Source organism: Cetorhinus maximus, chromosome 12, assembly GCF_964194155.1.
Source record: "Cetorhinus maximus chromosome 12, sCetMax3.hap1.1, whole genome shotgun sequence".
NCBI lineage: Eukaryota > Metazoa > Chordata > Chondrichthyes > Lamniformes > Cetorhinidae > Cetorhinus > Cetorhinus maximus.
The window spans coordinates 53,840,846-53,912,934 of NC_135890.1; the positions used below are offsets into that span (position 1 = coordinate 53,840,846).

Sequence of the window (72,089 nt, forward strand, 5' to 3'; positions counted from 1 at the left end):
CCTTCAGGCACCATGCCCCAGAGAGGGCGTTGGTGACTGTGGACTTCCATTTGATTGGTCCATGGTTATGCTTGGCAAAGAACTGCAGTGGTTTGTTGTTGCCTTCTGCAGTATGGCTGACCGGGAAACTCTCCCGCTCTTACTGCCTGCCATCAGACATACAGGTAGAACTGGGGATGAAATTCTGCTGAGGGATTTTGATGGATCCCAAATTATTAAACACAACCTCATAGGTCAAGCAGATTAGATTGAATGCATGGCTAAAAGAGTGATGTGGGAACCATCATGGGAGACTCATACCAACACAGGGGAATGAGGGAACTGTTCCATTTGAAACCAAAACAAAAATACCTGGAAAAACTCAGCAGGTCTGGCAGCATCTGCGGAGAGGAACACAGTTAACGTTTCGACTCCGAATGACCCTTCAACAGAACATCCGTTTGGACAGGCTCTGCATAAATCAGGCTGGGACTAGTATCCGGGTGAATCAAATAAATGGGGCATTAAACTAAAAAGCAGGGGCTGGGTTCAGGTGTGACAAAATATATAAATCTTAATATTACAACACTTATTAAGCCACATGCAGGAATTTTAATGAAAACACTGAATATATACTCATTTTATATTTGTATGTTAACAGCTACCACCATCCATTAAGCATGTAAAGCACTCACAATGATCAAAAAAAGACATGCTTTTTTTTGTTGCTCCATTTAAGATAAAACATATGAATTAATCTGTTTTAGTACATTTCAGTTTTGGACTCCCACTTCTGTAAGTTAATAATTGGTTTCAATATGTCACTTCATAGTAAAATAGGAAAATAAAATTTAAACTTCTGTATTGTGTGAAAATGTGTGCTATGAGGTTTTGTGCAAGTGTCAGAGTTTCAAGCACACCATTTAAATATAACTAACATTGAAACATCTCGGTCTATAATGAGACTTTGCTTAGAAAACTGTCTTATTTTTACTTGTCAAATAGTGTATGGGTGTCAACCGATCATGAAGAGATTGCGATGGTGGCAAAAAGATTTGGAGCAAAAGTACATTGTAGAAGCCCAGAAGTGTCAAAAGATACATCGAGTTCATTGGACACAATTTTGGAATTCTTGGAAAATCACAAAGGTACTGTAGTTTGCAATACCACCAGTTAAAGGTGATATAAAAGGAGTGATACTGCAGATGCTGTCCAGTCGTGCATTGTACGTAAAGTTCAAATGTCTTGGGTGCTTACCCTACATTGGAACTGAGGCCTCTGAGATGAATAACATAGAATGTGAAGCACAGAAATGGACCATTTGGCCTAACTAGTCCATGTCTGTAAATATGCTCCACGTGAGCCTCCTCCCACTCCTCTTCCTATAACCCCATCAGCATAACTTCAATTTCCTTCTCCCTCATGTGTTTATCTAACTTATCTAAATTATAGCTCGTTAATTAACAAGTGGGCTGTTGAGTTGAGTGGTCAGGTGATGCCCGAGGATGCTTTTCCTTTGAGTTTTCATCCTTACAAATAGGCAGAGGTGCCTGAAACAAGGTGCCATGTGGGACACCAGGATCTCCAGTGACAATATTCTCCTTTTGGTGGAAACTTTCACATTCTAATCACTCCCTGGATAAAGAAGGTTTTCCTAAATTCACTTTTGCAGTTTTTCATGACTGTCCGATTTTTTTTTTTGGCCCTTAGTTTTAGTCTTCCCAGTAAGTTGAAATATATTCTCTATACCGATAAAGAGCGTTTGGAGAAAAGATAGAGAGGTGGTGGGGGGGGAAAGGAGTGCGGCAAGTGCCCAACAGATCCACCAATCGCAAAGGATGGGTTAAATGACCTGCAGACAGCTTTATACATAATAATTAGGTATTGTCTATTTATTCTCTCTCAAGCAGTTTGCAGGTCATTAAACACCTGATTGGTATTTCTTGGTTCTCTCCATTTTCCCTCCCCTTTTCTTTAATGTTTCTAAAATGGCTGCTTACCCCTCTAGCCTCAGTTCTGATGAAGGGTGTACATCTGAATTGTCATTACTTTATCTAATCCATGATAGATAAATGTATACAGGTACAGTACCCCAAATCCAGCTGTCCGAAAACCAGAATTGCCTGAAAACTGGACGTTTTCCTTTCTTTCTACAAAACATGGTGAATGGAGAAAAGAAAATCAATAATTACAAATCCTCTAAAATGCAATACGTGCTTTGAGTGTTTACATAAATCGCATTCTCAAAATCATTACAACCACTGATCAGATTTTTGGCACCCTCACTTTTTTAATTCATTGATGGGATTTGGGTGTCGTTGGCTAGGCCAGCATTTATTGCCCATCCCTAATTGCCCTTGAGAAGGTGGTGGTGAGCTGCTGCCTTAAACCATTGCAGTCCCTGTGGCGTAGGTACACCCACAGTGCTGTTAGGGAGGGAGTTCCAGGATTTTGACCCAGCAACTGTGAAGGCATGGTGCTATAGTTTCAAGTCAGGATGGTGAGTGGCTTGGAGGGGAACTTCCAGATGGTGGTGTACCCATGTGTCTGCTGCCCTTGTCCTTCTAGATGGTAGCGGACATGGGTTTGGAAGTTGCTATCTGAGGAGCTTTGGTGAGTTCTTGCAGTGCATCTTACAGATGGTACACATTGGTGCTACCATGCGTAGAGGAGGCAAATGTTTGTGGATGGGGTGCCTGGATATTAAATACGAGGAACTGGCCTCACCAAGTATATCTTGTGGGTTAACACTAGTGACCAGGAGGGATTGCTGAACTTTGGGGGGCGGGGGGTGGAGTAAATGGCCTCAGACCAGCTCAGAAACTTGAAAGTAAAATGCTTACCTTCATCACTTGCCTGCTCTATTAGTTGTTTGCTCATCATAAAAGCCTAAATTGTAAAACTAGAAAATGAGGAATAAATGTGTCTTGAAATTAATGTGCCAATGGTCCATAACTTCCACGCTCCTCAGCATCGGATTTGGGGGGTACCCCACAGATGCGCTGGGGAATTCTCATGGCACATTCCCAGGCAAGGGTTTACGTGGCAATTGCCCTGAGGTGCTAGCTTCTTCTGGACATTTCCATTGCACTGAGAATCATCCGAAACTGCGATTTAATCGCAAACTTTGATGGTTCTGCCAGGGATATACCGACAGTTACTCAGGAAAAGTTGGAAGAATTAAAACCTCTTCCAACTTTTGGGCAACTATTGTAAAGACCCAGACTGACCCGACGGATCTCCCTGACCTCTGTGTCGCTCCCCCCAGCACCCGACCTCAGGCCACCCCCTGCCCTCAAATCCTATTCAATTACCTTAGACACTTACCTCCTCCCTGGCCCTTTAAACTTACCTACTTTACAGCAGCTAGTGCTGTAAAAAAAAGGGGGCGTGGCCTCTTTGAATACACTGGATCAAGACTTCGCTGGGACCTGCAAGGAATCTTTCAATGCAGGCCCCAAGCAGCTCCGGCAAACAGAAGTGTCACAGCTGTTTTCTACAGCAGGTAAGTGTGCGTTTATTTATTCTACTTTCTGCAGCATTTTCTGATGCTAGTTAGAAGTTTTGGCTCAGTATGATTTTGGAAAGAGTATAATCTGGCTCTACAATCCTGTAAAAATGTTTGGTAAATATTAGGTAACAAAAGACTCCGAAGGCACTTGTGCCTGTTTTCCCAAGGTTTTGAAATGTAGAAATGACTATTTGTCTCGATGCAATTTATATCCCTACTTTTTGAATCTGTTAACCAATGAAAGGTATTCTTTTACAACATACATGCAAAATGCAATTTTCACTTGCAACTTTTCACCTTGTATTTAGTTGAATCTTTTCGTAATGTGACGAGTAAATCTTTTGAATGTTTGCCTGCTAATGAAAAGAAAAAAACCCGTATGGACAACTGTAAGCGTGTATATAAGCGAGCTTCCAACAAGGCCTTGTAATGCGCTTTGCAGTCAACATCTGTTAGTAACTTCCTGCTCTAGAAGTAGCATTCTGTGCACACATAGCTGCAGTGTAATAGGACTAGCAAGCTTCCAGTGCCTGGATTGAAAGATCCCCTTACAATCCTCTTTCTATCATTTACTTTATAAATCATAACTATTCTTGTGCTTATTTCATTGACAGATATTGACGTGGTATGTCATATACAGTGCACTTCCCCATGTCTCCAGCCATACCATCTGACAGATGTAGTGAAGATGATCAAGGAAGAGGGGTACGATTCTGTCTTTTCTGTTGTAAGACACCATCATTTTCGCTGGCAGGAGGTGTTGAAAGGTAGACCATGTGTATGATATAATATTAGTTTTTGAATAAATTATGGACACTGTAACCTAGATTTTCCAACCTGATATTTTATTGTTGGTTGTAACCCCCTTAAATTGGATTAAAATGATGCAGATTTGGAAATCTAAGCTTATTAGTTGCAAATTGGAAATGAAGGTTTCTAGGTAACTGTTCCCTGAAGCATCAGTATGATTATAATTGGCAATTCATCTATATTTCTAAGAAAGTGTCCATCTTACAAAGCCGTTGTATAAGTTGATTGCATGACACTGCAGGAGTTATGCAGTAATGCCTCCAGGTGACAGCAAGACTGCATTTACACCAGGGATCGTTGGTAAGTGAGGGGATTGAAGCAAAATTTTCTTGGTTGGCTCGAATTCCCAAGGTCTTTGTGTAAGTAATTAAGGAATTTTTAAAAGGGGTACACATGGAGGCCCCAATGCTTGGGTCTGGTTTTGGGGTTGGGTTTGGGGGTGCAGGGTTTCATTGGAGGGTTTACTGAAAGGTTTTCCACTGCTGTAGTTTGGAGAAACTTGTATAATTTAAAATAAATACTCAAAAGCTGCATTGTCACTGTTGCTTCCTCTGCTGTAACCATATCTCAACCCATCAGCTATTGCTATTATTGATGGCATCCCACAAACCATTTGCTGCCCCCACCGCCTCAAATATTCCCACACCTTGCCATTGCCATCCTAATAATGCTGCACTCGATCTCCATCTTTCCAGCAGTCTCCTGATTCGGTGCTTCTATGTCCCCAGGACCTTTTCTCTGTCTCCCAGGGCCATTTCTGCAACCAGTTTTTTTTCCCTCCTCTCCTCAGTCCCATCGTGCTTGAGGAACCCTCCAAGCTCTACCTAATATTCACCATGACTCCCAAAAACTCTCCCAAGTACTCCCACATTCCACAACCTACCACCAGTTCTCCCAGGCCTGACAACCCATCCTCAAGCTTCCAACCTCAGAATCACCCTCCCAGAAGCATGCATTCTAAATGTGGACCATCTTTTCTGCAATCTTAGGTTTTAATGTAGATAAAACAAAGTGACATTAACTTTCAGTCAATTGTAGTATCTGTGCAAAAATGCAGATAATAGAATTTGAGCTCCCAATAAATTCCAACCACGTTCTAACTAAAGGCAACTTGCTGTCACCGTATATGAATGCCCTGATAATGCATGTTATGTAGCATAAAGCAATGTCTCTTCAGACGCTATGAACAATACCATGTGCATGTTTTAGTGCCTGGATCTGTTGACCATTTATCCACAGAAGATTTAGACAAAGGAGTTAAATGTAGTTTTAAGACTTAGTGTATTCATACAGGTTTTAAGAAAGGCATCGATATAATTAAGGTGCTGATGAGCTAACATTGATGTTTTTCCTCGTTGCCTGTAAATAGTGAGCAATTTTGTTAATGGTTGCAATAATCTTGCAGGATTGGTGTGTGTGTGTGCGCAAATGAACTTCAGTGTGGACAATGCGTGTTGCTAACAAGAATAAGAAGGCTGCTCTCCCCTTGGAAAAGAAGTAGATAAATGGAGGAACAGAAGGACCTTTGGGTACTAATATACAAAGCAGTATAAGTAGCAATGTAGGTTAAAAGGGCCTTAAAAAAATAAACAAAGCAGTGGAGTTAACTTTTAGGGTAGAATTGAAAGTAGAGAAGATGTGTTAAAATTTGTATAGAACCTTGGTTAGGCTACACTTGGAGTATTGTGCACAGTTCTGGTCTCCATCGTACAAAAAGGATATAAAGGCATTGCAGAAGATGCAAAAAAGATTTACTTGAATGATACCAGAACACACAGGTTATACTCGATCAGGAAAAATTGGATAGGCGGGGGCTGTTTTCTGATGAAAAGAGAAGACTAATGGTTAACCTGATAAAGATTTTTGAGATTATGAAAGAGTTTGATAGGATAAATATAGAGGAAATATTTCCACTTCAGAGCGAGACTGGAACCAGTGGCCATAAATATGAGATTAATGCTAATAAATCCAATGAAGAGTTCAGGAAAACTTCTTTGTCCAGAAAGTGGGTAGAACGTGGAACTTGCTACCATGGAGAAGTGACATAGATGTCTTCAAAGTGAAGCTAGATAAGCACATGATGGAGAAAGGAATAGAAGGATGTGTTAATAGGATTAAATGAAAAGAGTTGAAGGAGGCTTGTATGTCGCATATACATAGACATGGGTCTGTTGGCCTGAACAATCGGTTTCTGTGCTGTAAATAAAACCCCTTGGCAGAACTTGCCCAGCCTGGTTGAAGCAGCTTCTGGTGCCTACAGGAAGGGAATGTTGCTGAAATTGACATTGGGTCAGGTCAGGTTGAGATTCCTTGACACGTGGTGTCCGAAAGGCTTTCGTTTTTTTTTAGCTGCAAAGGAGCTACGATCCATAGACCTGGCGGGGGTGGGGTGGTGAGATTTTATCTCCCTAAAATGTGTAAGTTTGGGTCAGGTGGGATATGCTATAATAAAAATTTGAACCCCTACCCCAACCTGCCTCCAACTCCCACCAACCCCGCCTGCCCTTCCAATTTTAACAGAAGCAGGGCAGTGGGCAGGCAACCAACCCACTCTCGGGAGGCAAGTTGGCAATTTAGTTATTCTAATAGACTGGGTGCTTTGTATTCAACCATTGTAATTTAACCCTTGATGGTTGAGTTTTCCAGGCCTCGGGAAACCAACTGCTTAAAGAGGGAGTGGGGGGCGTGGACTGCTAGCCCAAGGAGGTAAGTGCCTTTCCACCTACCTGCTGAATCTAGAACACGTGTTTCACCAACCTCCTGATGTTGGATAAAAATTCCCCTCCCTCCCCAAGTGCTATCCCAACTCTTCACTTCTCTGTGAGGCCCCTGACTTCCCCTCGCCACATCTCTCGAGCTGCCCCTGGTCTCTGATTTCTGCTGACCCCAGCCTCCCCAATCCGTACTACAGTCATTCTCCACCCCTTCCACCCGCCCTGATCTTCCTTTGGCTCCTGGACTCTGATCTTTCTAAAGACAAAAAACTTCTCATTAAGCCCTGCTACTAAATTCCATTTTTTCCAACCTCCGACCAGGCCACAACCCCTGCATCTCCGAATTAATGTTCAGCTTATGCAGTCAGGCAGCTTTTTAAAATCAGCAAGTGGGTTGGGCCAAGGGGTTTGGGATACTGGAGGAGAAACACTGATTCAGCTTAAAGGGCGTGGTGCAGTATCTGTTATAGAGACCTGCCTGCAAGCTGGCGTGACTAGGAGCTTAAACATTAGACCAGTCTTTAGAAAGGACAAATGAACTGAGGAGGAGGAGTACTTGTATTGATAAAAGGCACAATTACAATAATATAAAAAAAGGCTTTTAGTAAAGGTGAGCTCCAAGTGAAGTGTGAACTGGTAAGCACAACTGATTCTGCACAAAATTAATGGAGCACTTAAGATACTGTAACCTTTTCGATTTTTGGCTGATATGTGACTATAAAAGGTGTGATAACAGGACACTTAGAAAATATCAACGGGATTAGCATGGATTTATGAAAGGGAAATCATGGAGTTCTTTGAGGACATAACTAGCAGAACAGATGAGGGAGAACCAGTGGATGTAGTGTATTTGGATTTTCAGAAAGCTTTTGATTAAGTCCCACATAAGAGGTTAGTATGTAAAATTAAAGCACATGGGATTGGGGGTAATATATTGGCATGGATTGAGAATTGATTATCAGACAGGAAACAGTAGAAATTCACCAAGGCTGCTTAGACAGCATATTCCAAATCCATGACCACTGCCATCTAGAAGGACAAGGGCAGCGGATGGATGGGATCACTGCCACCTGGAAGTTCCCCTCCAAGCCACACACCGTCCTGACTTGGAACAATATTGCAGTTCCTTCACTGTTGCTGGGTCAAAATCCTGGAACTCTTCCCTAACAGCACTGTGGGTGTACCTACACCACAGGGACTGCAGCGGTTCAAGCAGGCAGCTCACCACACCTTCTCAAGGGCAACTAAGGATAGACAATAAATGCTGGCCCAGCCAGTGAACCCACATCCCATGAATAAATAAGAATATTTGAGTCTTTTTTGGAGTGGCAGGCGGTGACTCATGAGGTACCACAAGGATCAGTGCTTGGGCCCCAGCTATTTACAATATATATCAATGATTTGGATGAGAGAACCAAATGTAATAATTCAAGTTTGCTGACGACATGAAACTTGGTGGGAATGAAAGTGACGAGAAAGCTGTTAAGCTTTAAGGCGATTTAGATAGGTTGAGTGAGTGGGCAAATATATGGCAGATGCAGTATCAAGTGGATAGGTGTGAAGCTATCCACTTTGATAGGGAAATCAGAATGGCAGAGTATTATTTAAATGGTGATAGATTAGGAAATGTTGATGTACAAAGGGTCCTGGGTGTCCTTGTACACCAATCACTGAAAGCAAGCATGTAGGTGCAGCAAGCAGTTAAGAAGGCAAATGGCATGTTGGCCTTCATTGCGAGAGAACTTTAGTACAGGAGCAAGGATGTCTCACTGCAGCTGTACAGAGCCTTGGTGAGACCACACCTGAAATAGTGTGTGCAGTTTTGGTCTCCTTTCCTAAGAGAGGACGTACTTGCCATCGAGGGAGTGCAGCGAAGGTTCACCAGACTGATTCCTGGGTTGGCAGGCTTGTCGTCCAAGTAGAGGTTGGGCCAATTAGGCCTGTATTCACTGGAGTTTAGAAGGATGAGAGGAGATCTCATTCCTATCTTTGTTTCACTCTCTTGTGTCTGCCCGCTCAGGTTCCCATCCCCCTGCGAATCTAGTTTAAACCCTCCCCATAGTACTAGTGAATACCCCTGCAAGTATATTGGTCCCGGCCCTGCTGGGGTGCAACCCGTCCATCGTGTATGGGTCCCAATGCCTCGGGAATCTAAATCCCTCCTTCCTACATCATCTTTCCAGCCACGCATTCATCTCCTATCCCTGATCTTGCTAGCACGTGGGGAGTAATCCTGAGATTAGCACCTTTTTGAGGTTCTGCTTTTTAATTTATTTCCTAGCTCCCTATATTCTGCCTTGAGGACCTCATCCCTCTTTTTACCTATGTTGTTGGTACCAATATGGACCACGACCTCTGGCTGTTCACCCTCCCGCTTCAGAATTTCCTGCAGCTGCTCAGTGACCTCCTTGACCCTGGCACTAGGGAGGCAAATTCCATCCTAGTGTCATGTCTGCGGCCGCCGAAAGGTCAATCTAGGTGGAAGACAGGAGAGATTAAATGAAGAAGCAATGAAGGCGTATGGCAAACGGGGTGGTAATGGTATAATGGAAGAAATAGAAGATGGATCTAGAGGAGCTGAAAATGACAAAAACAGAATCATTGCCAGCACCTGCTGCCCAAAGTAATGGGGGCAATGATCATGATCTGAAATTGGAGAACTCAGTATTGAGTCTGGAAGGCAACAAATGCCAAGTTGAAAGATGAGATGCTGTTCCTAAAGCTTCTGTTGAGCTTCATTAGAATAGTATAGCTAGCTGAGGTCAGAGAATTAAAATGCCAAGTGACTGAAAACTCAGGGTCATGCTTGCAGACTGAATGGAGGTATTCCACAAAGCAGCCACCCAATTTGAGTTTGGTCTCCCCAATGTGGGGAAGACTGCGTTGTAAGCAACAATTATTCTGGACTGAATTGAGAAAAGTACAATCGTCATCTCACGTATACAAGTGTTTTTGGCCGTGGGCAGTGAGAAGGGAGGAAATAAACAGACAGGTGTCACCTAAATGTGCAAGCACAGGAAATGTACCATACGGAGGGGTTTGCATGATTGAGGAATGGACCAGGCGTCACAGAAGAAACACCCACTTTGGTGTGCTGAAACGGGGGTGGGGGAGGGGGTAGAAGGTGTGTTTGGTAGTATCATGCTGGAAGTGGCAATAATGACACAGGAAGATTTGATGAATGCAGAGGATGGTGGATAGAATGTGAAGACAAGGGGAACCTTATTGTGGTTGTAGGAGGGAGAAGGGATGAGAGCAGAAGTGCAGAAAATGGGATGGACACAATTGAGGGCCCTGTCAAAGAGAAGCGCTGGTATGGAAGGTGGCATCATTAGAACAAATGCAACAGTGATGGGAGAGTCCAGGAGAATGTTATGGAGGCCTTAGAGGAAGCGTTATGAGAGGCAGTATAACCAAAGTAGCTGTGGGAGTCATTGAGCTAAGTGGATACTGGTCGATATCCCGTCCCCAGAAATGGAATTGGAAAAGTCAAGGTAGGGAGGGAAGGGCCAGAGATGAACTTGAAGAAGAGCGAAGCATGAAAAGTGGAAGCAAAGTTGGGGAAATTTTCTAGTTCGGGGCAAGAACAGGAAGTGGGACCAATACAAAAATGTAAGGGAACTTGAGTAGGATTAGAACAAAGTAAGTTCCAAGTATCATGCATAAAGGCGGGCGTAGCTAAGACCCATAGGGATTCCAATAGCCGGACTTTTTTCTAGGAGGGAGTGAATGGAGCCAAAGGAGAGGTTGAATGATTTCTGTCTTTTTAATTTTATTTTACAATAGGTGAAGTAACAAAGCCTTTAAATCTGAATCCAGCTAAAAGGCCCCGAAGGCAAGACTGGCGTGGAGAGCTCTGTGAAAATGGATCATTCTATTTTGCCACTACACAGTTAATTAAGGCTGGATTGCTCCAGGTAAATGGCTGACACAAACATGAGGGATTCAGCTTCCTTATAAAATGAAACTTAGCAGAACAGGGGAGTTTTTCCTCTATCCCAGTCTGTTGGATCTAGGCACAGGGCAGAGGATAAAGGGATGGAGACCAGTTAATTTAGGTCTCCACCAATGTCGTATTGCCACAGGATTTCTGGGGCTTCCTCTTGTGACAGCTGGACTTGCACCTGTAGTAGATACAGGCCCAGGGTCATCATTATAAGCAGGTGGGATATAACATTGCTAATTTTAGTTTGATAAGGTTTGAAACGTGTGCCCATGAAAACCTGGTGCCATGGCCTGTACTGGACCCTGGGAGATCCAGTCATTGTCTGAAAATCATTAAGGCAGATATGAGATTTTACCAAAAGAACCCCAACTCCCCTGCAGAATTGGAGATACTTGATGGGGGCTAGGGAGGGTGACAGCAGGAGGGAGCTTTAGTTGATGTTCTAAAGTATAACTCAAATCTGATTATTCAAGTTGAGGCCTAGTTGCTTTCTGAGTGGATAATGCCAATTAAGGAGATGTGTGAGCTCCTTGTACCTGGCGTCAGGAGGTGAGGAGAAAAGAGGAAAGTAGTTAGCAGTAACAAAGAGGAGTTTGAGTTTGTACTTGGCCTTCAGGGTGATTTTGGAGTATTGGACACTGAATGCATGAACAAAAACATCCTTTTCTATAAAAGGTACCTGGGGAAGCTTTTCTACATTAAAGATGTTTATCTAAAGGCAGGGAGGTCTTGTGGCGCAGTGGTAGCATCCCTGCCTTTGGACCAAAGCTCTGGTACAAGTCCCTTTTCAGGCTTTGAACACAGAAGGTGTTCATAACATGGCTAAAGAGATTGATTGTCAGCCTGTAAATCCTTCCAATATGCCTAAAGGCAGGTGCTAAAAGCGGGAGAGTTTCCTGGTCAGCCATATTGCAGAAGGCAATGGCAAACCACTGCAGTACTTTTCCAAGCATAATCATGAACCAATCCAGTGGAAGTCCATGGTCGCCAACACCCTGTTAGGGCATAGTACCTGAAGGAGGAGGAACTAAAGAAAAGTTGTTTTGAAATGTTAGTAATGACAGAAGGGGAGGGAGGGGTGTGGTTAACTCAGTTGGCTCGATGGCTAGCATGTGGTTCAGAATAATGCCAACAACATGGGGTTTGATTCCTGTTCTGGCCGAGGTAGACTTGGGAACTGGCTCCTAGCCCTACCCATAGTAAAATCATGGCATAAGCTATAGTTCAGCGACCTTTGAATAATTGAGAATGCTACCTAGAGGAGGAGAATGGCAGAAGGAACTGAGATCCATAATATTGTAGACAGAAAATGAAAGTTTTTCGTCTTGCACGATAGAGCTACATCAAGCTGATGTGACACCATGTTTCCGATGTTGGGTAAAGCTAATGTATTTATCCGAAATTTTACCTTTTTCAATTCCTCAGCCAATATAGACACAGGATCTCAACACCTGCTGACAAAATACTTATTCTTTCCATACAAGGAAAAATTTGTCATCCAGAACAATGGCAAATGCCTGGAAGTCAAAGTGGAATTCAAGTGAATCCCCTGCAGAAATCTTACCTTTCTGGGCCATAAAGACTACTTATGCAGCACCTCCCAAGCCTGTGACTTCAACATTCGAGAAGGACATGGGCAGTAGATGAATGGGAGCATCAACATCTCCAAGTACACACATCATCCCAACTTGGAAATGAATCAGCATTCCTTCATTGTCACTGGATCAAAATCCTGGAACTCCCCAGCTAACAGTATTGTGAGAGAACCATCTCCACATAGCCTGCAGTTGTCCATTCTAAAAGGCGATTAAGGATGGGCAATAAAATGCCTCTTGCCAGCAACATCCACATCCTGACGATTAGTAAATAATAAGCAGGTTAGATCTGGGCTAGCAGAGCCTGTAAGCTTACTTGTTAATGCAGCAGGGCAAAGATTGGATATCTATTAGATGATTGCCATCCTGGTTGAGGAAGTCGGTGCTGACCCCATTTCCGTACAAACCACAGTGACAGTACGTAGAATAAGAACTGGGGTAAGATGAATGAGTTGCTGGCGATAATGATGGCCTGAAGAAGATCCTTTCACATATATGACCCACTTAACTGCTGCTTTTAGGAAGGAAATTTAAGCCTCCATCTTTCAAAGAACATCAAAAATATACAAATGAAAGTTGACCTGCTGTCAGTGAAGAAAGTACATAGTGTATGGCCTTCCCACTCCTGCCTGAATTCCTGAAAGAAACTAAGTGTCCTTTTACTCAGAACTCACTCTGTGCAGTGTGACATTTTAGTGTTTTGTACTAGCAGCTTGCAAAATAGTTTCATTACTTGAATGCCCAGAAATTTCTGCACGTTCATTGTCCATTTGCCATATATTGTTAACTGATGATTCAGATCTTCCAACAATCATGTTGATATACTGTCGTTAATATGACTTTGAAAGTTTGAGTTCAGAAAGTATAAAATGGGAAACAATTTTTAATCATAGTTGATAGAGATGTCCAAAGATTGTAAGGGGATGTTGATTCAAATAGTAGTTTGGCAGTACTTGAATGTTGCTGAAGAAAGAAACCTGTTGAAGCTTTTCATCTTGCACTCATCAGGACACTTTGCAAGAATGCCAATATGAGGGGAAAACAACAATTCATACTGTATGTGAAGAGAGTGCTGATTGTTAGAGGTGTTGCCATGGAGAATGCACCAGTGACTGACAGTTAACTGTCAAGCATTGTTTGAAATTTAAACTAGGCAGCTTGACCCTGATTAGTCAAGACATTGCCATGAGGAATGAGTCAGTGAATGGCTGTCACTTATTTTGTTTAGCTGAAATGAGCGCAATTTGTGTACCTGTTCTTTCTATCTGCAAAGAACAGGGCCCTGTGTATTAATATATGTAGCTTCCAGTACACGCAAATGCACCACGCTGCGAGCTGACTGACTGACAATCTTAAATTGGTTGTCAGCGTAATTCTTAGCACACTGAAGATTATTTAGCAAATGTTGTCCAACTGCGGAATCACATCTAATTTTAGACACTGTGCTTTGAGTTTTACAAGCACGGGCAGGTTGGGTACGGTCTGTACCTTGCCCGTTGCAAATAGCAGCTGGTTCATGCTGTTTGATATGATCCACTAGTCTTTGGAACATATGGCATACGTACCTAGCATCACACAGGCGCTGAAGTTCTTATACCCTTTTGTGATTGAAGAACGTCTTTTTGGCTTGACCGTACCACCCAAGCCAAAAAGACGTTCTGTCTATCAGACAAATGAGTAATGTGATATATGAATTTCAGTGCCAGTGTGATGCCAGGTATGAAGGCTATATGTCCCAAAGACTGGTGGATCGTACCAAATAGCATGCCCCAGCCATTGTTCGCAACGGGCAAGGTGCAAATCAGATCCAACCAGCCCATGCTTGCAAAACTCAAAACACAATGTCTAACATTCAATGTGATTCTGCAATTGGACAACATTTGCTAAATAATCCTCAGTGTGCTACATATGCTGACAACCAATTTAAGATTCAATCGGGCTGACAATGTGGCCCATTTGCTTGTACTGGAAGCTACATGTATTAACACACAGGGCCCCTGTTCTTTGCAGAGAAAGAACATTTACACACATTGTGCCTGTTTCAGCTGAACAAAGTAAGTGACAGCCATTTGATGACTCATTCCTCAGGGCAATACCTTGATCAATCTGGGTCAAGCTGTCTGGTTTAAACTTCAAACAATGCTTGGCAGTCACCAACACTGGTGCATTCTCCATGGCAACACCTCCACCAATCAGAGTCTACTTGCCAACAAATCAGTGAACTCTTCTCATACAGTAGAAATTGTTGTTTTCCCCATATATTGGTATTCTTACGAAGTAACCTGATGAGTGCAAGATGAAAAGCTTTGTCATATCTTTTTCTCAGCAACACTCTGATTCCTTTTGACTGCCTAATTACAGGAGTGTGGCTTCTTTGTTGATTGTAATTAAACAAAACCGCAAAACTTTGAAACAGACTCACTTCCAGCTCTCTGCTGCAAACCATGAACTTGTGTCCAACATGGATATTCACCGACAGAGTCTATTTTTAATTCTCCGATCTTTGTAAAATTGGTGAATAACAAAATTGTTTCCGAAAGTCGATTTTGAAAGAAAGAACTTATATTTTATAACACTTTCATGACATTAGTATGTCCCAAAGTGCTTTACAGCCAGTGAAGTAAATCTGAACTGTTGTAATGCAGGGAACATGATGCCCACAGGAAGGTCCTTAAAGCAGCAATAAAATACAGTAATGACCAGATTATCTGTTTTAGTTTTTAAATCCAGTCAAAGGATGTGGACTTCGCTGGTTAGGCCAACATTTATTGCCCATCCCTAATTGCCCTTGAGAAGGTGGTGGTGAGCTGCCACCTTGAACCGCTGCAGCCCATGTGGTGTAGGTACATCCATAGTGCTGTGAGGGAGGGAGTTCTAAGATTTTGACCCAGCAACAGTGAAGGAACAGCGATATATTTCCAAGTCAGAATGGTGAGTGGCTTGGAGGGGAACTTCCAGGTGGTGGTGTTCCCAAGTGTCCGCTGCCCTTGTCCTTGTAGTTGGTAGTGGTCTTGGGTTTGGAAGGTGCTGTCGAAGGAGCCTTGGTGAATTCCTGAAATGCCTTTTGTAGATGGTACGCACTGCTGCTACTGTATGTCGGTGGTGAAGAGAGTGAATATTTGTGGATCGGGTGCCAATCAAGTGGGCTGCTTTGTCCTGGATGGTGTCAAGCTTCTTGTGTTGTGGGAGCTGCACTCATCCAGGCAAGTAGCGAGTATTCCATCACACTCCTGACTTGTGGCTTGTAGATTGTGGGAAGGCTTTTGGGAGTCAGGAGATGAGTTACTCACCGCCAGATTTCAAGCTTCTGACCTGCGCTTGTAGCCATAGTATTCTATTTATCTAAATATATTTTGTTTAGTGATGTTGGTTGAGAGAGAAATATTGGCCTTGACAGTGGGGAGAGCTCTTCTGCCCTTCTTTGAACTAGCGTCATGGAACTTTTTATTTTCCCCCGAGGGGAGAGTCAAGCCTCTGTTTACTGCCTTACCCAAAAATATTAACTGGTCATTTATTTAATTGTGGGACCTTGATGTGCGCAACTTGGCTGCTGTGTTTGCAGAATAACAACAGTTGTGATCCTTCAAATGCAAAGCATTGGATGTAACGTGCTTTTGGATCATCTTATTACAAAGCAGCTTGCAATTGTGTAACAGCTGTAGAAGTTTTGTTTTTAAAAGCCTTGAGGCAGTCCATAAGTGGAAATGACTGGGGAGATATATAGAGAGAGAAGTTAAGCAGATGGACCCAAAGGCTGGTAGAAAAGTTGGGTTTTGAGAGGGTTTTTAAAGGTAGAGGTGGGTGGATAACCAAGTCTAGGGAGGGAGTTGCAGAGAGTGCGGCCAAAGCAATTGAAAGCCTTGCACCCCCAGCCCTCAGTAAAGGGACATGGAGGTAAGGGAATGCACAGAGTACTGAGGATGTAGAGAAGCATAGATATAAGGCTGGGGAATTTTGCAGAAATCTGATGTGATTAAAACTTTCCTTTCCATGCATGGAGAGAAGTATTACTTCTCAGGGTAGATTGTGAATATATTTTTGACATTTAAAGTATGTTTCAGACAGGAGAGGGACAGTCAAACTGCACTGATGCCCTCTTACCACCGCTCCAGTCCGTAGGCAGATTGTGTTTTGAATTAGTTTTTAAAAGATTAGGAGGTGGAGTATTTTCCCAGTCGCTCGGTTTTTTAATAACCCACAGCAAACTCAAGTTATGATTAACTCAGAGGTTAGTTTATTTTCCACAATCAAAACCCATGAAAGGAGCGTACATGTGCGCGCGCATACGCACAAAAGTTGGGGGGGAGGGGATAGGGAAAAGGAATTTTACAGTTTAAGGACCACAGAAAATGAACATTAGTTCACTTGAGTTCCAGAGTCTGAAGTCAGTGTCCAATAAGGGGTTCTTTCTTGCTGAAGACCGGAGTTGTAGGATTTGCTTCTCAGTTGGTGTTGTTACCGCAAGTTGAAGTGAATAGGCAGAGATTGAGTCAGTTCTGTAGCCAATGGTACAAAATCTTCCAGCAGAGTCAGGCAATAGATGGGCAGGTGGTTGTTCTGCCTGGAAGGGCCTGCTTCTTTGTGGCTAACCAGTTGAATGAATGTTAAAACAGCAGACTGGCTGTGAAGCCCAAAGATGTAATGTTAAAACTGTCCAAAAGGCCAAAGGTTTGGGTCATGTGACATGGCCTATTAATAGTTAACTGCATCTTAACAATCAGTTTCTGTTTTTCTAGCCAGAATTCCATTGTTCCTCCTAAGGAGGGACAAAATGGCTATTAGCACCTCTTCCCGGTGTAATGAATTTCAGTCCCTCTCTTTTGTGATAGTTCAGGATGGGGAGGCCAGTTTGCCAGCACTTCCTCTGGTTTCGTTGATTACAAGGAATTTGTACAATGAAGTGTGGGACTCCATAGCTGAGAAGATAATTATTTTATTTTTGAAACTCCTGGGGATAGTTCTCTCAGACAGTTCCTAGACAAATGGCAAACCACCTGGTCAGGTGAGGTGTAGTAGCTGTCTTCTTTGTTCAGCAGAGAAGTCTACCTTATTGCTATTTTTTTTAAGGCTAAGGTTTTAAACATAGTGTTAAACATGGAGCTCCTTTTGTATCATAGGAACCCAACAGGTAATTCTCTTTATTGTTTTCTGTGAGACAGTTGGGTGTTTTGTTTCTGGGCAGAGCAACTGTTAAAAGCCATTATCTATGAAAATTAATTCTTTTAGAAAGAGCTTCGGCACATTGCTCATGCATTTGCATCATTGCTTCAGTTTTCCTGTTTTCCTGCCTAGGGTGGCAAAATGGCGTACTATGAGATGGAACCAAAATACAGTGTCGACATTGATATAGACATTGACTGGCCAATTGCAGAACAGAGAGTAATGAGGTAAAATTTTAGTTCATAGAAAATTTCAGTTGCATTTTCTATCTACAATTAACTAGTGTGCAAGTATTTTTGAGTGACTGTAACTTTTTCATGTGATGATCTGGTTGCATATTTCTATTATATGTTGACATATAGCTATTAATTTTCCAACAAGAATTCTTTCTCATTCATTCATGTGAATCAGAATTCTTCTATGCTGTGGGTGAATGAAATATCAGCTAAGAAGAGTTTCCTAAGAAAATCTCAGAATTGGTCCAGTAATGACTTCTGCATCATTGTCCTGATTTTTCTGCACAATATAGGGACATAGGACTTAGGAGCAGGAGTAAGCCATTCAGCCCTTTGAACCTGCCCCACCTTTCAATAAGATCATGGCTGATCTGGTTGTGGTCTCAACTACCCTCTGCCCCCCCACCATAACCCTTGACTCCCTTGTCTGTCAAAACTCTGTGTAACTCTGCCTTAAATAATTTCAATGACCCTGCCTCTACCACTCTCTGGGGAAGAGAATTCTGCATGCTAATGAGTCAAAAAAAAAGTTATCCTCATCTGTCTTAAACTGTGCCCCCTTGTACTAGTCTCTCCCACAAATGGAAACATCGTCCCCCAGTATCTACCCTATCAGATCCCCTGAGGATCTTATATGTTTCTATGAGATTACATCTCATTCTTCAAAACTCCAATGGGTATAGGCCCAAACTGTTCAACCTTTCTTCATAAGATAAGCCGCTCATCCCAGGAATGAATTGAGTGAACCTTCTCTGAACTGCTTCTAAAGCAATTATATCTTTCTTTCAAATAGTGACCAAAACTGTACGCAGGATGCCAGATGTGGTCTCACCATAGCCCTATACAGCTGCAGTAAAACTTTGCTACTTTTATATTCAATTCCCCTTGCAATATATATCATGCACCCAACATCAGTAATTCAGATAATCTAGTATATGTGTGTATGCGCACATGTGCATGCGTGTGTCCTTGCTATGTACAAATTGGCTGCTGATTTACCCTCCATTGCAACAGTAACTACACTTCAAAAATGCTCTAGTTGTAAGTGGCATGTTTTAAGGTTGTGAAAGATGCTATTTAATGCAAGTTACTTCTTTCATTTCCTTTTCTACCATTCATGAGCATCAAGCTTGTTTCTATTCTCTCTCAACCAGGAACATGTTTGACTGTTTTGTGACACTTGTTTTTGAATCGTGCTCTAATTCAATATTTTTTTTTCTAAATTGCTGCGCATGTTATTTAATTTCCAATATTGGGCATTATATTGAAATACAGGGCATAGGGAAGGACTCGCCGGGGTGATTTAACCTTTAGTCTTTTTTTTTAAATATGACTGTTGATTTTTACCAGCATTCAAACTCCATCCCACATGCACGAAATGCCATGGAATCTGCTGATAGGATTCTTGGGAAAATGTTGAAAAGGAATCCTGGAAATTCAATTTGCCCCTAGACAGGATTCAAGGACAGTGAGGAGCACTTAATTATGCTTATTGATAGAAGCATTGACTGAACTTCACTCTGCAATTGTGTAAACAGCTAGAGAGGATGTATTGATTCTTTCTTATAAGACTTTGTGACTTCCAGATTCCACTATTCCAACATTCTCCTTGTTGGCCTCCAATTCTCCTACTCTGTAATTTGAAATAAGAGCAGGAGTAGTCCATGTGGCTCTTCAGCCTACTTTACTTTCCAATAAGATCATAACTGATCTTCTATCTCAACTCCACTTTCCAGCCCTATCCCCATTTCTTGTGATTCCCTCAGTGTCACAATTCTATCGATTTTGCCTTGAATATATTCCAGAGTAGAATGTTCACAACCCTATGAGTGAAGAAATTTCTCCTCATCTCAGTTGAAATAACCACTCGTATCCTGAGACTATGACCCCTAGTTCTGGACTCTCTGGTCCCCCCCCCATGTCTACGCTGTCAAGTCCCTAAAGAATTTTAGATGTTTCAATGAGATCACCTCTCATTCTTTTAAACTTCAGAGAATATAAGCCCATTCTACTTAGTCTCTCCTCATCCTCTCATCCCTGAGATCAATGTAGTGAACTTTTGTACCCCTGTTAAGGCTAATATATCCATCCTTGGGTAAGGAAACCAATAATATTTAAGGTGTGGCCTCATCAAAACCCTATATAATTGCAGCATGACATCCCTAGACTTAAAATGCAACTCTCTTGCAGTAAAGCCTAACACATCATTTGCCTTCCTTAATGCTTGCTGCACCTGCATGTTAACATTGTGACTCATGTATAAGGACATCCAAATCCCTTTACATACCAACATTTACTACTCTCTTGCCTAAACAATATTTTCTATTCTCCCTACCAAAGTAATAATTTCCCATATTATATTTCATCATCTACCTTCTTGCCGACTCAGTTAACCTATATGTATCCCTTTGAAGCCTTTTTTGTGTTGTCCTCCTCATAGTTACTGTCCCAGCTAGCTTTATATCATGAGCAAACATGGATTCTTTTACATACTCTCCCATCATCTAAGTGATGACATAGATTGTAAATAGCAGAGGCCCATGCACTAATAGTTGCGATACCTAGCTAGCCCCAACCTGCCAACCCAAACATTACCCATTTATTCCTGCTCTGTTTTATGTGTGAGAAACGATCCTCAATCCATGCTAATATGTTACCCCAATCCCATGAACCCTAATCTTGTGTAACAGTTTATTGTGTGGCACCTTATGGAAGACGTAATGTATTTGGACATAATATATTGCATCTACTGGTTCCCTTTTATCTACCCTATTAGTTAAACTTTCAACAAACCTTCCCCAAAGCTCTCGTTCTGATCTGCTCAGAGTCCGAGAGTCTGCAAGCAGGAAGAGCAGTTCCCTTCTCCTTTGGATTCAGGTGTTAAAACTTGAAATTCAGCATATTATGATCATTTCTCCTTAGAGGATCCTTTAATATAAGATAACTAATCCTGTCTCATTACACAACACTAAATCTAAACCAGCCTGTTTTCTGGTTAATTCCTCATACGTTGTTCTAAAAAATTTCTCAAATGCATTCTGTGAACTTACCCTCCAGACTACTTTTGCCCCTAACTTGCTGATTTATACCCTGTATAATATTGTAACTACTGTTATGGGGCATGTAAACTACTTCCACTAGTATTTTCTGTCTGTTGCTATATATTAGGTCCAATTACAACTTGATCAAACCTCTGCATGGGTGTCCATCTCGCATTGAATCTCATTCATCCATTGCTCTTGTTCTTGCTCAGTTTTATTGGCTGCCCATTCTCTGAAGTAAAATTATTCATTTTTGTCTTTGGATCCCTCTGTCCCCTTGCTCTACCCTACCTTTATAAGCTCTTCTAGCAATATAATTCCCTCCAAATGTTCCTCCCTCTGGTCATTTTCTCTCCTCCTACTATTGGCCTTAGTCCTACTCTGAAATTCCCTCCCTCAATGGTGTCTCACCGCTTCAAAAACCACAAGCTTTGTCCAGAATTTAACTCTTTGTTGATTTTTAGACTTTTTCCCACTGCTTTCCACCCTTCCGCAGTGTCACCAGAAAGAAGCATCATATGATCTCCTATTTCATGAAGGGGCTCTGAAGGGGACAAGTGGTTTTCTAATATGAGAGTTAAAACAATATGAAAATGTGCTATCACCACCTGATGTTTTTTGCCATGTCCGACATAATCAACCTGCCTAATACTATCCATGAAATCATGGATAAGAAATCATGGGCAGAATTTTTCGTTCCCCCACCTGTAGGTTTGTAGGCAGGGGGATGGCTGTAAAATTCTTTGTGTGACCTTCCCACTGGGCTCTCACCCACCCCAACCTCTTCACAATTTTACAATGGGACCAATGAGGCCTAGGCTGGCACCCCACCCCAATTGAGGCCCTTAAATGGCCAATTAATGACCACTTAAGGAATGCTTCCCATCCAGCCTTTTCAAGCTGGCAGGAGGAGTTTAGGGGTGAGGGAAGCCCAAAAAGTGATCCTGTTCAAGCCTCTGGCAGGAAAGGGGGGTGTGGTCGCCCCCATCAACAGCCTCCTTTCAATATTGGACGCCCTCACCCCCTGAAAGGTCTGGCTCCAGCAGGTGCTTCCTCTACACATGCCCCACTGATCTCTGACCTTTCCAGCAACAACCCTATCCCCCTCTGCCCACCCCCACAGGCCTCAACTCCCCTACCTGCCACAAGGACCCGCAAAACTTACCTGGTCCTGGACTTCTGAGACTTACTTTGGGGACTACTTGCAGTCCAAATCCTGTCCACTGCAGCCTCTGATGCTGCTGGGACTAGAGGCTGATTGGCAGGCAGCTCTGAGGCGGGATTCCCTCCCGAGTGAGGGGAACTCCGCCATCTGAAAATCCTGTCTCCGCCCCCCCCCCCCCCCCGCATCATTTAGAAAGTCTGATGCTGATGGGAAAGATCGATGGTAAAAGAGATCAAGCTAGACAAAGAATGATCTTTCTAAAGAGCTCGCAAACTGCATGAATGTACCACCAATAAAGATGATCCACGCCTCTAGAGGAAGATTAACATGGGGGCCCATGTTCGCCAACGCCCTCTTAGGACATGGTACCTGAACAGAGAGATTGCTATCCAGATAATCCTGTAAAACAACAGCATCTTGTGTTAATAAAAAGCTCCTTTAACATAATAAAGCATCTCCAGGAGCTTCACAGGAGTGTGACCAAAGAAAGATTGACACTGAACCAAAAGGAGAAGACAGATGGTCAAACACTTGGTCAAAAAGGTAGATTCTATGTGGAGTCTTAAAGGAGGTGAGAGAAGTGGAGAGGCTGGTTTTTTAGCTGTCTGTTGACTCTTTTATGTTAGGAACTGAAAATTGCTCCTTATGTAAGGTTATGAACCTGCAGCATTGGGATGAGATCACCTTGACTTTCTGCCATTAGGGTTGGAGCAAATTTCTATTTGTGGGAAAAGGTTAAATATCGATCAAAGAATGGTAAGGATTTTACTTTCTCTTCATTATCTACACCGATCACTATTAGAGTCATAAGAGTCATTTAAGAATGAGGCCATTTGGCCCATTGAGTCCATGCCGGCTCTCTGTGGAGCAATCCAGTCAATCCCACTCGCTTGATTCTTGTAGCCCTGCAAATTTATTTCCTTCAAGTGCTCAAGCAATTTCTGTTTGAACCAGCTGATCATTTATTTTCTTTCTTATATAGCTATGGTTACTTGGGTAAGCACAAGGACGTAAAGTTGCTGGTTTGTAACTTGGATGAAGACTTCCAGGAAGGCCCAAGCTCAAGCCGGAAGAGGAAATTTAATGAGAATGACGTTCCAGTGCTCAGAACACTAGCGGACATACATGTTCAGGTGCGAATGTGTTTTTTTAAACTTTGTTAACTTACATTTTCCTATATTATTAAATATTAATATTTAAAGCATTGTTTTGTGGTTGTACTGCAGACAATTCTTACCACAATTACGTACAGGTTGTTCTGACCCCAGTTGAGGTTACCCCTGGAGAAGTCTGATCCTAAAGTGGAACCCAGTTTGAGAGATCCTAACTTTTATTTTTGTTTGTTTAGATACCTGGAGAGTAGTTACCGAACAGAGTCACGGGAGTCAGCTGAAGAACATTTTAACAAAATAGTAAAACATTTATTCAACAAGAAAAGATAAACTATATTACAATACCCCTTCACGCACAACTATACCTTTTACAAATATATACAGATTTGAAAGGATAACACAAGTTACAAAAGCTATCTTATACTTTAATGTTGACAGTAAATACACAGTCTATGTAAACCTATGGTGACCTGTGGTCAGGAGCATCACGCTCCCGAGCCCCAAGTGACAGATGCCATCTCAAACAGATGCTATGGATCTCTCCTCAACTCACACATCTGACTGGCCTACTTCCAGCTAAAACCCCTCCCGACCAAGGCCCTTTCTAAGTCAAAAGTAAATGCTTCTTTTAGAAATTCTTAACTCCAAAGGAAAACAGTGGCAAGACTTCTTGTATATTAGGAGAAAGTGAGTGGGAAATAGAATGTGGGGCCAATGAAAGATGAATGCAGTTGAGAAGATATTGGCCAATAAGTAAGTGGCAGACTTCTTAAGTGAGTACCTTCAGAGTGGAGGAAGAGGACAAATTTAAGTGCTACCAGTAAATGTCAAAATAAGTCAAGGAGAGGAATGTTGTGAATTTAACATCAGGTTAAAACAAAATGTAATGGAGAAAATAATGGCTGTGAATGCTGGATGAATTAAAATTATCAAGGCTTCAGATAGATTGATAGATTTTTGCTAGTTATGGGTATAAACGAATGAAGAAGTCACCCCCTCCAATCCAGCAACTACCACATAGGCCAGATGAAGAGGAAAAGTTACAATCCCCGATCACACAGCGACCACAGAGACTCAGGCTTCCTTTAACCAGTTTTATTCAAGCATATGCAAGGGAGCCTCAATCATTCCTAAGAGTGAAGACCCAGCTCCCAGATTGATTACATTTCATTACTTTTGTACTTTTTCTTATCATACATTTGAGTACATTTGAATACATCCAATCGGTAACTGACACACCGGTCTCTTGCTAACTCTATCCTATTGAGTACATAAACATGTGATTTTGCTAACAAATTATTCTAAAGGTGGTATACATAATTATATCCAATCAAAATTAAAACACGTACGCAAAGACCTTGGTTCTCACAACTGAAGACTGTTTGTGTTTCATCAAAGCCCCTTCTTTGTCCATTGTATGACTTCCCATATCTAAGCTAAGACCATCTGCCCCTTCCCTATGTGAGAGGGGAGTGCACTTAATCTATCTTATGTCCTGCTTGTGTCTTCAGCCTGAATCTCAAGGCTGTGCAATGTTCATCTGGTAATCGTCAACTCTTAATATGCTTAGCAGCCCTGTCTGCCTGGAGATTTTAAGTATTCTTCAGTAAATTCTGAGTGTTCTCTTTTAGCATTTTTAATTTTCCCCTAACAAGGAATATGGATCAAAGGCAGTTGAATGGAGTTCAGGTATATATCAGCCATGAGCTGACGAATGACAGAACAGGCTGAAGGGGCTGAAAGCCCACTCCATTCCTTTTGTTCTAACTGCTCATTTTGGAAAAAAGGTTTTTCCTCATGCCGCCTCTGGTTCTTTTACCAATTGCCATGTCATATTTGTCTGCTGGGTGCTTACTGCGGTTTGGAGTTAATTCCAGATGTGGTAACTGGTACATAGTAGTGAATAGAGGTGCAGGTTTTTATTTTGAGGGGGGTGGATGCTAGGTTTACTAATGGAACCACTTATGTACAAGTGAATGGTACAGTATATATTGCAGGGCAAGGGAAATTCTGAAATGTATCACTGTAGTCTTGTGTTGCTTTCAGACTAGTAATAAATCGTTACTTTGGTAAAATTCTGCTTTGGGAATCCAACCAAACTGGATCATTTGGTAACACCTACCTGTGATGCCAGTATCTGGTGTGCACAAAGCATCTACTAAAACTTAGTCTGAAGTAGGTCCACCAACAGCATTTAGTCGGTTTATGGGCTTGTATTACAGGTATGCAACTGGATAAATAATAGTCTGTGTTATAGATATTTAAATGGTGCATTGAATGTTATGAATTTGCTTATCTAAGAAATCTGACATTTAATCATTCTATTTGCAATAGCTGATGTGTTAGGTTTCTTGAAAAAAATTTATAGGTTTATAGGTGACTAGTGGTGTGCCTCAGGGATCTGTGCTGGGACCATTGTTGTCTGTTGTCTATATCAATGATTTGGATGATAATGTGGTAAATTAGATCAGCAAGTTTGCTGATGACACTAAGATTGGAGGCGTTGTGGACAGCGAGGAAGGCTTTCAAAGCTTGCAGAGGGATCTGGACCAACTGGAAAAATGGGCCAGAAAATGGCAGATGGAATTTAATGCAGAAAAGTGTGAGGTGTTGCATTTTGGAAGGACAAACCAAGGTAGGACATACACAGTAAATGGTAGGGCACTGAGGAGTGCGGAGGAACAAAGGGATCTGGGAGTTCAGATACATAATTCCCTGAAAGTGGCATCACAGGTAGACAGGGTTGTAAAGAAAGCTTTTGGCATACTGGCCTTCATAAATCAAAGTATTGAGTATAGGACTTGGGATGTTATGGTGAGGTCGTATAAGACATTGGTGAGGCCAACTTTGGAGTATTATGTGCAGTTCTGGTCGCCTAACTACAGGAAGGATATCAGTAAGATTGAGAGAGTGCAGAGAAGATTTACTAGGATGTTGCCGGATCTTCAGGAGTTGAGCTACAGGGAAAGATTAAACAGGTTAGGACTTTATTCCTTGGAGCGTAGAAGAATGAGGGGAGATTTGATAGAAGTTTAAGAAATTATGAGGGGTATAGACAGAGTAAATGTGAGTAGGCTCTTTCCACTTAGATTAGGAGAGATAAACACGAGAGGACATGGCTTTAGGGTGAAAGGGGAAAGGATTAGGGGGAACTTCTTCACTCAGAGAGTGGTGGGAGTGTGGAACGAGCTGCCATCTGACGTAAATGCGGGCTCACTCTTAAGTCGTCAGAATAAATTGGATAGATACATGGATGGGAGAGGTCTGGAGGGTTATGGACTGGGTACAGGTCAATGGGACTAGCGGAATAATATTTCGGCACAGTTTAGAAGGGCCGAATGGCCTGTTTTTCTGTGCTGTAGTGTTGTATGGTTCTATGGTTTTGTTAAATCACCAATGGTGTTTTATCAATTTGGGATTCCTGTCTCCAGGAATCCCTACATCATATTCAACAGAAGAATGGAAATAGTTAAGCCTATCATTTATTCGTAAATTCAGATTTATTTCATGTGTACAGGATAGAAGTCCATGACAGCATCAGTAGGAGAGACCCCACAGTATTTGTGGAGACGAAGTCCTGCCTTCAAATTGAGGATACCCTCTATCGTTTTGTGTGGCACTACCATCGTGCTAAATGGGATAGATTTCAAACGGATTTATCAACTCAAGACTGGGCATCCATGAGGCGCTGTGGGTTATCAGCAGCAGAATTGTACTCTAGCACAATCTGAAACCTCATGGCCTGGCATATCCCCCACTCCACCATCACCATCAAGCCAGGGATTCAACCCTGGTTCAATGAAGAGCGCAGGAGGGCATGCCAGGAGCAGCACCAGGCATACCTAAAAAATGAGGAGTCAACCTGGTGAAGCTATAATACAGGACTACTTGTGTGCCAAACAGCATAAGCAGCAAATGATAGACAGAGCTAAGCGATCGTACAACCAACGGATTGGACCTAAGCTCTGCAGTCCTGCCACATCAATTAAACAACTCACTGGAGGAGGAGGCTCCACAAATATCACCATCCTCAATGATGGGGGAGCCCGACACATAATGCAAAAGATAAGGTTGAAGCATTTGCTACAATCTTCAGCCAGAAGTGCCGAGTGGATGATCCCATCTCGGCCTCCTCCAGAGGACCCCAGCATCACAGATGCCAGTCTTCAGCCAATTCGATTCACTCCACGTGATATCAAGAAACGGCCGATGGCATTGGGTATTGCAAAGGTTACAGGACCTGACAATATTCCGGCAATAGTACTGAAGACTTGTGCTCCTGAACTTGCTGCGCCCCTAACCAAGCTATTCCAGTACAGCTACAACACTGGCATCTACCCGGCTATGTGGAAAATTGCCCAGGGATGTCCTGTACACAAAAAGCAGGACAAATCCAACCCAGCCAATTACTGCTCCATCAGCCTACTCTCGATCATCAGTTAATTAATGGAAGGGGTCATCAATAGTGCTATCAAACGGCACTTGCTAAGCTATAACCTGTTCACTGATGCCCAGTTTGGGTTCCACCAGGGCCACTCAGCTCCTGACCTCATTACAGCCTTGATTCAAACATGGACAAAAGAGCCGAACTCCCGAGGTGAAGTGAGAGTAACTGCCCTTGACATTGAGGCATTTGACAGAGTGTGGCATCAAGGAGCCCTAGCAAAACTGGAGTCAATGGGAATCAGGGGGAAAACTCTCTGCTGGTTGGAGTCATACCTAGCACAAAGGAAGATGGTTGTGGTTGTTGGAGGTCAGCCATCCCGGTTCCAGGACATCATTGCAGGAGTTCCTCAGGGTATAAAAATACAAGCTATGTCCATCCTTTGATCGTAATTGCCACCCAATTAAATCATAGACCCTTACAGCAAAGAAGGAAGCCAAACAGTAATTGAGGAGTCTAGAGTGAGGGGCCATGAATACAAGATTAAATGTAAGAGATTAGAAGAGAGGGTACAAACAGCTTCTTTACAGATTTGAGAATCTGAAAGATAGTGGTTGAGGCAAAAAATATGTTGGGATTCAAGATTAGTTTGGATTGGTGGATGAAGGGAAAAAAAGGATAAAAGGCTATGGGAACAGGGGGAGGCAAATGTGATTCCCCTCTACAAGAACATAATTCTAAATGTTGACACACCGGATGACCTGTTTCCCATGTTGTAACTTGTACACATGTTGCTCAATATATGGTGCCAGTACTGTTACAGCCAAGTTTTCCCTTGCTTTGTATCCTTCAGCCGGCTTCTGACTCCAGGCCTCAATTCTGAGCCGACCAGCTTTGTTATTTCTGGAGTTAGGAAACAGGTGAGAGAAAGTAGAGAAAGCCTTTCAAGTGAAACGTAATAATAAAAAGAAACAAATGAAGTCCGTGTGAGCGAATCACTGCTCAACCCTCACCAGCGTGTACATGATTTAATGCCCGGTTTAATAAGGGAGAAAATTGAGGTGATGGTTTGCTCTGTTCACTCCAGGTGGCATTCATCCCAAAGATTAACTCTAATAATTCAAAACTTGAAGTGGAGGGAGATGCCCAGAACAAACTGAACACTGTGGAAAATTTGATGAAAACGTCAAGCATCCTTTGGAAAAATGTGGCTTACTTAGGTAGGTCTTGCGATTATAAGAATTGTACAAACTGTTGAAATGGCTGCTGTATTAATCAGTTTTGATTAGTTGGATTAAGGTCCTCGGAGGTTACTTTTTGTCCTTTAAACCTGCTTTTAACAGATGCCTCCCTCTGTCCCAGGATTATTTCCAAACATTTCATTCTATAAAAATACAAGCTATGTTTTTCCTTTCATCCTAATTGCCATCCAATTTTACAGGACTCTGCTATAGTCTAGGCGTCATTAAGATGCTTAATGAATACCAGCTTGAGGTCACCCAGAACTCTGCTGCCAGTGTCTTAACTCACACCAAGTCCCATCTCCATACACCCCTGTGCCCACTGACCTTCACTGGCTCCCAGTCAAGCAATGTCTTGATTTTGAATTCTCAACCTGTTTTAAAATCCTTTCCTTCTCGCCCCTCCCTATCTTTGAAATCTCACCCAACCCCACAATCCTCTGACATACCTGCATTTCTCTAATTCTGGCCTGTTGCATACTTCCAATCATAACCACTCCACCACTGTCAGAGCTGCCATCTTGTGAATGAGATGTTAAACCAAAGCCCTGCCTGCCTTTTCAAGTGGACGTAAAAGATCTCATGACATAATTCGATGAAGAGCTGGAGCTTTTACCCCAGTGCCCGGGCCAATATTTTATCCCTCAGCCTACATCGCTTAAAAAAAACTCAAGTCATGATCATATTGTTGTTTGTGGGACTTGCTGCGTTTCCAACATTACAGCAGTGACTGATCTCTAGTAAAGACTTATCAACTTCTCAAGGGAGTTAGGTCCTCCAAAATGATTTTCTTGCACACAATCAGATCTGATTAAAGTATAGCTAGAGTTGTTTTTGATTGTTTTGATGGGAAACTCAAAACATTATTTCCATTTAGAATTATTATCCTAAATTAAACCCCACGTTATTTAAAGCGCACCTTTACAACTTATGCATCATAGTGCACTTGCCCAATAAAATGCAAAATAAATGTTAACAGTTTAAAGGCTGCAAGTCTTCAGTACAGTTTTCATCCTGCACTTGTTATTGGGTCACATTTAAGAGGGAACCCACTCATTCTATTCACTTAAAATAGACAGAAAATTGTGCAGGGTGACTTATCCCCTATTGATTTTCAGTCTGGCAGTGCCTTGAATATAAGATTCTCATTCTCGAGTTCAAATCCTTCTATGCCCCTCCCCCTCTCTGCAATGTTTTGAAAGTCTTCAGTACAGAGTATTCACGATCTTTTTTAAAAATTAAATTTTCTTCGTCTCAAAAAATAGGATATGCGGAATCTGACCTCGAGTGCCTGAAGAAAGCTGAAGTTCGGGGTGCTCCTCTTGATGCGACATCTCCTGTTCTGAAAGTGGCAGACTACATCTGTAAGCACAATGCGGGAACTAGATCTCTAGAGGAATTTGCTGAATACGTGCTCTTGCTGATTAAAAGAGAGAGTGACTGAAGGACAAAAATACACTGCATACAAAAAATATAATAATATGTAAATATTAATTTTAAATATAATTAATATTATTACACTGGTGACTGAGTGTCTGTGTATCTTGTATGTCATGGGTATGACTATAGGCTTTATCTAATGTTTTAAACTTATGCAAGTATGACATTCGTCATCTAAGTGCCATGTCGAGTAGCGTAGGCCTTTCAAGCTTTCTGATCGTAGCAATGATGAATGACTATTATTGGAGTTCTGGTTAAGCCAGTCTTTAATGTTGTCTAGCTGCTTCCTTTACTGTTGACCTCTTGTTTTTCTTCTGTTAGTCCTTCTGGTGGTGATTAGCTACTCCAGCCCTTCTGTATGAATAACATGTGTGAAGAACTCTATTTGTCGTCTTTTGGTATTATTTAGAAGTTCTCTTGTTCTTCCAGCCTCATTCAGTAGTTCTTTATTAATTTCTTGCTCCACCCAGCTAACCCTTAGGATCCTTCCTAAGCACCACATTTCAAAGCTGTTGATTTTTTTCCTTTCTTCCTCTTTCCCGGTGCTCCAAGTTTCACAAGCACAATTCATTTCTGACCACACACAACATTTTAGTGCATAGATTCTGGTTTCAAGACTCAAGTTGTTGTATGGCATTAAATTAATTAAAAGGTACGTGTAAGAAAGTGTAGAAAAAGACATCGATGTAGCACCTAATGGCATCTCCCAAAAAATTTTCTTCTCTCAAAATGCAGTTATTATTATTATTTAAGTAACCACAACAGACATGTTTGTACAAACCAACATTGTGAGGAATTAGTAGTTCCTTTGTTCTTGGTGGTTGAAAATTAGCCCAAAAATAATAGGAAAACTCCCTTCTCTTATTCTGGTGCCTGTCCTTCTCATTAGCTGCAAAGAGCAGGTTAAGTTTGTAACCTGTGGGAAAAGAGCGGAACTTCATCGCATGAGTTACTTGGAAGGTTTGATCTGCCTGCCAGTCCTGGTTTCTGTTGGGTGAGCAAGTTTAAATGTGTCCCTTTGCCGCTTTAATAAAGCGTAACTAGTTCATTTGTTTGCATTGATGGCTAACAATTTTCGACAATGCTGAAGTGTTTCTTACACAGCCCCAGTAAGCTGTAAGACTTCCTGAGGTGTATGACTGTGTCATTGTTCGCACAAACCGCCACTGAGCTCATGAAATGGGTTCACAGGCTTGTCCCCTGACCACAGAGCGGTCAATCAAGCCAGCTCAAAGGAGATCGTTCACAGCTGGGCTGTTTTTGTTTTTTTGAAGCAACACCCAGTTTTTCCTCAACAAGCTAATAATTATAATTCTGCACATAGCTGATACCACAAGTCTCACCAGGATCGACAAACCCAACCCAGCCAATTACTGCCCTATCAGTTGGCCCTCGATCATCAGCAAAGTGATGGGGTCAGCGATAGCGCTATCAAGCAGCAGCAATAACCTGCTCACTGATGCTCAGTTTGCGTTCCCTCAGGACCACTCAGATCCTGACCTCATTACAGTCTTGGTCCAAACATGGATAAATGAACTGACCTCTAGAGGCCATTGACAAAAAGGCAGCATTTTACTAAGTCTGCCATTAAGAAGCCCTAGCAAAATTTTGAAATCTGGGGGAATTGGGTTGAAACCTCTGCACTGGTTGGAGTCATACCTAGCACAAAGGAAGATGGTTGTGGTTGTTGACAGTCAATCATCTCAGTCCTGGGGCATTGCTGCAGTAGTTCCTCAGGGTAATTTCCTAGGCTCAAATCATCTTCAGCTGCTTCAGCAATGACCCTCCTTCCATCATAACATCAGAAGTGGGGATGTTCGCTGATGTTCGTAAGGTGAAAATGCTTTGCCTGGTGTTTGGTTAAGCCTATGGGTTGCTGTTGCCTTAATGGAGATTAGTTTGGAAATTTGTTAAAAGTTATGATAGTAATTTGTAGCCATGTGTATATATTAATAACCTGTGGCATTAATAAAATGTTTCACTTAGTTTAATGCAAAACCTCGAACTGGTGACCTGATTCCTGAATTTAGATTCGCATCTCGATTTTAACACTTAAAATTATAGGTTATGAGGGTTGTTTAAAGTTTCCCTCTGGGATTTTTAAATAACTCCTCTTTACCAACTGCATAAAAATTGGGAGCTCGTTCGGGATTAATTATATTCCTAATTCCTTGATTTGTTAGGAATTGGTGAATCTTAAACTTACGAGTACTAGAGGCACTTTGAATTCAGGAGTTGGTGAGGTATTTTAGAAGTGGTGAGACTGCAAGATGGCTTTGGCAATTGCTAAGACTTGTTTGGGAGTAGAAGAGGGTTGAAGAAAATAACTAAAAGTAATTTAACAGAGTTGGCGGATAAGCAAAAATTGGGGGTACCTGCGAGAGCTAGGAAATCTGATATAGTTAAAAGTATAGGACAGTGTCTACACTTGGAAGTGAAACCTGACACTAGTGAGTCACAGCTGGGGGTAGTGAGACTTCAGTTGCAAATGACAAAGCTTGAATTTGAAGCAAAAGACAGAGAAATGGCTTTTAAAAGGAAATTAGAAATTACAAAGATGGAGAAGGAGGAAAGAGAATTCCAACTGAAAGTGTTGGCAGTTAGAAAAGAGACTTCAGTAGGTGAGAAAAGATTTGTCTCTAGAGTAGAACCCAGTGGGGATATGTTTAAATTTGTACAAGCTCTTCTAAAGTTTGAGGAAACAGATATTGAAGCATTCTTTATTTCATTTGAGAAGTTAGCCAAACAGATGAAGTTGCCACAGGAAAACTGGACTTAATTATTACAGTCTAAGTTGTTAGGTAGGGGACTTGAGGTATATGCTTCACTTTCAGAAGAAATGTTGGTGAATTATGATGTGGTGAAAAAACTATTTTGCGTACATATGAGTTGGTTCCTGAAGCATACAGGCAGAAATTTAGGAATATGAGAAAACAGCCTGGGCGAACTTATATTGAGTTTGAAAGAGTAAAACAAAATAATTTTGACCGGTGGATACAGGCGTTAAAAATAGAGACAACCTATGCAGCTCTTAGGGAAGTCATTCTTTTGGAAGAAGTTAAAGATTCAGTCCCTTCGGTAGTGAGAACTCATGTGGAGGAACAGAAGGTTGATTCTGTAAGACAAGGAGCCGAGATAGCTGATGATTGAGTTAGTTCATAGAATTAAACCTTTTCTCCGTCACCCTTTCAATTTGGAAAAGGATAAAAAGTGGGAAGGTGAAAGGAAGTAGGTAGTCAGGGAAGAGGAGTAGCTGGAAGTTCCCAAGAAGTTTTTTCTCAGAACAAAAAGGAAGCTGCTGAAGGTAGAAATGACATTCGAAAATTGAGGTGCTTTCATTGTAATAAAGTTGGGCACACAAAGTCAGTGTGTTGGAGATTTTCCTGTAGGAATTATTGGGTACAGAAAAACTCTGGAAGTATAAGTACTGTGGGTTCTGAGGTTCAGGCACAGGAGAAATCAGTGGTTTGTGTACTGGTGAAACAAGGAGAATCAGTGAAAGGTAAAGAAGTGGGATTGTGTTCACAGTTTACTCGAGAATTCTGAGGAGCAGGTTGCAGAAATGTTTAAAGATTTTGCATGTGAAGGGAAAGTCTTTCCATGTGTACAGGGTGGAATAGGTAAAGATTTTAATTTTAAGAGACACGGGCTAGTCAATCTTTAATGTTGTGGGATAGTAATGTTTGTTCAGAGGGAGCATTACAGGAGGAGGTAATAATAAATGGGGTTCAGGGAGATGCTAAATCTTCCATTGTGGAACATAAATTTAAAGAGCAGATGGAAGACAGATGAAGTTATAGTTGAAATGATGGAAAAATTGCCCATTGTAGAGGTTCAATTTATTCTGGGTAATGATATAGCTGGATCGCAAATGTGGGTGATGCCTATGGTAGTTGAGCAGCCTGTAGAAGTGTTTTCAACAGAAATGCTACAGAAGGAACATCCTAGATTGTTCCCTGATCGTGTTATAATGAGATCAAAAGCCCATGGGGAATAACAAAATAAACAAGATAAGCAGGCAGTTCAAAGGCAAGGAGGTGGTTTCAAAATCCAATTAGCTGGCACTGTATGTGATAACATTGTTCAAGAGGAAGGAATGCAAGACCGTTCAGTTGAAGTGTTTAACTCAGAGGTTAGTGGAGTTACAGAAAAATGATTTGCAATTAAGAGTTAATATCAGAAAGCTTATTCAGAAACCGAAGCAAAATGTATTCTTGTATGTTATCTTCGAGGGAATATATTAATGAGAAAGTGGTGGTCGGATCATGCCTCAGCAAATGAAAGCTGGAGGGAGGTGCATCAGGTTGTTATCCCATTAGGTTATAGAAATGAGATTCTGAGGATTGCTCATGAAATTCCAATGGGGGGATATTTAGGAATTAGGAAAACACAGGAAAAGATGAGATTTTTTTTGGGCCAGGATTGCATAGGGATGCAGTCAAATTCTGTAGAACCTGTCGCATATGTCAAGTAACAGGAAAAGCACAAGCAGTGATTAAGCTGGTGCCTTTAATCCCAATACCAGCATTTGAAGAACCTTTTACCAGGGTCATGATTGATTGTGTAGGACCCCTCCCTAAGACTAAAAGTGGAAATCAGTATTTATTAACAATAATGAATGCATCTACTAGGTTTCCTGATGCGATACCTTTAAGAAATATTACAACTAAGATGCTTGTGGAGGAATTAATTAAATTTTTTACAAGGTATGGTTTATCTAAGGAAATACAATCAGATCAGGGGTCAAATTTCATGTCACAGCTGTCTAAGGAAGTAATGAACAGTTTGGGGATAAAACAGTTTAAGTCAACAGCTTATCATCTGGAGTCACAAGGAGCTTTGGAAAGATGCCATCAAACTTTAAGAATAATGATAAGAACATACTGCCTTGATTATGCACAGGATTGGGATACGGGAGTTCCATTTTTGTTATTTGTTGTTAGAGACACTCCTAATGCATCGACTGGTTTTAGCCTTTTTGAACGAGTTCATGGTCATGAGGTAAGGGGACCACTGAAATTGATTCATGAGAAATTGGTGGGTCTAAATTCAGAAACTATTCTCCTGGATTACGTATCAAATTTCAGGGAAAGATTGAACAGAGCATGTGAGTTGGCTAGGGAACATTTAAAGATCTCACAGCAAGTGATGAAAGTGAAAGCAGATAAGGCTAAAATTTGCAGTTTTGTTTCTGGCGAGGAAGTACCAGCTTTGTTACCAGTACTAGGTGATTCATTAAATGCAAAATTTAGTGGGCTTCACAGGATTGAAAAAAAATTGAGTGAAGTAAATTATTTAATAAATACTCCGGATAGAAGAAAGAAGCAGAGGGTGTGTCAAGTAAATATGCTTAAAAAGTACTTTGACAGGGAAGAGGAACAAAAAGAGGTGTTAGTGATGGTGGATGATGAGAAAAAGGTAGAGTGCAAGACTCTGAAATTGATTTTCCTCCAATCAAATTGAATAATGAGGGGGTGCTTGAAAATTTAAATGAAATACTGAGTTTCCTTCCAAGCAAGTGTCAAGGTGCTTTGGCAAAGCCATTGTAGTCACAAACCTATTTGTGGAAGTAAGTTGGGAAGGACACATTCAGCTTTACGTGATGTATGTCAAGAAATATCATCTTCAATAAGGCAACAACCTTATAGATTAAATCTGGCAAAGTTATCACAAGCACAAAAAGAAATTGATTTCATGCTTCAAAATGATATCATTAAATCTAGTTGCAGTAACTGGAGTTCGACTGTTGTACTTGTACCGAAACCGGATGGACTACAAAGACTGTGTGGACTATAGAAAGGTGAATTCAATGACAAAAGCGGATTCATATCACATACCACAGTTGGAGGATTGCATTGAGGAAGTGGGACAATCGAAATTTATCACAAAGATTTTTTTATTCATTCACAGGATGTGAGCTTCTCTGGCTGGGCCAGCATTTATTGCCCATCCCTAGTTGCCCTTGAGAAGCTGGTGGTGAGCTGCCTTCTTAAATCGCTGCAGTCCATGTGGTGTAGGTACACCCACAGTGCTGTTAGGGAGGGAGTTCCAGGATGTTGACCCAGCAACAGTGAAGGAACGGCAATATATTTCCAAGTCAGGATGGTGAATGTCTTGGAGGGGAACTTCCAGGTGATGATGTCCCCATCTATCTGCTGCCCTTGTCCTTCTGGGTGGTAGTGGTCGTGGGTTTAGAAGGTGCTGTCTAAGGAGCCTTGGTGAATTCCTGTAGTGCATCTTCTAGATGGTACACTCTGCGGCTACAGTGTGTTGGTGGTGGTGGGATTGAATGTTTGTGGATGTGGTGCCAATCAAGTGGACTGCTTTGTCCTGGACGGTGTCAAGCTTCTTGAGTGTTGTGGGAGCTGCAGTCATCCAGGCAAGTGGGGAGTGTTCCATCACACTCCTCACTTGTGCCTTGTAGATGGTGGACAGGCTTTGGGGTGTAGGAAGGTGAGCTACTCGTCACACTATTCCTAGCCTTTGACCTGCTCTTGTAGCCACCATACTTATATGGCAAGTTCAGTTCAGTTTCTGGTCAATGGTAACCCCCCAGGATGTTGATGGTGGGGGATTCAGTGATGGTAATGCTATTGAATGTCATGGGGCGATGGTTGGATTCTCTTTTGTTGGAAATGGTCATTGTCTTACACTTGTGTGGTGCGAATGTTACTTGCCAATTGTCAACCCAAGCCCGGATATTGTCCAGGTCTTGCTGCATTTGGACATGGACTGCTTCAGTATCTGAGGAGTCGCGAATGGTGCTGAACATTGTGCAATCTTTATCGAACACCCCCACTTCTGACCTTATGAATGGAAGGAAGGTCATTGATGAAGCAGCTGAAAATGGCTGGGCCTAGGACACTACCCTGAGGAACCCCTGCAGTGATGTCCTGGAGCTGAGATGGCTGACCTCCAACAACCACAACCATCTTCCTTTGTGCTAAGTATGACTCCAACCAGTGGAGAGTTTTCCCCCTGATTCCCATTGACTCCAGTTTTGCTAGGGCTCCTTGATGCCACACTGTCAAATGCTGCCTTGATGTCAAGGGCAGTCACTCTCACCTCACCTCGGGAGTTTAGCTGTTTTGCCCATGTTTAAACCAAGGCTGTAATGAGGTCAGGAACTGAGTGGCCCTGGTGGAAACCAAACCAGGCATCAGTGAGCAGGTTATTGCTAAGCAAGTGCCGCTTGATAGCACTGCTGATGACCCCTTCCATTACTTTACTGATGATGGGGAGTAGACTAATGGGGGTGGGAATTGGCTGGGTTGGATTTGTCCTGCTTTTTGTGCACAGGACATCCCTGGGCAATTTTCCACATTGACGGATAGATGCCAGTGTTGTAGCTGTACTGGAACGGCTTGGCTAGGGGCGTGGCAAATTCTGGAGCACAAGTCTTCAGTACTGTTGCCAAAATATTGTCAGGGCCCATAGCTTTTGCAGTATCCAGTGCCTTCAGCCGTTTCTTGATATCACATGGTGTGAATCGAATTGGCTGAAGACTGGCATTTATGATACTAGGGACCTCCGGAGGAGGCCGAGATGGATCATGCACTCGGCACTTCTAGCTAAAGATTGTTGTGAATGCCTCAGCCCTATCTTTTGCACTTAATTTTGCTGGGCTCCTCCATCATTGAGGATGGGGATATTTGTGGAGCCTCCTCCTCCAGCGAGTTGTTTAATTGTCCACCACCATTCATGACTGGATGTGGTAGGACTGCAGAGCTTAGCTCTGATCCGTTGGTTGCGGGATCGCTTAGCTCTGTTTATCACTTGCTGCTTCCACTGTTTGGCACACAGGTTATAGCTTCACCAGGTTGACACCTCATTTTTAGGTATGCCTGGTGCTGCTCCTCCTGCACTCTTCTTTGAGCCAGGGCTGATCCCCTCGCTTGATGGTAATGGTAGAGTGGAGGATATGCCAGGCCATGAGGTTACAGGTTATGCTTGAGTACAATGCTGCTGCTGATGCCCATGAGTTGCTAGATCTGTTTGAAATCTATCCCATTTAACACGGTGATAGTGCCACACAACATGATGGCGAGTATCCTCAATGTGAAGGCGGGAATTTGTCCGTGACTGTGCGGTGGTCACTCCTACCGATACTGTCATGGACAGATGCATCTGCGGCAGGCAGGCTGGTGAGGATAAGGTCAAGTATGGTTTTTCCCTCTTGTTGGTTCCCTCACCACCGATCTAGCAGCTATGTCATTTAAGATTCGGTCAGTTGTGGTTCCACCCAGAATACATTCTGTGCCCGTGCCACCCTCAGTGCTTCCTCCAGGTGGAGCACTGATTCGTCAGCTGAGGGAGGGCGGTCCATGGTAATCAGCAGGAAGTTTCCTTGCCTATGTTTGACCAGATGCCTTGAGACCTCATGTCCAACCGGATGCCTTGAGACCTCATGTCCAGAGTCGATGTTGAGGCAACTCCCTCCCGACTGTATACCACTGTGCCGCCATCTCTGTCCTGCTTGTGGGACAAGACATACCCAGGGATGGTGGTATCTGGGACATTATCTGTAAGGTATGATTCCGTGACAATGTCAGACTGTTTGCTTGACTAGTCTGTGAGACAGCTCTCCCAATTTTGGCACTAGCCGCCAGATGTTAGTAAGGAGGATTTTGCAGGGTCGACAGGGCTGCCTAGGTCAATGCCAGGTGGTCCACCTGGTTTCATCCCTTTTTAGCGACTTTGTTACAACTGAGTGGCTTGCTCGGCCATTTCAGACACCAGACAGAGACGACAGATTTCTTTAGGGCATTGGTGAACCAGATGGGTTTTTACAACAATGGACAAAGGTTTTGTGGTCATCATTAGACCTTTAATTCCAGATTATTATTGAATTCAAATTCTACCATCTGATTCCATCATGGCGGGATTTGAACCTGGGTCCCTGGAGCATTACCCTGGGTCTCTGGTTTATTAGTCCAGCGATAATACCACTACACTATCGCCTCCCCCTCGATTGACTTGCTAAAAGGATATTGGCAGATACCATTGTCAGAGAGAGCAAGGGAGATATCAGCTTTTGTAACGCCAAGTGGACTGTATCAGTTTAAAGTCATGCCATTTAGTATGAAGAATGCACCTGCAACATTTCAAAGACTGACAAACAAAGTAATTGCGGGTCTAAGCAATTGTGTGGTTTATATTGATGATTTAATAGTTTTCAGTCAGATGTGGGAGGAGCATTTACAGCATCTGGAAGAATTATTTACTCAACTACAAGAAGCTAATTTGGCGATGAACTTGGCTAAAAGTGAATTTGCAAAAGCTTAAATTACGTATCTAGGCCACATCATTTGACATGGTAAGGTAGCTCCGAGAGATGCGAAAGTCAAGGCTATCATGGATTTCCCAGTGCCTACAACAAAATGAGAAGCTTTGAGATTTCTGGGCACGAATGGGTTTTACTGGAAATTAGTACCGATTTTTAGTCAAGTGGTTGCTCCATTGACTGAACTATTAAAGAACAAGACGTTTTAATGGACACTGGAGTGTCAGAAGTCATTTGATAGCTTGAAAACTGTATTAACTACGACAGCAGTTTTGGCAGTAGCCAATTATGCCAAGCAATTCAAGTTGGCCGTTGATGGAAGTGATATAGGCATTGGGGCTGTACTGTTACAAGATGACGCTGGAATTGAAAAACCGATAGGGTATTTTTCATGGAAGCTGAATGTACAACAGAGAAGATATCCAATGATTGAAAAAGAAACTTTGAGTTTGGTGTTAGAACAAAGAAAAGTACAGCACAGGAACAGGCCCTTCGGCCCTCCAAGCCTGCGCCGATCATATTGCCCGTCAACTAAAACATTTTGCACTTCCAGGGTCCGTATCCCTCTATTCCCATCCTATTCATGTATTTGTCAAGCTGCCTCTTAAACACCACTATTGTTCCTGCTTCCACCACCTCCTCTGGCAGCGAATTCCAGACACTCACCACCCTCTGCGTAAAAAACTTGCCCCGCACATCTCCTCTATAGTTTTCTCCTCTCACCTTAAATCTATGTCCCCTAGTAATTGACTCTTCCACCCTGGGAAAAAGCTTCTGACTATCTACTCTGTCCATGCCACTCATAATTTTGTAAACTTCTATCGAGTCGCCCCTCAATTTCCGTCGCTCTAGTGAGAACAATCTGAGTTTCTCCAAACTCTCCTCATAGCTAATAACCTCCAGACCAGGCAGCATCCTGGTAAACCTCCTCTGCACCCTCTCCAATGCCGCCATATCCTTCTGGTAATGTGGCGACCAGAATTGCATGCAATATTCCAAGTGTGAGCATTGTAGTATTTTGAAATCTATGTTGCAAATAATTCATCAGAAACAATTGTTTACACATATAATCCTTTGAGGTTTTTGGACATATTTCGAGACAAAAGTACAAGGCTTTTCAGATGGAATCTATTATTACAATCTGCGTATTATACATATTGCTGGAAAAGAAAACCTGTTCGCAGATGCATTATCAAGAGCTTGAAGCTTAAAGGAAAATGGGACATTTAAAAAAAAACCTGCACACTAAACTGGAGTGATTTCCATTGATCCTAAGGACTTGTGTATATATATTTATGTTAATACATGCATCTGGTAATATAATAGTGTAATAAGTATAGGAGATGGGACGAGATGGGTTAATAAAATGAAGCCGTCTTTTAGAATTATGACGGTCCATTTTTCGATAAGTAGGGGGATGTCATGAAGCTATAAATGTATATAATATTTTGGAAAATACTTTTCTTTCAAAATAAAGGTTTAGTCTGTCGGTGTGTCTTAATTGGATTAAAGTTAGCTAGTCTGGATTTTTTGATATGTACTAGTTTGAGATGTAAACAGGTACAGTGTATCTGCATTTTTTTGAATAGAGCATTCAAGAAGGGGGGGTGAAAACTGACGCCTTTCTAGCAGCTACCAAGCAATATGTTTATATTACTAATAAAATTGGTACTATGAAAGGCGTTTTCATTGTTAAAAGGTGAAGTTCAAAGGGGCTGGTGAGACAATGAGAATTTAACCTGTGTAAATTAATAAAGTGTTTCACTTAGTTTAATGTAAAACCTCGAACTGGTGGCCTGATTCCTGAATTTAGAGTCGCATCTCAAACATAACACTTAAAATTCTAGGTTCTGACAGTTGTTTAAAGTTTCCCCCTGGGATTTTTAAATAACTCTGCTTTACCAACTTCATCGGTAATAATGCCCTCTACCACTGATGCATAGTGCCAGCAGTGTGTACCATCTACAAGGTGCATGGCAGCAAATAAAGGCTCCTTCGACAGCACCTTTCAAACCTGTGACCTCTACCACCTAGAAGGACAAGGGCAGCAGATGCATGGGAACACCATTACCTGCAGATTCCCTTCCAGCCACACACCATCCGACTTGGAACTATATCGCTGTTCCTTCTCTGTCACTGGATCAAAATCCTCAAACACTCTTCCTACCAGCATTGTGGTGTACCTACACCATATGGCCTGCAGCAATTCAAGAACCTGGTTCACCACTACCACTGTCTCAAGGGCAATTGGAGATGGGCAACAAATGCTGGCCTAGCTAGTGACGCCCAAATCCTGTGAAAGAATTTTTAAAAATGGATATGATGGGGTAACTTCCCCTGTCAATTACATTTGGATCATAGCTGTAAGTAACTATGATTTTTTTTGCAGATAATTTGTATTATGTTACTCTACTCACTGCATTTTGCTGGAGAAATCCTGCAGCATTCGGGGGATTCATGCTGTAGTTTTAATTCTGTGTTTGGAGATTGCTCTAGTTTGAAAAGTTGAAAATCACAAGTCCTTCCCCACCTCCAACTCAGCTGACAGTGATGGATTGTATAGCTGCAAATTGGCTCGGCCCACACCCCTCCAGGAATGTAAAATACAGGGCAATGATATCGGGCTGGCAACTCAATGTCACCACACCAGTCTTAGAAATTACAGAAGGTGAAATCGAAATCCCATCTGGCATTTTGAAATGACCAATTAGCGAGCTATTAAGCTTGTTAACGAGCCACGTGTCTACAATTTCTTGTTGCCTGCTGGCAGTTTTTGGGCTTCAGATGGGATAATGTTTGGGGGTGCTTTACGGCTGTAGGATGAAATGGCACAAGGGTGGAAACAAAAGACCAATGAGGCCATGGTTGAAATCACCAGAGGACTGCACTTGGGTAGGACTTTCCCTTTGTCAGGTGGGCCCAGGAGTGGCCACGATATAGACCGCTGCCCACGATTGGGCCCTGATCGCGATTTCCCACTGGCTGGCCAATTAACGGCCAGCCAGCATGAAAGGCTATGCGCTGCCGAGGTGGGGGCGGGAGGAGGGTGAGTGCAGAAGTCTGAGCATGCGCGGGAGTGCACGCGCTGACAGCTCCCTGAAGGCACAGAGCTGCCTCAGGGAGCTGAAGATTTGGACAAAGGAAAATAAAGATTTAATAAATGATATAAACATCTCCCCACATGTGACTCAGTCACATGAAGAGGGACATGTTTAAAATGAAGTGGAAAACTTCTTTTGACTTTTTTTGCTTACCTTTGGAAACCTCATCCAGCCCGTGGATGAGGTTTCTTAAAAAATGCAACGGCCACCTGGCCTATTCGCCCACCCGCCAACTGAACAGTTGAATGGGCAGTGAACAATACAACTTAATTAATACTTTAAGGGCCTTAATAGGCTTCTTAATTGTTGGCCGGCACGCTGCCCACTCTCATGCATGCCCACCGACCAAAAAAAATCGCAAGAGAGCGCAATGATGTCGGGATAGTCTCGCCTGTCCGACAGACGTAAAATCCTGTCCTATGACTTTTCAGTTCATTTTTTGACTTTTTTTGAGCCTGTAATGAAATATAAAGACAGCTTCAGAGAGCAGGGGGTCATTAAATTTGTTGCTGTGGCTGATTTTCCTGTTCAGCATCACATTCTGGCCTTAGACTGCTGATTTGGTGTGGAGCATAGATTTAAGGTAAGGGACAGGAGGTTTAGAGGGGATTTGAGGAAAGTTTTTTTTTACCCAGAAGGTTGGGGGGTATCTGGAACTCACTGCCTGAAAAGGTGGTAGAGGCAGGAATCCTCACAACATTTAAGAAGTATTAAGATGAACACTTGAAACGCCACAGCATACAAGGCTACGGGCCAAATCCTGGAAAATGGGATTGGAGTAGATAGGGGCTTGATGACCAGCAAGGACACGATGGGCTGAAGGGCCTCTTTCCATGCTATAAAACTCTATGATTCTAAGGCTATGCTCACCACTGACCACGACCAAACCGTCCACTCCCCCCACCTCACCCCCCCCCCCCCTCCCCCACCGCCCGATGCAATGATCCAGGCAAATATCTTATGGCAAACTCCAGAATCCCAAAGGATCTTTGTGATGCGGTCTGAACTGTCCATAAACCTCAGCGCACTTGGGCGGTGAACCTGCACCAAATGAATATGACAAAACTGACAGAAGGATAAGACACATCCACAAAGTCGGCCTGGAACTTAAAAGGAGGCGAGCAGCGTTTAACCTTAAACTACTTTTGGAATTGTTTTAAAACCTGAATGCTTTCCAAAAGTTTTAAATAAATGGTAGTGCATTGGAGAGTTTGTATTGAAAGTTATTTTTGCAAAGTTATATGCATGTAAACCAGATTTTTGAACAGTCATAAATTTGAATGAAGCATTTTCAAAAGTTACAAATGTGAACAGAGTTGGAACACATGGGCAGAGCTGAAGGAAGTTGTGCAAGGGAGTTGCTCATTGACACCTCAGTGCTGGACAAGAGAAATAACTTCACAAGCTGAGGACATGGACAGTGAACGAGCCTGTACTATGCCAGCATGATATAATCTCCATACACTATCATGCAATCATACAATCTGAAAAAGGCAAAATGAGTAAGACCATAAGACATAGGAGCAGAAATTAAGCCATTCGGCCCATTGAGTCTGCTCCGCCATTCAATCATGGCTGATAAGTTTCTCAACCCCATTCTCCCGCCTTCTCCCTATAACCTTTGATCCCCTTACCAATCAAGAACCTATCTATCTCAGTCTTATATACACTCAAATGTCCTGGCCTCCACAGCCTTCTGTGGCAATGAATTCCATAGATTCACCACTCTCTGGCTAAAGAAGTTTCTCCTCATCTCTGTTCTAAAAGGTCTTCCCTTTACTCTGAGGCTGTGCCCTTGGGTCCTAGTCTCTCCTACTAATGGAAACAAAAAAGGCCAATTTAGGAAAACATCCTACATCAACAAAACTTCCCTCATCTCCCACTTGATTCTTCCAATAATCTTAAACCTGTGTCTTCTAGTTACCGACCCTTCTGCCAGTGGAACCAATTGCTTCCCCCATCTACTCCATCAAAATTCTTTATAATTATTGAAACCTTTACCAATCTCCCTGTAACATTCTCTGTTCTAAGGTGAAGAAGCTAGGATTTTTCTGTCTGTCCATGTTATTGAAGTCTCTGATCCATGGCACCATTCTAGTTGATCTCCTTGCACCCTTTCCAAGGTCTTTGCATCTTCCCTATAGTGTAGCTCCTACATTGTCCACAATATTCCAGCTGAGGCCTAACCAATGATATATAAATGTTTAGCCTGCAAATGTGGCCGCAAACTTGTGTATAGCAAGGAACCACAAGTAATAGTGAGATAGAGCAGTTAATCTGTTCTGGTAGCGCTGGGTAATGGATGAAAGTTAGCCAGGATCCTGAGGAAAATTTCCTTCATTTTGCAAAGGGATCTTTCATGTCTGCCTAAAGAGGCAGTGAACCTTGATTTAAATTCCTATCTGAAAAACAGCCACCACCAACAAAATAGCACTCTGTCAATACTATACTTCAGTGTCATTTTAGATTATAAAGTATGGTCAAGTTTATAATGGGGTTTGAACCAAAATCTTTTTTAGTCAGAAGTGGGTGTGCTCCCACTGAGCTATCCTGCCACTACATGAATTTGTTACTCCTTCATGATCCGATTGCAAAGACTACCACAGTTTGCCCCATACCATAATATACCATAACAGATCAAAAACTAGAGGGCACAGTTTTAAAATGTTTGCAAAAGAAGCAAATTAAAGATGAGAAAAATCTTTTTCACACAGCAGGTAGTTAGGGTTAGAATGCACTGTCTGGAAGTGTGGTAAAGGCAGGTTCAATTGAGGCATTCAAGATGATTATCTAAATAGGATGATTATCTAAATAGAAACAATGTGCAGGGTTACAGGGAAAAGGCAGGAGATTGGCACTAAGTTAAAATGTTCAGAGAGCCAGTGCAGACACAATGGGCTGAATGGCCTCCTTCTACACTAACAATTCTGTGATTCAGGCAGTCTACTGACTAAGACCTTGCTTGCTGAATCTGCCACACCTGATCTGAGCTCTATGTGACATCAGTCATCAAAGTTGTAAAACCTCTCATAATTGTCTAGTAAATATAATAGATCACTACTAAGACACATCAGTTCAAGAAGAAGGCCCTGCGTCACATTATCAAGGGAATCCTGTCAGTGATGAAAGCATTCCCAGTACAAATTTAAGGAAATTAATGAAGAAGGAACAAGGAAATATGGGAATGGCTTTCCTAGCTAGTGTTCAGCTACCACAAATTACAGCTTATTCAGAATGCTGCATCTCATGCACTCACCTGCACTATGTGAGTTTGGCACTTGCCTGGTGTGAATGTGACTTACCACTTATCGATACAAACCTGACTGCTATCCAACTCGTTCAGAACACAGGCATAGGTAGCTTCAATATCAGAGGAATTGAGAATGGAACTGAACACAACAATCATCAGCTCACATTCCCAATTCTCAACTTATGATGGAGGGAAGGTCATTGATGAAGCAGCTGAAGATGGTTGGGCCTAGGACACTACCCTGAGGAACTCCTGCAGTGGTGTCCTGGGGCTGAGACGACTGGTCTCCAACAACCACAACCATCTTCCTTTGTGCCAGGTATGACTCCAGCTTGTGGAGAATTTTCTCCCTGATTCCCATTGACTTCAATTTTGCTAGGAATCCTCAAAGCCACACTCGGCAAATGCTGTTTTGATGACGAGAACAGTCAGTCACCCCCTCACCTCTGGAATTCAGCTCTTTTGTCCATGTTTGGACCTAGACTGTAATGAGGTCAGGAACCGAGTGGTCCAGGTGGAACCACTGAGCATTGAAGAATAGGTTATTACAGATCAAGTGCCACTTGATAGCACTGTCTGTGATGCGTTCCATCACCTTGCTGACGGTTGAGAGTAGACTTATGGGGCAATTGGCAGATTGGATATGCCCTGCTTTTTATGGACAGGACATACCTGGCCAATTTTCTGCATTATTGGGCAGGTGTCAGTGTTATAGCTGTACTGGAATGACTTGTCCAGGGATGAAGCTAGTTCTGGAGCACAAGTCTTCAGCACTACAGCCAGCATGTTTGCAGCATTCAGTGCCTTCAGCCATTCCTTGATTTCAGAAAATAGTTGCAAGGGAGGCAGGTGCACAGTACTGAGGTGGCAAATTTTGGCTGAATATGCTCCTGTAATGTGTCTAGGGACATTTCACTACATTAAAGGTGCTATAAAAACAAACTGTTGTAGTTAACTATGACAGAATAGCAGAGAACGATATTTTATCCTCATACATCAGGTACTGTGGTAACAGAGGAGGAACAAAATCTTGGGCATGTGCTGTACTATTTGAAAAACACGGTGATCTGATCTGTTCTAATCATCATGTTTCCAAGTATGATCTAATGTCACAGATGTCATGGAAGATTGTACAACAGCATGTTTTCTTCATTGATTTGTAGCACAGAATGCAAACACAGCCATCGTTGTTATGTTCTGCCTAGCTCAGGAGGTGACCTCACCATAAGCCACAGATCACTGCTAAAAGTGAAAAGGAGGTAATGAATCAGCTATAAGTGTTTTTTTCAACATTCCAACATTCTCCACTTAGTGCCCTGCCCCTTCCTCTTTGCTCCTGGAATCGGTTGGTCATCCTGAGTATATGGCCTAGTATCAGTCATTCTGATCATGGGTAAAACCACATACATTTCTAAGTTATCCAAAATCAAAGCAGTTGAGTCCATATTAATGACTGATTCAAGCTGCAACACTGCCCTTTCCCTGTCTTTCATACAGAGCATTATTCTGCATGTAAGTGTCCATCAAAATTATTTCTCCTTGATTCTGTTAAACTTTGATTGATGAAAAAGAATTATTAGCACAAATATACAGGGGCTGCAAATGAAAAAAAGCATGATTTGCTTCATTTGTGAACAATAGTGGAAGTGGACCTGTCACTTAAGGTTCTCAAAATTTGGGAGCTCCTGAGGATTGTCTACATAAATCACTCTGATTATGCATTACTTAACAGTAGCCTTTACATAAAAATAAATTACTATCTCAAATTTCCAACCCACTCTGCTGTTCCCCGTGCAGGGAGAGCGTATACTAGGATCCGAGGGATCCACAACCAGTTGGATTTTTATGGACAATAAATTGTTCGATGCACCCTAACCTCTGGGTCAGATTTCCTGCTATGAACCCCGTTACTCAGTGCTGATGGAGCATTAATTGGTAATATTCATACTTTTTCAAGGAGTAATCGGAACGTTAATCCCGAGGAATCTAAGAAACGTCCCTTCCTGAAGCATGTCTGTCAGTCCTACCTTCTTATTTTGAGGACATCCCCAAAGAGGTGGGAATTTTTCAATCTTCGATAGGCTGCGATTTTCATTGTAGTGAAGATACAAAGAAATAACTCTGTCTTGGGGGTTACTAATGATGTAAATAATCTGTAGCACAAGGGAGTTGATTATGGTTAGAACCATTAACAATTCAGAGAACATTTAACAAACTGAGTCCAAGTACAATCGCCATCAGACTCTGTGATTGAGAAAAGACAATCTACATGGACAATTCCTACAAGAGAAAAATATTGCGGATGCTGAGTTCTAATGAAAGGTAATCGATCTGAAACGTTAGCTCTGTTTCTCTCCACCAATGCTGCCCGACCTGCTGAGTATTTGCAGCATTTCCAGTTTCTATTGCACAACTTCTGTATCAATTCATCAAGGAGACAATAACGCATCATACAGAACAGTTCGGAACTGTGTTTCTATAACAGTTGATTAAAGGGTGAGATTAACTCATAAAATAAAACATAATTGTTCCTTTATTGTCGTAAAAGCAGTAACCGTAACATATTGGAAGAAGAGTCATATGGACTCGAAACGTTATCACTGTCCCTCTCTCCACAGATGCTGTCAGACCTGCTGAGTTATTCCAGCATTTTTTCTTTTCACATAATCACAGAATTACACAGTGCAAAAGAGGCCCTTTGGCCCATCGAGTCTGCACTGACATGTGAGGAACACCTGACCTACCTACCTAATCCCATTTACCAGCACTTGGCCCATAGCCTTGAATGTTATAAAATAAAAAATACCTGGAAAAACTCAGCAGGTCTGGCAGCATCAGCGGAGAAGAGTACAGTTGACGTTTCGAGTCCTCATGACCCTTCAACAGAACTAAGTAAAAATAGGAGAGGGGTGAAATATAAGCTGGTTTAGGGGGGGTGGGGTGGGGGGGGAAGGGGAGGGGTGGTTGTTGGGACAAGCAAGCAGTGATAGGAGGAGATAACCAAAAGATGTCACAGACAAAAGAACAAAGAGGTGTTGAAGGTGGTGATATTATCTAAAAGAATGTGCTAATTAAGAGGACAAGCAAGGTACAGATAGCACTAGTGGGGGTGGGGTGAAATAAGACTAAAAGGGCATAAAAGATATAGATTTAAAAATAATGGAAATAGGTGAAAAAAAATCTATATAAATTATTGGAAAAAACAAAAAGGAGAGGGAAGAAACGGAAAGGGGGTGGGGATGGAGGAGGGAGTTCAGGATCTAAAATTGTTGAACTCAATATTCAATCCGGAAGGCTGTAAAGTGCCTAGTCAGAAGATGAGGTCCTATTACTCCAGTTTGCATTGAGCTTCACTGGAACAATGCAGCAAGCCAAGGACAGACATGTGGGCAAGAGAGCAGGGTGGAGTGTTAAAATGGCAAGCAACAGGGAGGTTTGGGTGATGCTTGCGGACAGACTGAAGGTGTTCTGCAAAGCGGTCACCCAGTATGCGTTTGGTCTCTCCAATGTAGAGGAAACCGCATTGGGAGCAACGAATGCAGTAGACTAAGTTGAAGGAAGTGCAAGTGAAATGCTGCTTCACTTGAAAGGAGTGTTTGGGCCCTTGGATGGTGAGGAGAGAGGAAGTGAAGGGGCAGGTGTTGCATATCTTGCGTTCGCATGGGGAGGTGCCGTAGGACGGGGTTGAGGAGTTGGGGGTGATGGAGGAGTGGACCAGGGTGTCACGGAGGGAATGATCCCTACAGAATGCCGCCGGGGGGATGAAGGGAAGATGTGTTTGGTGGTGGCATCATGTTGGAGTTGGCGGAAATGGCGGAGGATGATCCTTTGAATGCGGAGGCTGGTGAGGTGACAAGTCAGGACAAGGAGGACCCTATCATGTTTCTGGGAGGGAGGAGAAGGTGTGAGGGCGGATGCGTGGGAGATAGGCCGGACACGGTTGAGGGCCCTGTCAACGACCGTGGGTGGAAAACCTCGGTTAAGGAAGAAGGAGGACATGTCAGAGGAGCTGTTTTTGAAGGTAGCATCATCAGAACAGATGCGACAGAGGCGAAGGAACTGAGAAAATGGGACGAACAAAAACATCCCCCCCTTAAACCAGCTTATATTCCACCCCTCTCCTATTTTTACTTAGTTCTGTTGAAGGGTCATGAGGACTCAAAACGTCAACTGTACTCTTCTCTGCCAATGCTGCCAGACCTGCTGAGTTTTTCCAGGTATTTTTTATTTTTTGTTTTGGATTTCCAGCATCCGCAGTTTTTTGTTTTTAGCCTTGAATGTTATGACGTGCCAAGTGCTCATCCAGGTACTTTTTAAAGGATGTGAGGCAACCTGCCTTCACCACCCTCCCGGGCAGCGCATTCCAGACCGTCACCACCCTCTGGGTAAAAAAGTTTTTCCCCACATCTCCCCTAAACCTCCTGCCCCTCACCTTGAATTGTGTCCCCTCATGACTGACCCTTCAAATAAGGGTCTAACCCTTACTTGCTCCCTATCCACCCTGTCCATGCCCCTCAAAATCTTGTACACCTCGATCAGGTCGCCCCTCAGTCTTCTCTGCTCCAACGAAAACAACCCAAGTCTATCCAACCTCTCTTCATAACTTAAATGTTTCATCCCAGGCAACGTCCTGGTGAATCTCCTCTGCACCCCCTCCAGTGCAATCACATCCTTCCTATAATGTGGCAACTAGAACTGCACACAGTACTCCAGCTGTGGCCTCACCAAGGTTCTATACAACTCCAACATGACCTCCCTACTTTTGTAATCTATGCCTCGATTGATAAAGGCAAGTGTCCCATATGCCTTTTTCACCACCCCACTAACATGCCCTTCTGCCTTCAGAGATCTATGGACACACACGCCAAGGTCCCTTTGTTCCTCAGAACTCCCTAGTGTCATGCCGTTCATATTTCGTTACATATTTTAATAGTCTGTTCATACAATTTTAAGATTGTGAAGCTTTCCACTCATACAAAAAAACTGCTTTAGATCTTGTACCAGAGTTAGTGAGTGTATTTCTATGTAGTATTTCTATCTAGTATCTCTTGGACTGAAACTACACTTGCAAGATCTTGCAGTTCAGATGTGTGGGGATGAGTCCGAGAGGAAAAAGATTTTTCAGCTCAAATTTGGAAGGACCACCAAATCCCATCGGCAAAGTGAGTTTCATGTTTCTCCCACTAATTACCTCCTGTTGGCTGTGGTACAGATGTTTCAGGATCTCAATTAACCAATGGGCCCTGTTAAAGTCAGAAAGTTGGGAGTGTCAGTGCCTGTAAGAGACATCCCTGCTTGAAGACTGCAGCACTTATGTCTTTGCAAGAATGACTTATAAAAACGTATTCATCAATTACCACCTCTGCCTCTGGAGTCTGTCCTTCTTTCTTAAGGTGTAACAATGTTTTCCTGATTTGGGAGAGGATTTGAGCAGCAAATCATTCTCTCTGGCTTCAAAAGAGTCAAACAGCTGTAAAAGCGTTTCAGTAGGAAAGGGAATGTCATTGAACCTATACATGAGTTCACTGAACTTTGTTACTGATTCTCTATCAGTTGTGACGCTGCGATAGGAGCAGTGAACACATAATTGGTATGAGCGATCCTCCTCTATCTATAACTCACCCTCCAATATGCAAAATAATGAATTCCTGCATTTTTTTTTCATTCACAGGATGTGGACATCATTTATTACCCATCCCTATTTATTCTTGAGAAGGCAGTGGTGAGCTATAGAAACATAGAAAACAGGAGCAGGGGTAAGTCATTCGGCCCTTTGAGCCTGCTCCACCATTCAATATGATCATGGCTGATCCTCTATTTCAACGCCATGTTCCCGAGCTCTCCTCATACCCCTTAGTGCCCTTAGAGTCTAGAAATCTATCTATTTCCTTCTTAATTATATTCAGCGATTTGGCCTCCACAGCCTTCTGTGTAGATAATTCCATAGGTTCACCACCCTCTGAGTGAAAATGTTTCTTCTCATCTCAGTCCTAAATGGTCTACCCCGTATCCTGAGACGGCGACCCCTTGTTCTAGAAACATCATCCCGCATCCAGTCTGTCCATCCCTGTCAGAAGTTTATACACTTCTATAAGATCCCTTCTCATCCTTCCAACTCCAGTGAATACAGGCCTGGTCAGCTCAATCTCTCCTCATATGACAATCCTGCCATCCCAGGATTCAGTCTGGTGAACCTGGTGCACTCCCTCTGTGGCAACTATATCCTTTCTTAGGTAAGGAGATCAAAACTGCACACACTACTCCAGTGTGATCTCACCAAGGCTCTGTATAGCTGCAGTACTCAAGTCCTCTCACAATGAAGGCCAACATACCATTTGCCTTCTTAACTGCTTGCTGCACCTACATGCTTTCCGTGATTGGTATACAAGGACACCCAGATCTGGCTGACTGCTTTGCGGAACACCTTTGCTGAGTCCACAAGAATCACCTGGCCTTCCTGTCGCTTGTCATTCAATTCACCATCTTGCTCTCATGCCCACATGTCTGTTCTCGGCCTGCTACAATGTTCCAGTGAAGCTCAACGCAACCTGGAGGAACAGCACCTCATCTTCCGATTAGGTAACTTACAGCCTTCTGGACTCAACTTTGAGTGCAACAACTTCAGACCATGAACTCTGTCCTCCATTTTTGATTTTTTTTCCCTCAAGTGCCTGTCTGTGTCTTGTTTTCATGTTTTTGCTTTCAAACAGTGCTGACCATTTTTCTGTTATTAACACATTCTGCTATTTTGCTTTCAGATAGTGTGACCTTTATTCTGTTATTGACACCTACTCTTGACCAAAGCTTTAGTCTTTAATACTATCATTACCTTGTATTCCATGACATCTTTGTCAGTTAATCTCTCCTCCCCTCTAACCTATCCCTGACCTATTTTGCTCCACCTGCCCCTCCCCCACTTTATCAACAGCATAAAATCCATCGCATTTCTACCTCTCCAGTTCCGAAGAAGAGCCACATTGGACTCAAAACATTAACTCTATTTCTTTTTCCACGGTTGCTGCCAGACCTGCTGAGTTTTTCCAGCATTTTCAGTTTTCATTTCAGATTTCCAGCATCCGCAGCATTCTTATGTTTATTATTATCAACAGGTTGTCTGCCTGACCTGTCAAACCAGGAAATGGCCAAGCTGGCAGGTTTGAGTTCTGGGCCAAACTCTAACCAGTTCCACAGGTATTGGAGTGGAAGAGGCCCAGACAAAAGTACCTCTGGAATTATCTTTTTGGGATCTGAAGAGGCAGCAGTGCTTCAGGCAGCTGCCACTCTGGGAAGCCCATCTTCCAGGAATGTGACCTCCCCGCGACACAAGCAGCTTACCATGTTGGCAAATGCTCTAGTCCCACGTTGTGGCCTCTTCCCTGCTGGTGCAGGTGATCCTCATTGATATAAACCTAACCTGTAGATCCTCTGATATCCAGACAATTATAAAAGTCAATGACAGGATGACCTTAAGAATTAGGCTCCCTCTGCTGAACACATTTATAATGACACAGTGTCACCTTAAATGCTGCAAACGTTACTATGGAAAGGGAGAACTTGCATTTACTGTATATAATGGCTTACATGACCTCAGGATGTCACACGGACAAGATAATCTACCTTAGTGATGTTGATTAATGATGCTGGCTTTAATTCTGTAATCTTTGAAATGCAATGGCTGCAGTTACTTCGTAAATAATAATAAATTAGAATAAAATAATTAATTGCAATTGCAGCAAGTAATAATCAAGCTTTGGACCTTTAATACGTGAAATTACTGCACAACTCTGTGCTCAGTTTATTCTCTATAATTGTGGTGTATAGATGTACAGCAGTAACATCGGTTAAAAACTAATTTTTAATTTTCAAAAATCAAAATTAAAAAAAGGTTTAGTCACAGACCAAGAATTATTAAATGTTCACCCACTTTCAGGAGAATTTCACTGCAAATCACAGAATAACGAAATTGTTAAGGTGTAGAAGGAGGCCATTCGGCCCATCGTGTCTGCACCGGCTCTCTGAGCATTTGTGCCAATCTCCTGCCTTTTCCCTGGAACCCTGCACATTGCTTCTATTTAAATAACCATCCAATATCTCTTGAATGGCTCAATTGAACCTGCCTCCACCACACTTCCAGGCAGTGCATTCCAAACCCTAACCACTCGCTATGTGAAAAAGCTTTTTCTCACTAAGCACTAAGCAAAGCTCCTCTCACTATAATATGTGAGGAATGGCGAACAGGTTGGGAGAGTTGTACAAAAGGCTGGTCAAGCCTCAACTTGACACATCTGTACTCTGAGTTCTAGTCATCTCCAGCACCCCAGGCCTCCCTCCATTACCATCTCCAGGTAGGTCCTGTCCCATCAGCAAGATAGATCCACCACAGGTGGGGCGCAGTGGCATATTATCAAGTGGGATAGCCTTGGCAATCTTTAACATTGACTCCAGACCCCATGAAGTTGCATGTCTTCAGCTCAAACAAGGCCAAGGAAATCTGCTCATCATCACCCACTGCAACTCCCCCATTCCCCAAGCCTACTTAACTGATGAAGCAATATTCCTCCATGTTGAACACCATTTAAAGGAGGTACTGAGAGAAGCAAGGGTACAGCCTATATTCAGGGTGGGATGGCTTCAAATTTCAACCCCAACAGTAGCTTGGAAATAACATTACTGACCAACATGGCCAAGTCCTGAGGATACAGCTACCAGACTGGGCCAGATGGTGAGGGAACTGACAGGAACAGTTACCTACTTAACCATATTCTCACCAACCTGCCTATCCAAGACAAGCCTGTTCTCACAGGTAAAGGTTACCACTGCACTGGCCTCAATGAACACACACCCTCATTTCCCACTCTGAGGATACTCTCCATCATGTGATGTTGCAATATTGCCACTAGGTCAGACAGACTAAGGACTGATCTAGCAGCATAAAACTGGGTATCACTCCTCTTATACCACCCAACCAAGGAGACCATCTCTAGCTCATTGGGCAGTGTAGGAGGGTCAACCAGGGGTACTACCAACACATGCCATAGAATGAGGTGCCATCCTGGTGAAGCTGAAATATAGGTCTACTGTACACTAAACCCAAAAGCAGCATCTTATAGAAAGAACTAAGGTCCCAGAACCAATGTATCCACATCCAGTTGAAAATAATGGTGGACAACCAAGCAAATAAAAATACAACAAGCCCCTTCAACATCTCAATTGTATATGGGCATGGGAACCCAACATGAGACAAGACTGAAGTGGTTTGCAAGCATCGTCAGCCAAAATTGGCACATGAATGATCCTTTTTGATCTCTTTCTGAGTTCTGCCCAGGGCCTGGGAGAAGGACGGGAGGGCAGGGTCTGGGGGTCCTGGGCTCAGCGTTTCAGTTTTTTGTTGTCCGCGCCAAGCAGCCAGAGCTGCAGGCTTGAAATCGGCTTAAGAAAAACAGGTCTGTCAGGTTGGGATTTCCGATGTTTTTTAAGGTGGTCTGCCAAGGTCGGGTCAATTTCACTAGTCGCTGCTGCTGCTTCTGGCCTTCGGGCAGCTTCGTGATTCCAATTTTTTTTAATTTTGAGAAGCCCGCCAGGAAGCCACGAAGCTGCCCGAAGGTGAGAAGCAGCAGCAGCAAGTGAGAATGTTCCTGCTTGGAAAATGGTCAGTTGCGTCCCTGTAATTTTACAACCAATTGGATGTTGCGTGAGGTGGGTGGGCGGGGGGGAGGGGCGGTGGGGGGGAAGGGTGGAGGAAGGTTGAAGAGGGATTGGGGGGAACTTTGGAGGGAGATGGGGGGGGAAGATTGGAGGGCGGTTGGGGGGTTTCTTTGGAAGGGGGTGGGAGGGAAGATTGGAGAGGGGTTGGGGAGATGGTTGGAGAGGGGTTTGAGAGGAAGGTTGGAGGTGGGGTTGGGGGAAAGGTTGGAGTGGGGTTGGGGGGAAGGTTGGAAGGGGGTTGGGGGAAGGTTGGAGGGAGGTGGGGGAAGGTTGGAGAGGGGTAGGGGAATATTGGAGGAGGGGTGGGGGAAGGTTGGGGTGGGTTGGGGGTAGGCTAAGGGGGCCGACGGAAAGACTGGAAGGGGTTTGGGGGCAAGATTAGAGAGGTGGTGGGGGAAGTTTGGAGGGATGTTTGGAGGGGAGGGTTGGAGGGAGGTGGGGGGTATGGTTGGAGGGAGGTTGAGGAAAAGGTTGGATGGGTTAGAAGGAAGGTTGGAGAGGGAGTGGGGGAAGATTGAGGGTTGGGGGAAGGTTGGAGGCGGGGTTGGATGTGAGGTTGGAGGGGATTGGGGGAGGTTTGAGGGGGGCTGGGAGTGGGTTGTAGGGGTTTGACGGAGTCTGCAGTGGTGTTTGGGGAAGGTTGGAGGGGGTTGTGGGAGGTTGGAGGAGATTGGGGGGGCTGGAGGGAGGTTGAGAGGGTTGGGAAGGTTGAAAGGGATTGGGGGAGGTTGGAGGGGGGTGGGGAAGGTTAATAGGGGCTTGGAGGAGGTTAAAGGGGGCCCTGGGGGAGATTAGCTACAGATTTGAACTGCTTTTCTAAATGTTGTGATTACTTTGCTGCCACTTTCCTAACATCAGTTGATTGCTCTTTGATTAATTATCCTTCAAGAATCAGCATTGGACCTCCAATTTCACCACTGTTACAGTCACCCTGCCTACAACAATTTAAATATATACTCAGTTCACAATTAAATAGCAAGATTTATAGCAATTTGGGAAGAGTTGATTTGGAGCATGTAGGTTTCTCTGCAGTACAGGCTGAGGAGTGGGAAGTACAAAACTTTGGCACTACAGCACCACAAAAGGTGGGAGTAGTTGATTACAGTGTGACAGGTTTATTTGGGCAACTTCCATTATAATATGCATGTTAATAACTGGGAGTAACATTCACTGTCACCACCTAGCTGGGAAACTAGCTGTGCAGGTTGCCCACCTGTAATGAAACCTGCACAATTTTTGGGATGAAAGCTGGCAAGTTCTAGGTTGGCAGGTTCCCAGCCAGGCAGTGAAGGCCCAATGATTGTTCTTTGGTGGAATGAAGTTCTCTGTCTTTTTTTTTTGAAAAAATACTTTATTCATGAAATATCTGGAAGTACATTACAAAACATTTCTAAATCGCCATCACAAAAAGTACAATCAGATTCAACTTTTACACATGGATCATGAGGTGCTTCAATACAATCAATGAATATTACAATCATTTCAATATGGTCATGACAGACAATCAGACAATGGTATTGGAGTTATCAACATACATCATGTTGCACTCTGAGGAGCTTCAATACACTTATAATACAATCAGTATTCAATGCATATATTCTTTGTGAGCCGTACAGCCCGAGGGGTCTATACAATTCCCAGCCCCTTGGTGCCCTTTGGCAGAAAGGTCTTAGACAGCGACCTATCCCCATTGCGCCTTTGCGGTGGCTGTCCCAAGCTTTAGTGCGTCCCTCAGCACGTAATCTTGGACCTTGGAATGTGCCAGTCTGCATCATTCGGTCGGGGACAACTCTTTGCACTGGAAGACCAACAAGTTTTGGGCAGACCAAAGAGCGTCTTTCACCGAGTTGATGAATCTTTGTCACTGAAGTATTTGGACAGCAGAGGGCGACAAATATGAGAAATGGCATGCAGTCAGTCAATGTATTTGGAGAAGTATCCATTACAATCAGTATGTACAAAGAGAAAAACGTTTAAATGTACCAATATGATGCCATTGAGACCTTTAACTTGCCACAAAAAAAACAGGGGACAGCTTTAGAGAAAACTCCTGCAACTTTGTGCTGTTTAGTTTAGCTTTAATGAGAGACACTTCTCAGCAAGTACTTGCATTGGGAGAAAGAACAAAGGCTTTACCTGGGCGATTGGACGGCTGGCTGGTTATCATGATCTTCGTGCACACATATGGTGCTTCAGGCTCAACACACAGACCAGCCAAACTGCAAACTGTGCAAAGAGGTTTTTTTTAATGTCGTATATACATTTTCAGGTGACGTTGGCAAGGCTGGCATTTTCTGAGATGGTGTTGGCGGTCTTTTTTCTAGAACCTTCTTGTATGTTTGTTATTATCTTTATGCCTGCAACACTGTGGACAGCCTCTGCATGTGTTCCTGGTGACTTTTCCTGTCATATAGAAAACAGCGTTCATCATCATCATCAAAGGTTAATTCATTTTTCATCAACTTATTTCGCAACCAAGGGCCAATTGAGGCAACTTTTACAATCAATCATTTCTCCTAGTAACATATAAAAATATACAAAATGACAGAAAAACAGAGTAAAATAATGTATTGAACATGTTAAAGTGAACATGTAATAAATCAATGAATTATCAAATTGATTTTATGTTTAAAGTGTTGTTCCTCAGCTCTGTTCATACTGAAATGCATATCGCAAGTAACAGATATATAAAGAAATCTACTCACTAGAAAGTTTTCATCCTGGCATGCACTTTAGAATTGGTTGATTATGGCAGAAATGGGAGCGGGAAAAGGAAGCGGGTGGTAGGATCACAAAGGATAGATTCCAGCTGTCCCAAGTGGGACTTATCATCCTTCCAATAGCTTCAAACCTGTCTTCACCTGGCGGGGAAACTCCTGTCCAGGCCCCAGTGTAAAATTCCATTGACGTTAATGCAAACCCAATGTGAATACATTTTTTGACAAAAGGGGTGGGGAATGAAGAAACAATTTCGACTCCTGATGTACCTGGAGTCTTTGTGCCTCAAAGAAAGAATTTGCAGCTGGATAACATTTTGTCAAATCTCGCAAAATGCTTTACATACAATGAAATACATTCATGGCACTCAGCCATTTTCCACAAGCAGCAATGAAATGAATGATTAATTAATCTGTCTGTGGTGCTTGGAGGATTAATGTTACCCAGGACACTGATCTCTGCTGTGTATTACACTTAGACATACAGCAGACAGCTATTATTGAACTAACTTTATTTACACCTCCCAACAGAACAGAGGCAAGATCTTAGAATGTACTACACTCATTCCCCGCTTTAAAAAAAAACTTATGCATTAAAATGGTACATGTAGATAATTTGCCAGAATATAATATGACGAAACCAATATTAGCAATACTTGAAAATTTAACAGGTGGATTGCATTATTTGTTTCTACTGTAATCACAGTCAAAACATATATGGCTGATACTTGCAGAGTAATTTACATGTATAAAAATGTATTTTCTTAACACCAGCTTGTGTTTAACAAAAATATTATTTGACAAGAATTAATGAAAAGAACAACTCATTTTTCCTTCCTTCCTACCTACTTTCAACTAAACTATCTGGCTTCATTCTCTTTCTGTCTAGGTATCTCCTTCCATTTCCATTAGCTGGACTCTGCCCTCTTAATGTTTCTTACTGTGTCAAACCTGAACTTTGACCTTGACTACCAACTCCACTTAATGGTTGGGCTTGTGATATTGATTGATTTGTCTTAATCAAAGACCCTGACTCACTTTGCTCTACTGGCGGATTCTCGGATACCAGCAAACTTTCAGTTTCTTTGTGACTTTCACTTTCTTTGTGACTTTCACTTTGGACTGTAGGAGGCAGTTAGACTATAGGAGGTTTATCATGCTTTCCTTATGTCAGATTTCCTCTTTCAAGTAAATGATCTACATGACACTGATGGAGTATCTCTCTAATCTTCACTAGATATTTATTCATTCATGGAATATGGGTGTTGCAGCCAAGACCAGCATTTATTACCTATCCCTAATTGCCCTTTAAAAGGTGCTGGTGAGCCACCTTCTTAAACTGCTGCAGTCTTTGTTGTTATGAAGATTTTTTTTCTTTCACAGGATGTGGGTGTCACTGGCTAGGCCAGCATTTATTACCCATCCCTAACTTCCCTTGAGAAGGTGATGATGAGCACCTTCTTGAACTGCTGCAGTCCATGTGGTGTAGGTACACCCACAGTGCTGTTAGGAAGGGAGTTCCAGGATTTTGACTCAGTGACAGGGAAGGAACAGTGATATATTTCCAAGTCAGGATGGTGAGTGACTTGGAGGGGAACTTACAGATGGTGGGGTTACTATGCATCTGCTGCTCTTGTCCTTCGAGGTAGTGGAGGCCGCAGGTTTGGAAGGTGCTGCCAAAGGAGCTTTGGCGAGTTCCTGCAGTGCATCTTGTAGATGGTACACACTGCTGCCACTGTGCGTCGGTCTTGGGGGGGAATGAATCTTGAAGGTGGTGGATGGGGTGCCAAGCAAGTGGACTGCGTTGTCCTGGATGGTGTTGACCTTCTTGAGTGCCATTCCATCACACTCCTGACTTGTGCCTTGTAGATGGTGGACAGGCTTTGGGGAGACAGGAGGTGAGTTACTAGCTACAGAATTCCCTGTTGTTGTAGCCACCAGAAGAACTCATTGCTGCAAACCTAAAGTTTGTAAAGGAGAATTCCGAATCAGCATTACCATCTCAAACCCCAAGTAGCAGGTTATTGCTAAGTAAGCGCCGCTTGATAGAATTGTCAACAACCCTGCCATCATTTTGCTGATGATCAAGAGTAGGCTGATGGGGTGGTAATTAGCCTGGTGTGAGTTGTCCTTTTTTTTGTAGACAGACACATTGCCGGGTAGATATGTAAATGCACCTAGTCTCTTTACAACAACTCGAAGCACATACTTCTCCTTATCACCTCAGTGGTTTTTGCACCATGACCTCTTGACCAGCGCTGAACACTCTAAATTTCATGCCTCACGTATTGTACAACCGGTCCATGGGCAATGTCCCCCAATTTGTTATGATCCTGGATGAGATGCCCCAAATTGTTAACTTTCCGAATGGGAGCCCAATTTTGTTATGTTCCCAGGTCAGGAGGAATGAGCTGGCTCCCCTTCTTTATTCAGCCCCCCTCAGTTCATCACAATAAGGTTAGCTTAAAAGGGATCCCTTCCCTCATAGATACCTATTCCCAGTCCAAATGTATTTATGTATTGGAAGGAGCCAATTTAACAAGGCTTTCTTCTGTCAAAGAAAGAGTTAGTTTATTAGTTACTAAAAACCTGAGAAAAAATAATAATAACACAACACACATACACACAGATCAGAAGCAAGAAGTTGCATCCAAGAATAAAAGTTAAACAGATAAACGAATCATTCTTTGGCTTATCCATAAGGAGTAGATGGCGAAACGTTGTGGCCATTAAGTTGGGTGATTCCAGTAGACCTGACATTGGCAGTTGAGCAGTTGGTTTTGGAGACACATTGTTTTGCAGGTTAGCTGAAGGAGATATTCTATTTCCTTTTTGGCTGTGGCTTTGCTGGCTTGCCCCCAGCAAGAGACAGAGAGATAGAAACTTTTATCTCCATGCTGCAGGGATGCCTAGTTGATGTCCTTCTGCTCTGATCCCTCACAGCCCACACTAGCACACAAGAACTCAAGCACTCAGATCAGGTTTGCAGCTGGATTTTTAACCTATTTTGTTCTGTATTCCTGGAAGGGAAAAGCAAACATGTCTTTCGCCCAGAATCTACTTTCCTTAAACTCAGATATTTCCACATTCGGAGATATAACTCAACAGGAGGTGTTTTCTGCTGAGACGTTATAATCAGTCTTCATTGTCTACGCAACCACAGGAGATTAAAGTTTAGGCTTTTACAATTCACCTCTTGCTTTCAAGTGTCTCTGTCTGAAGTAGGCCTTGTGACACCATTTTAGGTGTGCCATTCCATGTGCTCTCTGGGCCAGTCAGTCAAGTAAAATCCACATAGGAATTTTCCAGCAAGTGATTACATTCTCACCCAACTTCTGCTTGTGTGTATTTTTTTTTTAAAACACATATCTTCCTTTAAAAAGTTCAATATGCCATAAGTAATTTGGGGATGTTATCCACTGTTGTGACAATTTCATAACTCATTTACACTTTGTTTTGCTTTTCCCTTACTGTGCTATTGATATCAGGCTTAAGCAAACTAAACCTTGCCTTACGACCATGTTCAATAGCTAACTTGCTAGGTGAGCAGCCTGTTGTGGATGTGAGCTTATTCCATTTGAGAACAAAAAATTGTCTAGCATGTGTCGATCAGAAACATGGAAATTACTGCCTAGGGATTAATTGTTACCTAGCAGATACTTCTGCAAAGACCTCTTCACAATCTGTACATTTATTTCTGCACCATTCGATGTTGGGTGAAATGACTCCATTCAAACTCAGAAATATTTCTCACATAAACTTTGGATCATTATCTGACATCAACACCTCTGATAACCCTTAAATTGCAAACCAACTTCTCAAAACCTCAATGGTTTTAGCACTAGTAGCATTATGTATAGACTTAACATTTATCCATTTGCTATAGCTATCGACCAAAACATATACCCTTCCACTTCAAATAAATCATCCTGTATTAATTTCCATGGTTTTCTTGTGTTTGACCATAGGATGAAATGAACCTTGGTTGGATCATTTCTCATTCTGAGTCACGCTTCACATCTTTTCACCAACTCTTCACTATCACTGTTTACCTTTTGATACCAAAAATAGTTCCTTGCAACTGCTTCCGTACAGACAATCCCTGTCTACTCTTGATGAAGTTCCTCTAACAATCTCTCTCTAAACCTTGGCAGAGTGATGATTCTTAAACCCCACAGGAGACAGCCTTTATCTACAGGCAGATCATTTCTATGTGTGAAATACTCCTGTAATTTCTTATCATCACATTGTTTAAACCAGCCATTCATGACATAATTGAGCACTTTACTGAGCACCACACTCTTACGAGTTTCTTCACTCACTAAGTTCTCTGGCAGATCCTGGTATTTCATTTATGTGTGTAAAGTAATTCACAGATAACTCAGTGGCTAAAAATGAATCAGTCTTCATGCATTAGATCTGCTGACTTATGATATTTAATATTGTAGCAATAGCTAAGTTTATCATTTGCTCTTCCTTGCTCAAAGACCATTTTGTGCTGTCTTAGTATTTCCTTAACGTCAGACATACTCTTACTAATTCCTACTGTAAATAACTTGACCCAGTTCTTGAGCCAACTTCTTCCGATCAGGGAGACTTTCTTTGCCTCCTCTCACCATTACCAATGGAAGGTAATAGGATGCATCATTGGATTCCACTCTAACACTAACTTCATCTAACAGGAATACTTCATGGAATAACGAGTCAGTTTCACACCAGCTTTGCATAAGAGGATAAGGGATTACTTGTACTCTCTTTCTGAGATAACAGACACTGTTGCAGCTCTATCAACGATGAAAGTAAATTTGGAATCTCTGACTTTCATTTTTACTGCAGGTGTTGGAATTATATCTTTATCCCTATTGCTGTCATCTTCCATGTGCTGGTTGTTCTGTGAGTGCAACTCTTGATTTTCCTGTTCAATAACTGTTCCATATCTATCAGATGCACATTTAAGGATTCCCAGAGTCTTGAACTAGCTTTAGATCTACCAGGAACTCGAACTGGTGCATGGCTGTGACCTGGAGCTTTACCATGACCTGAAGCATTACTGCTTCCTCTACTCCTGATGGTGTCTAGACATGATTGACTTTCCCACAGGCATAGCACTTTGACTGGAAATGGGGGCATTTAAATTATTGGTGGCTACCACGGCAATGATAGCATCTAAATTTCTGACTCTGAGACTGTTAACTTGATTGCTGTGGCCTGAATCTCACTGAAACCTGGTGGACCTCCCTGCCGGCTCAGGAAAATAATTTTCTTGCAATTTGCAGTTAATTCTTTCTGCCATTTCAATGTTGTGGGCTCATCTCAGGCCTCCTTCCACATCAGCTTATTGTCTTTGCTCAAAGGTTTGGCCTTGACTTCATTGTTCTTTAAGCCTCCTATGAACATGTCCCTAATGTTGATTTTAAGGTCACACCATATCCACAGTTACGAGAGAGTTTCTTTAATTTGAGAACATAATCTGCAACTGTCTCACTTGGGAACTGCTTCCTTTAACAGTAACTCACAGTACAATCTCATTCTTAGCCATGCCATAATATGGGCCCAGAATCTCATTAATTTCAGAATAATCCATAGTACTGGAGTCTCGAAGGCACATTATTACTCATCACCTCAAAAGCATCTGGTGAGGAAAACATTTACTTTATCCTCATATCCTGTTCCATACGCTTTCAGCCAAATGTGAAACCTTAGTTCATAATTACACCAGTGCTCTTTGTTAGGGTTGAATTCCCCCATTATCCTCAAATATGCTGTTAGTGCCATTGTTATAATCCCAGTTGATGTTACTACTGGACAAGCCAAATCCCAGGGTGGAACCTGGCTTGATAGATCTTAATTTTTAATTTTTGTTTAGATACATGGAGAGTGGCTACTGAACAGAGACACAGGAGTCAGCTAATGAACTTTTGTCAAAAGAATAAAACATTTGTTAAACAAGAAAAGAGTAACTATATTACAATACTCCTTTACCCACAACCATACCTTTATAGATACATACAGATTTGTAAAGGTAACACAAGTTACAGAAGCTATCATATACTCTATGTTCACAGTAAGTACACTGTCAATGTTAATCCACAGGCGACCTGTGGTCTGGCACACCTCACTCTGAACAGATGCCACCTTAAACAGATGCAATGGATCCCTCATGAACTCCCCCCAGGTGCTTGTCACACGGTGAGCTAACCAATCTCACTGAACTTCATCTTTCACACAAGGGTTTCCAATCTCCACTCTCAAAGAACTCACTTTGGAATCTTCTCCCAAACGATGTTTTCTCTCAGACGCCTTTCACAAGGGTCCATCTCCAGGGTTTTGAACTCTCCTTGTGATGTTCCTCTCTCCTGGATCGCCACATGTATTCAAGCTTTATTCCGCCCATTCTCGCTCACTGACTCACCCGTGCCAACAGAACATCAATGCTTCACATACCCATAGTAAAGAGTTACAGACCTTCAGCTGTTCCCTTGGCTTTCCAGCTTCTTGCAAAACTATATTGCTTTAAATCTGCATCCTGCATCTTTCTCCCTTTAAGCTTGAAGCTTGGAACCTTCCTTCCTGCTCCTTTTAACTTCACTTAACAGGATTTTTTTTTACAGATTTCTGTCCTTTTCCTTTGACTTAACTGTCCCCTTGGGACCTTTCCTGTTCTACTCCCCTGGATTTTGGGACTTTCTTCTTTAGTTTCTGGAATCTGTTCCTGCAGTTCCTTCTCCTATGTCCAGCTTCTCTGGAATCCTGGCTTCAACTGAACTGAAACTGCTTTTTTTTTTAACTTTTCTCTGTCTCTGTGGGTTCCTCTCTCTGAATCCCTGTTGCTAGGCAAAAGCACAATTTTTTTTAACCTTGTGTTTGTTTGAACTTCCCTTCAAGAGTCATAAAACCTTCATTAAAATGCAGGCACTTTTAAAGAAATTAAATCCAGCTTCCCCTTTCTTAACACACAAATACAGAAAAACAAATCTAGCTTCATTCCTAACACACACAAATACAAATATAACTTACTTAAAACTATCTCTATTTCCTAACACAATTTTCTTCAATTACAGAGGGAGCTGACTCACTGTTAATCTGAATATGATGAGCGCACGGAGCGATCTTTCAAATTGCCCAAGCTTCCTCAAAATCAACTTTAGGAGTTCCAAAAATGTATCAAAATGTTCTTCAGTTCTTAATTTCCTGAATGAAATGTAAAAGAAAATTCAATCCCAGCCGCGTAATCATCTTTCTGCTGCGTATTGTACTGAGTAAGACTAGCATGTGGACTCACAGCCAGCAGGCATTATTGAACTGACTTTATTTACACCTCCCTAACAAAACAGAGAGAGCAGCAGCGAGGGAAGCTCTTACAATATACTACACTCTCCTTCAAATAATGATCTTTAACTGCCCCACTGGAACAAGTAGATTTGGATCAGTGCTTCACATTTCCACTGAAGGACAGCACCCAACCCTCCTCTATTACTTCACTGGAATGTCAGCCTACATTACCTACTCAAACATTGAAGTGTCATTTGAAGCCACTGCCTCCTGATTCATAGGGCTGATTTTTAACCATGGGTTTTGAGATACCAATGTTGGGCAGGAAATTGGGTCCCAAAACTGCACTTATATGAATTAGGAGGAGAAGGCCATTCGGCCCCTCGAGCCTGCACTTAACGACAGTGGGACTGGCTTGGCAATTTTACCACAGCAGCCCCTTCCTTGCCATCAATGGGCTCTCCTTCTAATTAAGGGCAGTGGATGAGCTCCTAAGGGGGCTGGCAGCTCTGAAGCCTCAGTAGTGTTACTAGGAGAGGTGGGTGCTGCTAAGCCAGGGAGGAGATCTTGGCGGTGCCTCAAATTTGGAGGAGCCCTCAGACAGGTATGCAAAAATTGAAATTTAGGGTAGGAATAGTGGACAAAGGGGAACATCTCTGAGTGCCCCATTGGGGCTGAGGTGCCAGCCTGGTCTTGCCCACACACCCACTTGGGACCATGGAGCCTTGAGTATGATGGCCCCCTACCATCCTTGGCTGCTGCAGGGAGGCAATCTCCATGAAACTGGGGACCTCCCCACATTGTGGGGGGAGAGGGTGGATTCCACCATGGACAGAATGCCAGCAACCCTAAAAATAACTCCTAATTGGGCCTTAATTATGCAAATTGGCTGCCTGCCTTCATGGAGTGGGGCGCTGATCTGCCTCTCGGCCCACAGCTGGGTAACTTACCCTGTGAGGGGACAGTGATGGGGAGCCATCCCTGGGCAGATCCCCACTACTTATTGTCACAATGGTGTGGTGCGTGCATGTGATACTAATCTTTAATTTCATTGGCTGATCAAACAAATATTGAGCTGCTCTAAAAGGACTTTGAAAAAGGAAGCAAAGACACTGACTTAAGATGATTATCACAAGACACCTGTGCCTGGTATTACAAGTTGACCAGTTTTCTGGAAGACTCCAGTGTGAAATACAATTAGGACATGCCCAGACATCCTCCTATGGAATTTTGCAGCTGCTGATGTCAAAGAACTACTTCAAAAGATGAAGTGAAACTGCAGGCCTCTTACCATTTTCACTGCTATAAAGCTACCTTTCACATGGAGACAGAAAGCCTATCAGGACAATAGCCAGCTGGGAAGTGTTCTTCCTATCTCATCAATATGGGTGATGGATCATTCAGGGGTAAATGACTAGGACATTACAGAATCTATCACCTAGGCCATAAAACAATAACCATGGTTTATCCAGATGTGAGCTAATCAATAGCCTTCTGAAGTCATTATGGAAAGAGAGGTCATGTGACTAGATTGACCACTTTTGAATGACTTTTATTATGACACCCAAGCTGCTAAGCAGGACTCTGGAAGAAGGCTGGTAATGAACAGTAATGATCTGTCTCTCCTTCCCTCTCTCCCAAGTTCAAGACCCTATCTCTATGACAGTTTGAAAGTCAGCACAGATATAGAATTCTTAAACAAAAGAAACATCAGGTGTAAAAATTATCAACTTATGGAAAAGATATCTTACGTCTTAAGAAAGAGAACGTCTCCAGAAATTGCAGTTTAAAGGGCTTCAAGTCCATTGAATTTTCAAGACCACTGTGGAAAAATTCTGCTTCAGTCACAGATACCAGTGAAGGACTCATAAACAGTGAACTCTCTGTTTTTTGCCTTTTATTTGTAAACTTTAATTTGGCCAGAAAGTAACTTCCTACTGTATGCAATTTTTGAATGCTTGTGTTTGCGTGTGTGTGTGTCTGTGTGTGTTTGTGTGTGTGTGTGTGTGTTGCGAAGGTTGGGGCATGAGTTTACCTTTTTAAATATCTTTATATCATTATCTTGGTGGGTTTTTAGTTCTAATAAAAAAACAACCCCTTTGTGGTTTAAACTCAAGAATGCCTGCTGGACAGATTTCTTTGCAATCAGCACTTAAGTGGTTAAGCACAGACCTTCATCCTTATAAATTCATAAAAATCCCTGTTATGGTCGAACCTGGATTGGTAGGATAAGGGAATCATTTCACCCCTCCTCAGGTGATCTTAACATTATTGATCTGACCAAGCTGGACACAGGACTTCAGGTGTGATCTGACCAAATGGCACTTCAAACATACTTAAATGATTGTAAAATGCTTTGAGACGTCCTGAGATTGTAAAAGGTTCTCTATAAAGGTCATTTTTCTTCCCTGGTTAAGACAGGGCAGTGGAGAAATTGACTATGGAACATTGGGAGATTGATGTACTGTTATCCTCCAGAGCCAAAGGCAAATTGAATGAAACTTACCTGCCCCAGGAAGAAGTAAACAATACGATATCCATCACAAGATCACAATAAAATCACAGGTAATGTGATTAATTCATCCAATCATGCCATTCCAGCAAGACTTGGATTAAATTATTACATTTATTAAATATTGCAGGGTTTTTGCCTCTACTGCTCTATCTGGCTGTCCATTCCACATGGTGGCGCACTGTATGAATACTATCTGCCCTAAAATTACCTTTAATTATTTGAACCCAGTCGCCTGTTCCACTCCATCCTTTTCATTTAAAATGATATTGCAGGTTCATTTTTCTAAACCTTGACAATCTTGTGTACCTTGATAACATCATTCCCAGATGCGGTGAATCATTCAAATATCCATTGACTTCCTCATTACACGGATCCCTCGCACTAAAGGGATCACCTGCATCTTTCTTCTCCGTACTTCCTCCAGCACCTGAATGTCTCACTTAGTTTTTAGTGACTGGAACTGTACACTGTTTAAGGTGCAGTCTGACCAGAGCCCTCTCTATGCCCCTGTATATTCTACTGGTTTAGCCAACACCTTGGCTGATTGCTCCTCTGTATTGCTTGGGCATGCACTAAGACAACTCAATCCCTTTTAAGTCAGGAGACCATTTGTAACATAAAATAATCAGAGAGCTTACCCACTTTGTGTTGCTGTGTTGTCATGATTAGGAATCACAAACAGAGGACTGCATACTGCAGGAAACATTTTAAATACCTTTGACCACGTTTGTTTGTATTGCCAGTTAGGGCGAAAAGCCACAATGCACACATTTTTATTTACATTGATGGTACCGGCCAAAGTGGTTTTCATAAGTCAAAGACACACTTAGATGTAATTCATGTATGTCCTAAAGTCATGCCTTTGGAAAGTATGCATGTCACTGGCAATGATGCCCCTGTAGATAGATTTTCCTTTTCCTCAGCTTTTGAAACGGTTGGGAGTTTCGACACTGCTTCTGAACTTGACATGGACTGAGTGTCTGAAACCTTCATCCTTGGGATTTGGTGAAAATGACATATTTCCTTGCAGACAAGTATAAATTACATTCCATGCTGTTGAACCAGGCCCATTAACTAAACTATCTACAGACTTATGCATTTTGCACACGGGAGGACAACACTTTAAGATGACTGAAATTGAAGCCAGAGTCCACAACTTCCAAATAATAGTAATTGAAATCCTGCAGCAACACAAGGGGGAGGAAGATTAGAAACTTGCTTAACTTTCAAAAGGATGAAAGCAGCAGATCAGACCAGTAAGCAACAGAGCAGTATCTGTTGCAATGCTGTGGAAGTTAGTCAGTCTGTGGGTTAATTCACCAGACAGTGGAAAATTAAACATGAGCTGTATCAAGCAGCCGCAAGGAATAATTTCAAAAGGAGACACCACATCCGTAATTCGCTATTTTTTTATCTGAATAAAGCAGATGTTCAATTTATTGTTTGCAATGACTTTAAATAAAGATGAATTGAATGATTCCAAAGTTACATCTAACAAAAGTCATCATAAGGCCTTTTTAGAAAAGCTTCATTTCAAAGGATTGTAGAATAAATATATTTCTGGCAGAAATCTGCATTTCCAACTGAATCAAAGCACCACAAGCAGTGTCTTATTACTCCATTAATTCTGAATTCAGTCCACCTAATCCCCATTAAAGAAAGAACTTCCATAGCTACAAAGACTACAGCATAGAACCAGGCCACTTGGCCCCATCACAAGCCTCCTTCAACCTTTTTTCATCCAAACCAGCAACATATCCTTCTTTTCCTTTCTGCCTTATGTGTTTATCCAGCTTTCCCTTAAATGCATCTATACTATTAACCTCAACCACTCTATGTGGTAGTGAGTTCCACATTCTCAATACTCTCTCGGTAAAGAGATTTCTCCTAAATCCTATTTCAGATTTATTAATGACTGTCTTGTATTTGTGTCCTGTAATTTTGGACTCCCCTACCAGTCAAAACATTTTCTCTATATCGAACCGGTCAAACCATCTTATAATTTTAAAACCGCTCCCCCCCCATCAAATCATCCCTCAGCTTTCCCTTTTTGAGAAGGAAGAGTCCCAGCCTGTTCAGCCTCTATGCCCTCAGTTCTGGTATCATGCTTATGAATCTTTTTTGCACCTTCTCCAGTGCCCCTATATCTTTTTATAGTCTGGACACCAGAACTGTTCACAGTACTGCAAGTGTAGTCTAAACAAGAGTCGATCCAAGTTTACTTCTCTGCTTCACAATTCTATGGGTTGAATATTTCTGGCTGGGTCACAATCCTAACATTAATGTGAATCCTGGGTTGGGAGTCCAGGAGTGGCCATGACAGACATCGGGTATGAACTTCCCAGAGGCGGCCGATTAAGAACCCACTTCCGGGAGCCCCACCCAACTCGGGATGGGAGCCGGGTTCCAGTGGTGGGAGGTATATTCAGTTTGCCCCATGGATAGGGCCAATGGTTGCCAACACAGCATGGGCATGACTGACAGGCCAGCAGCAGGAGCATCAGCAACGACAAAAAGGTGCCATCTGGTTGGGCAGACCTGAGCACTGCCTTTTCTTTCTTTTTTTGGTTTCTGGCAAATTCACACCTCTTTGGTGTATAACTGCCACCTACAGTATCGGAGGAAGAAGGGCAATGCAATAAAAAAACCTAAATTCTATGCGCTAATCCTGTGCAATACAAAAAAGACAACAACATGACTTTATAAATATCCCAATATCCACATCTAACTGCTAAAATACTAGCCACCGTATCACACTGGTGTAAATTAGACTGCATTGTTCCCCTTTCAGCTGCAGACCGAGTACAGTGTAATAAAACATGCTCCACTGATTGCAGGAATCCTTCCCCACACTCCTGACACAAACCAGCAACATGGTTCCCTATTAAATACAGAGGCTTATTTAACCCACAGTGCCCAATCTTAATCCTGCTCATAACCACCTCATACCCTCTATACTTCCCAGTGAATTTACCAGATAACTTCACGTTGTTTTGAGTCTTACACAAATGTCTTCCTTTCTCATCCATATCTCACTTTTGTTGCCATAATGCAGAGTTTATCCTTCATAATAGATTTAATTTCTGTCTTCCCTAATGAAATCTCAATATCTGGAATCAGATGATTTATAGACCTTTTAGCCAACGAATCTGCTGCCTCATTCCCTACCACACCTTTATGTGCCGGCATCCATTAAAAAACCACCACAATACCCAACTGTTGCACATTATACAATAAATGAAAAATTTCAAAAATAAAATCCTGTCTGGGTTCAGAAAAACGCGATTGGATAGAGACCAATGCTGATGATGAATCTGAACAAATGACAACTCTCAATGGCTTTAACCCCACTACCCACTCTGAAGCCAACATAAGTGCCATAATACAACAGAAAATATTGATAAACTATCAGATAAACTTTTCGCAAACTTGACATTAAATTCAGGAATAAAAACTGCTGAACAACAGTGGTTCCAGCACTGATCCCTGTGGGAACACTACTTACCTTCAGCCAGTAGGAGTAGCTACCCTTAACCTCTACTCCTTGTTCCTGTTTCATAGCCAGTCTGCTATCCAACCACCTACTTTTCCCTGGCACTACAAGACCTGGCCTTGGTCATGGGCCTATTTTGTGATACCTTACAAAAGGTTTTGCATTTGCATAGTGCAATTCATGGCCTCAGGATATCATAAAGTACTTTACAGTTGATGAAGTACTTTTGAAGCATAGCCACTGTTGTAAATTAAGAAGTATGGCAGATCATGTGCACATAGCAAACTCCTGAAAGCAACAATGAAATAATGATCAGGTGATCTGCTTTAGTGGTTGCAGGACACCAGGGAAAACTCCCCTGCTCTTTCTGACCGCCTGGAATGGCAATCGAGGCCTCAGTTTAACATCTCATCCAAAAG

The 72,089-nt window shown here is 42.4% G+C and overlaps 1 protein-coding gene across 1 annotated transcript; it reads left to right on the forward strand.

Moving 5' to 3' along the window:
- Positions 1–744: 744 nt before the first annotated feature.
- Positions 745–31,382, forward strand: LOC144687453 (N-acylneuraminate cytidylyltransferase-like). Its single transcript, XM_078553611.1, has 7 exons — positions 745–1,127; positions 4,105–4,257; positions 10,801–10,931; positions 17,848–17,942; positions 23,140–23,290; positions 28,741–28,873; positions 30,160–31,382. Exons 1-7 carry the CDS (start codon positions 1,019–1,021, stop codon positions 30,336–30,338), a joined length of 951 nt encoding a protein of 316 aa, XP_078409737.1. The 5' UTR covers positions 745–1,018; the 3' UTR covers positions 30,339–31,382.
- The last annotated feature ends 40,707 nt before the right edge of the window (positions 31,383–72,089 follow it).

Excerpts from the sequence above, each read along its gene's own strand:
- LOC144687453 (XM_078553611.1), top strand. The coding sequence starts at position 1,019 with ATGGTGGCAAAAAGATTTGGAGCAAAAGTACATTGTAGAAGCCCAGAA. Across the intron at positions 4,258-10,800 it reads CTGGCAGGAGGTGTTGAAAG|GTGAAGTAACAAAGCCTTTA; the intron begins GTAGACCATGTG and ends ATTTTACAATAG. Across the intron at positions 17,943-23,139 it reads GCAGAACAGAGAGTAATGAG|CTATGGTTACTTGGGTAAGC; the intron begins GTAAAATTTTAG and ends TTTCTTATATAG.